This window comes from Pelobates fuscus, chromosome 9 (genome assembly GCF_036172605.1).
Source record: "Pelobates fuscus isolate aPelFus1 chromosome 9, aPelFus1.pri, whole genome shotgun sequence".
Classification (NCBI taxonomy): domain Eukaryota; kingdom Metazoa; phylum Chordata; class Amphibia; order Anura; family Pelobatidae; genus Pelobates; species Pelobates fuscus.
Window position 1 is genome coordinate 165,350,850 of NC_086325.1, and position 60,948 is coordinate 165,411,797.

General features: G+C 42.3%; 1 protein-coding gene across 2 annotated transcripts; it reads left to right on the forward strand.

Moving 5' to 3' along the window:
• Positions 1-3,876: 3,876 nt before the first annotated feature.
• On the forward strand, positions 3,877-59,649 carry TRAF2 (TNF receptor associated factor 2). 2 transcript variants are annotated; one of them, XM_063432989.1, is made up of 11 exons: positions 3,877-3,927; positions 6,550-6,758; positions 6,880-6,958; positions 9,413-9,511; positions 26,926-27,087; positions 52,311-52,385; positions 53,562-53,636; positions 55,414-55,773; positions 56,747-56,924; positions 57,525-57,673; positions 59,345-59,648. In XM_063432989.1, exons 2-11 carry the CDS (start codon positions 6,562-6,564, stop codon positions 59,561-59,563), a joined length of 1,593 nt encoding a protein of 530 aa, XP_063289059.1. In that variant the 5' UTR covers positions 3,877-3,927; positions 6,550-6,561; the 3' UTR covers positions 59,564-59,648. The 2 variants fall into 2 exon arrangements, with proteins under 2 accessions (XP_063289059.1, XP_063289060.1); XM_063432990.1 differs by lacking the exon at positions 3,877-3,927 and having other exon boundaries at positions 59,345-59,649.
• The last annotated feature ends 1,299 nt before the right edge of the window (positions 59,650-60,948 follow it).

Consider the following 60,948-nt stretch of genomic DNA (forward strand, 5'->3'; position numbering starts at 1 on the left):
CCAGTGCCGGGCTCCCTCGGCGCTGGTGACCTCTCCTCCCCATCCGACGTCAGCTCCAAAGTGATGCCGAATGCGCATGCGTGGCAAGAGCTGTGCACGCATTCAAACCGCCCATAGGAAAGCATTACTCAATGCTTTCCTTTGCACGTTCTGCGTGCTGGATGTGATTTTCGCATTGAGCGTCGCGGAAGCGCCTCTAGCGGCTGTCAGGAAGACAGTTTATCTGAAACTGCCATGTTTACAGCTGCAGGGTTAAAACCTGGGGAATCTGGCACCCAGACCACCTCATTGAGCTGAAGTGGTCTGTGTTACTATGGTGGTCCTTTAAGACTTTGTAAAGTGAAATAACTGTGCTGTAAGATGTGATTGAAAATGAAACCATTTTTTTTCATGATGACTGAAACAGAAACAAATGTGGTTTAACTCCTAAATGGCAGATAACTGAGCAGTGAGACTGCAGGGGCATGATCTGTACTCCAACACTGCTTCATTAAGCTAAGGTAGTTTTGGTGCCTATAGTGTCCCTTTAATGCAAGTTAGAGGGGAGTTTCACTATTTTATTCAGTGATGTTATTCCAGGGAAAGGACGGTTGGTTCCCTTTAATGCTTATTTGTCCGCCCATGATCCTACAATTGTTTCTTGTGCTTCAATGGTGGCAGTGTTTGCTGAAATGCAGGCGTCATGTCTGCTCTTAAAAGTAATCTGCAGAGTATCATCCACCCCATTATGCTTGTGGTTTTTGTTTTTTTAGGACTGAAAAACTATTTCCCTTTCACTGCACTCAACAGGGGTAATTATATTCATACGTCGTGTTGGCATTACTGTTAGTTTTGTGCTTTAACATTAAGTGCGTTTTATACAAATACAGCTGGCGTTTATGTCCACACAGATCGTCATTTCCTCTGTTTATAAAGGAAAGATGTCTTCCTTAAAGTGCACCTGCTGAATTGATATCAATTTAATTTGTTTCCTGTTTTGTCAGATATGCAGCAGATGGGAATCATTTTATTATCTTTGCCTTTAGCCCTGTGCACCTTTGAAAAATCCTGCTATTTTGTTGCTGTTTAAATAAAATATATTTAAACATTTTTTTTATTTGGGGTATATATAACCGCTTGGAGAAGCTGCAGATTTCTTGTCTGCAGCCTTTGCAAACCCCTGCCCCTCCCGTCCCCCTTATTTATTTTTTTGCCAATCTTTATTCAAGAAGGATTTTTTTTTTCCTAGTTTGTTGCAAAATTGGAAGCGCTTCAAACTGGGTTTTTGTTTTTTTCCTTCTTTTGGATCAGCAGCAAAAAACAAATGTGAGGAAGGCTGAACTTGATGGACGCAAGTCTCCTTTCAGCTATAACTATGTAACATAAGGTTTTGTAATTTGAAAAACAGAGAAGTTGTGAATATTTGCATCTATTTCAATTCATTGTAATGTTTGTAGCGTTCGAGGCAAGCTATTCGATGTTTTCTAGATTCCCATAGATGTGCTGCATGTTCGTCCAGTATATTACTGGGACAGTCATGCTTATCATATTTTAATCCAGCTGCTTGAATGAAATTCTCCTGCAATACCTTCCGGCTTTTAAAAAAACCAATCCATTCGACATTAATATGTGAAAAGTGAGTTCAAGTTTGTAAATTAAGAAGCATCAAAGCCTGCCCTATCCCTCCAAACACCTAGGTACTCCCAGAAAGCTGCGGGGCCCCAGCACTTCTCCGACCACTAGCCCCCTCAGTGCTTCGAAATGTATGCATCCCATGGATACCATTGTTCCGCGTGCTTTGCACCAGTTTCTGAGACACTGGCAAGTAGGTCCTCCGCTACGTTAATTTCCTCTACGTTTGTAAACCACTGTTCTTTAGTAGGATAATTGGAACAGTGCCGGAGGGCAGACACAAAAAACTTGGCTGCTTTAAGCAAATGCCATGCCATTGGATATGGGTAAAAGGGTAATGTGCAATAGGACATACTCAAACTTAAATGGGGCGGGTTCTCAGAGATATCTATCAGGACCTTTCTGACAATCTGCCAATATGATTTTATCTTAGACAATCCCACCATACATGTTTGGTTCCAACATCCCCCCCCCCTTCACATATCCAATAGCAGGAAGATATCGAGGGGCAGGTCCTGTTTGGTCTCTCCGGAGTGTGATACCGGTGTGAAAGTAACTTGTAATTAATTTCCTGCTTTTGGGAACTGATGGAACTTTAATGTAGAAAAAGTTGGAAAAAAAATTATCTCACAGCTACTTAAATAAGGGAGCCTCCTCCCCGTCACCCACCAATAGTTACAAATATGCATTGGATACCGACCCGCTCAAGTCAGCCCTCCCCACGCACAGATCTTTAATCCTCGTCTGGTCCCTATAATTCTACTCCCCAACCCTCCCCTTCTAACCCCGCCCAGACTTTCTGTGGCTGTCCAATCACAGACTTCCCAATGTAGCTCAGTGAGAAGTATTTATAAGACAGGTGCTCTGGGCAATTGCTGCCTTGAGATTATCTCCACTGTGCTAAACAATCCGGTCATAACAGGACCAGGTGACTGACAGCCAGCAAGGTGTGACCAGGTTCATTTGTCAAAGCGCCAATTTCTACTGAAACATGCACTTTTTGTAAAATAAACGAAAACACACGCTTCACACATAAAGCATTCATCAACCCGTACAGTGTCCTTTTATCTATGTCCGTACAGAGTTTCTCTATACGTGGCTACTATAGATACTTGGATACCATTTAGCATAAACTAGGCCAAAGGTATCATTTTCGAGAACAGAATGTGCCAGTTTTATAATTTCATGAGAAATGAAACTGAAATGCAAAATCTGCGTCATAAAAGCACTTTGGCAAGATAAATTGTTTAGGGAGGGTATGGAAGGCATGTCATTGGCCTAGAGGCCTCGACTATTTCCTGGTGTGAGTGAGCTGCAATAAGACAGGAAGGAGCATTGAATTAGTTTTTCTGAAATTGTATTTATATTTTTTTAATACATTATTCATATATTGTATAAAGCAAAAAGGGCGGTAAATCCGTCCAGCTGAGGCTTCTAAAAGGTTTCCGGACTCTCCAAACCCTAGAGGGATCTCTGCAATAATTACTACCTGCCGGTTGTAACCACCTTCTCACACCGATCACTCACATCTTACGACTCTGTGCACGATGAATCTGAGGCCAGGAGGGCGCGATGGCTGTCCTGTAACGTGCCAGGGTCCTCAGTGTTACCACGTGTACCATGTAAATTATAAAATACAGAATCACAAAACACTGTAACCTATGTTCTTATCTAGCTGTGCAGATAAATGACCGCTCCACTATTAACTCCATACAGTTAGATTTGTTCTCAGTCACTTCTCCCATTTCTTCTGAGAAACTTATTTTATGGTTTTGCAGAGGTTATCCTGCTCAAACTGCCCCTCTTTGTGAAGGGGGTTAAAACATAATTATTAACTTTCTATGTTTGTTTTTTACATGGATCCAAATGTCAAACCTTGTAAAGTAGCTTGCCATGATTCCATTGTGATGGTTCTATGACCCATTGTTTAATTGTAAGATAACAAACCCCCCTTTGCATAATCAGCTGGCTTCCATGACCCTGTTGGCTAGCCGGTTTATAATGAGCACATACCCGGGGCTGGTTTTATCTTTTACCTCTCCTGTGTACGGACTGGTAACTCACAGCGTCCTCACAGCTTTTTTTTTTTTTTTTTTTTTGGATATTAACGAAGTAAAAGCTTATATTGTGACTGACTTTCACTTAACCTTTTTTTTTTTTTTCCTCGTTAAGAAGGCTGTAGTACCTACTTAATATTTAAACTTTGTGGTCAAAGTATTTAGAGCAAATCGCTTTTTTCCCCCTCTTTTTCTCCCTTTCCCTTAGATCTCTGTATTTTTCTGGGTGGCGGGCCTACTACACGTTATTGGAGTGTGAGTAAGTAGCATGATTTTATTATTACGATTCATGAATATGTAGGACATTATAGGCATCAAATCAACTTTAGCTTAATGAAGCCGTGTTGGTGTATAGATCATGCCCCTGTAGTCTCACTGCTCAATCCTCTTTTATTACTTAAATCCCTTTTGTTTGTAATTCTTCCCACATGTGACTTACACACCTTTTCTGAACACTTCCTGTAAAGAAAAGTTTAAACTTCCTTTGTTGCACATTCTGTTTAATTTAGAATTTCCGATCTCCTGCACTGCTAATAGGAGCCTACTGTGTGTATTTAACGTTTAATTTACAGAGCAGGAGATAAAAAATACTAAAGTAAGCTTGCATGTGGTTGAAAATGAAACTTTTTTTTTTTTTTTTTTTTAAATGCGGGCTGTGTCAGTCAGAGATAGGAACGCTGTGGCTAGGGCTGCAAAACCGAAACAAAAGTGATTTAACTCCTGAATGGCAGATAATTGAGCAGTGTGACTGCAGGGGAACGATCTATACCCCAAAACTGCTTCATTAAGGTGAAGGTATTTTGGTGCCTATAGTGTGCCTGTTGTGGATTGATGTTCCTATGATGTCCAGCCAGCAGAAAGACTTGACATTGGCTCTAAATAACGGAACAGTTTGTTCACAAACATAAAAGGCCCTTAGCTTACCCATGACTGCAATCGAGAATTACCACATAGCTCTGGTATTTGCAAAAGCTGGGGATTTAGATTAGTTCATACTACACTTGTCATCACGGGGGAATTTTGTCTGTTGTGGTGATGACATGATGCATGATGACTTGTCTGGGTATCTATAACTGATAAAGCTTTCTATAGTCATGGCTAATTTAAAGTCCCACAGAAATATCTGATCACTCATTCATAATAACTCTCCCGGTGTATGAGATTCGCAAGGTGCAAATATTTCGCATTGCTTCAGATTGGGACATGCTTGCATAAGAAGGAAGGGAGGGCAGATTTCTAACGTTACATCCATATCCTGTAATATTTCATCATACACTGTGCTTTTATGTTTCATAATTAAAGGAACACTATAGTCACCTAAATTACTTTAGCTAAATAAAGCAGTTTTAGTGTATAGATCATTCCCCTACAATTTCACTGCTCAATTCACTGTCATTTAGGAGTTAAATCACTTTGTTTCTGTTTATGCAGCCCTAGCCACATCTTAATTAAACAGAACTTGCAATAAAAGCCTAAATAGGACTCTCTTTACAGGAAGTGTTTATGGAAGGCTGTGCAAGTCACATGCAGGGAGGTGTGACTAGGGTTCATAAACAAAGGGATTTAACTCCTAAATGGCAGAGGATTGAGCAGTGAGGCTGCAGGGGCATGTTCTATACACCAAAACTGCTTCATTAAGCTAAAGTTGTTCAGGTGACTATAGTGTCCCTTTAACTCTACAGCATCTTTGCCGCCTCTTGGTTTATAGGGTTAGGACCTCCCATGGCGATAACTGACATTCTATACAATGCATTTTAAAAAGATGTCATTTCTCGTGTCCCTTTTAATAGTCGCACATTAAATGCAGACCGAATTTATGCTCCCGTGGGAAAAAACCCAAAAACGTTATCCTTGTGTGTAGAATACATCTGTGATGTTGATAGTGTTTTCCATTTCACATTGGTTTTAGCAATGCCTGGTCGGTTGCCATATTTAGTTCACCCTCCTTATTTGCTGTTGTGTGGGTGACAACATGGACCTTCAGTGTCACGCTGTGTTATGGCGTGGACTGATCTTCTGTCTTGTGCCAGCGCAGACGTGGACCCACTGCCACGATTCTGCCCAATATGTTCATTTAGGGTGTCAACACTAAATTAAACCACAATATGGCTTGTTGCGCTGGCATTGACGTTGTATCCAATATGGCACTGCCATCCACTTTGATGGAATTAACGTGAACATGTTGTTGTAGTTTTATTTAGTGATATGAAGTTCCCACTGGTCTGATTGAATTAGATAGCTGTAAATACATTGCTGAGTAATCTGTAGCGATGGTTGCTGCCCCTTCCTGCCTCACTAATGTATAATTTACTGAACGCTACTTAACTCCATGCTAATTAACTCTGATTCTCCGATTTTGCCGAAGGTCGGCATCACATGTCTGTTTGCAGTAATTACAAGTGGATCATAGTGATTAAAGTAAGACGAGATTAAATCACATGCTTTCTCGTTTGCGTAAAAGGGCTCCACAGGATTATTTTCTTCCGTCTGATAAACTGTTTGCGTGACTTGTTCAGGGGTGGGGGTTGCTTGGTGTCTTAATGTTTTTATCTCTATTAATTATTCCTTTTGGGTTAAGAGGTTTGTATGGCTACTGCTATACATGTGTCCCTCTAAAAGCACTGAACTGGCTGTCTGAGCGTATTGGGAGTCATAATCCACAGCAGCTGGCAATTCAGAGGGCGGCCAGGAGAAGAGTGTGCGTAATTAGTCCCACAGTTTAATTCTTCACTGTATTCATGAGCGATGATTAGTACCTGTTCAGGACAAGAGCATTCACATTGGGCAAACCGACTTCCCTTTTTGTGTTTTTATATAAAATGGGGATTTCCTTTGACGACAGTTTTTCATTCAGTTTTTTTTATTTATTTTTATTCAACAGTGGTTTTATCACATGGCCACTGCCGCACTACCCAACACTACACCTCCGGCATCACTGGATGTCAGTCAGCCAGGCTTCAAAAAAGAAATCCTTGGAACTAAATTAGAAGTTAAATATTTATGTTCTGACTGCAAGAATATCCTGCGCAGACCTTTTCAGGCCCAGTGTGGCCATCGCTACTGCTCCCATTGTCTACGAAAAATTCTTAGGTAAGGAACGCTTTTATCTTTAAACAACATATTATTAGCAGAATAAGAGTGTGTCTTCATGAGATACATTTTGCTTGGTTTTGAATGAGAATAACTGCATCTCTGTCTCTTGCGTCCTCAGCTCTGGCCCACAGAAGTGCGCGGCGTGTGTCCAGGAAGGAATATATGAGGAAGGTGTGTCACTAATAGAGAGCAGCTCAGTAAGTTCCCCTTTTTTGTAAATTCCTCTTCGTGATTCCTGCAATTATTGGACTTATTGGCAGAGTAGGGGTCATTTGAGTCTTGTGATCTGCAGGTGGGGCTAGTAAAGAGATGTATTGCTACCACAAGGCACAGATTGTTACCTTCCTTAGACTTTTGGTTTCATATATTTGGATTTAAGACACTGGCTTACATGAGAACCATTCAGCTCCAAGTATTTGCCCCGAGCCTCGGGGGGCCCGACGACTTGCCCCGAGCCTTGGGGGGCCCGACGACTTGCCCCGAGCCTTGGGGGGCCCGACGACTTGCCCCGAGCCTTGGGGGGCCCGACGACTTGCCCCGAGCCTTGGGGGGCCCGACGACTTGCCCCGAGCCTCGGGGGGCCCGACGACTTGCCCCGAGCCTCGGGGGGCCCGACGACTTGCCCCGAGCCTCGGGGGGCCCGACGACTTGCCCCGAGCCTCGGGGGGCCCGACGACTTGCCCCGAGCCTCGGGGGGCCCGACGACTTGCCCCGAGCCTCGGGGGGCCCGACGACTTGCCCCGAGCCTCGGGGGGCCCGACGACTTGCCCCGAGCCTCGGGGGGCCCGACGACTTGCCCCGAGCCTCGGGGGGCCCGACGACTTGCCCCGAGCCTCGGGGGGCCCGACGACTTGCCCCGAGCCTCGGGGGGCCCGACGACTTGCCCCGAGCCTCGCGGGGCCGGGCGGCTTGCCCCGAGCCTCGCAGGGCCGGGCTACAATAAGCCCTGGGGAAAATGTGTCGATTTTACACTTTGGCCCAGTGTAATTATCCTCTGTTTGAGGCCTTTGATGGTAGGTTTGACTTTAATCCCCTTAATATCCATACTAATAATACCTACTCTTACAGTACGGTGTAGCTGTTTCTGATGCTGTTTTATGTGTCCGTGGTGTGTTTTTTTTTTTTTTTTTTTTTTTTTTAGACGCTTTTCATTCCTTGTGATCTGTTGTCAGATTTGGGCTGACTCCATGCAGAGGAGGGTGATTTACAGTTGATGTTATTTTAGTTTTGATGAACATGTGAAATCAGTTGTGTGATGTTTGTGAAGTTTAATCACTTTAATAAGTATAAATGCATGTTGATCAGAGGTCACTGTATTATGTATGATGTGTATTAGGGGTTTATTCTCCAGGAAATTATAGAAACCTGAAAGCAGAATTGGATAATTGAAGCTATATTACCTGCTCAGGTTTTGCATTTTGAGTCTCAATTCTACAGTTCTGTTTTTTTTTTTTTTTTGGTCAATCTTTCTTTTATTAAGGCATATGTGATGGGTGCAGAATAAAGAAAGGGAAATGCATAAGTGGTATACAAAATAGGGTTACTACAACGAAAACCAACGTTGGTTACATTTCCATGTGTTCAATCACCAATGTGCGATGTTGTTCACAATATGATTATAGAATGGGACAAAACAGGTAAGTAGACTCTAGAGTCCCGGTGTAAGCGTGCAGGAGCATCACAACATAAGCAGTTAAGATGGGTTGCCCAGCAGTGGGAAAGTCCAGAACGTGGGGTACAGTTCTGTGTTTAATGAATAAACCCCTCTGTGATAACTAGCCGTGTAGAGGGGGTTAGGACTAGACTTGGACCCAAATGAATTTCAGTTTCTCCAAATGAACCAAATGCCTTTAATCTGAGCCCAATCGATCCTTAAGGGATTTACCAAACGGAGTCTTATTCGTTGAATAATGAATATCAAACGGATCAATTAGTTCAGGGGCAGATAACAGGCATTTGATTCGTTCCTATCAGGTGAAATTAGTTTGTGCACAAGTCTAGTTAGGACTAACGTTGTAGGATTATTGTCGGTTTCTTTTCTTCAGAGCATTTCATTGTATCCATAGATTCCCTTTATTTAGAAACTCCAAAAATACCTCCTGTGTATATAACATGACATCGAGAAACTCTCCGTCGCAGACTGCCAAAAAAGATAAATACGATTGGTTAGCTCACTCAACTGAAGCATGTAAAAACTGCAGAGTATCCGGGAGGGGATTTAATGGGTAGGGTCTCATTTTCCAGCTATGGGTACACCAGGAGTGGTATGTCACTTCTTAGCCACATCCTTCGATACCTCCTATGCACATATTTAGTTGGGGTGCCCCTAAAAGATTATTCTGTGTACACAGAGCTAATCAGGTGTGCCTTGTGATGTTTGAAATATTTTGATGTTTTTTAGAACTTACTAAACTTTTTTTTTGTTTTTTATTTGTATTTTTTTTGCTTTGTTTTCTTCTGTTTAATCGAATATATTCGCTTTTGTACTCGTTTATGAATTCACTAACATCTTAATGCTAGGTTTCAAAAAATAATTTTATATTATGTAGACAATTCCCTCTGTATTTTTGTTTGATAGTTAACCAGTCTTCTGCATATCCAGAACCAACTTCTGTTCAGCATCAAACGGACCCTGTCTATCTCTTTTACAGGCATTTCCCGATAACGCAGCCCGTCGAGAGGTAGAGAGCCTCCCTGCATTGTGTAAAAATAATGGCTGCTCTTGGACCGGCACTATTAAGGAATATGAGGTGAGAACAGTATCCTGTAGTTTCCACAGGACCTTCAGTGCTGTAACTTTTGTTTAGTTTGTTGTGTTTTTTTTGTTTGTTTTCGTTTTTATTTCACGGAAACGATTACATGTATTATAACCTTTGTGTTTAAGATTGTGAAATATATATATATATATATATATATAATTTTATTTTTTTAATTTTTTTTTAACACAAATTGACTATAATCGTTTCTGTGAAATAATAATAAAAAGTGATAAGTAAATACCTGTTCCCCTTTTTCAGTTTCACACGTTTAGAAATCCTTATATCCTGGTCAAGCACAATGCATCACAAAAGCTTTTTTTAAGGCCAACTTCATCCAAATTTCACATGCCCACTCTCACCCATTAAGGGTAAGCCACACAGAGAGGAATTTACTCGTATTGATGCGTTACAAAACCCTACACTGGATAACTAGACAGAACACATCTCCTTTTTTAGGGGGCTGTTTATTATTTTTTTTTTTTACTGCTATTTAAAGTGATAATACTCTTCCTTTAACTGTAAAAAGTGTTCATAGATCAGTGTTAAGACATTAGGTAACATAGTAGCCTAGGTTGAAAAAAAGACTAGTACATTTTTTTTATGCTGTAGAATAAAAAAAAGGCAAGCAACACAATTTGAATAGATTTTATTTTTTATTGTACCACAAGCAGGCAAAAATGTACTGACAATTGGATATCTCGGCATTCATATTAACTATTATATCCTTTAATATTATGCTTTTAGAAAAAAAAAGCATGCAGAACTTTAAAAAAAGAAAACTCTACCGAATACAATAAAAGAGCCTCTTTAGATAGTGAGTTCCACATTTGTATGATTCTTACTGTATTGAATAATTTTGTCTGCTGTAGGTGAAATCTCCTTTCTTAAAGTCTCAAAGGATGATCTTTTTTTTTTCTTTTTGTTCAGTCCTATTAATGAACAGGCTACCAGAGAGCAGTTTATACCAACACTTTATTTGTATAAACTTGTGTCCCCTCTGAGAGTAAACAAATCTCATTTATCCAGTCTTTCTTTATAACTACATTTTTCCATTCTCTGTATTAATTCCATGGCCTGCCTTTGCACTTTTTTTGAATTCAATAAAATCCTTTATTAATTTTTAAACTGGTGCCCACAGTTGTACCGCATATTAAGTCTGGGTTACAACCAAGATTTTATAGACCATATTAGTGGATCCATCCTGTGAAGTTATCCATCTTTTTATGTACAGCAATACCTTACTGGCCTTTGCAACTGCTGACTGTAAAATTATTCCCATATCCTTCTCCTTTACAGTTAACCCCAAGTCAGCCTCATTCGGGGTATAAGTTGCTTGTTGGTTCCTCATCCCAAAACATTTCATGCACCCGTTTTACCCAACGTCATATGTTATAAACTCTGGGAAGGGCGAGTCATTGTGCATAACTAGTTAACTTTTAATAAAATCAATCACATTAACTGCCTACGTGCACTGCAAACGCCAATTAATGGTTAAGTTGTTAAACAAACACACCTGTGTTTTGTAACCCACTGATGGACACACCTTCCGTTCTCACTGTGATGTAATCATTAACATGGGAATTGTTTTCCCAAACTGGGAAAAAAAACTCTCCAACCTTATCATTTTACCTCTTCGGCACCTCTGGTTTGTCGTTTGTTTTGTCTTTGACATTACGGTGTGAGATTTCTCTCTCCAGACTAGCTGAGCATTATGGTAAATGTAGTTCGTAAACCTCTGCAGTACTATTAGTTGGAATGAAGGGCTAGAGAGATCATTGCAATTACTGCATTGGGACATCCCTTGATCTCGAACAGTAATGAATGGAGGCTTTGTGAATTACATTCCCCATCATCCTCAGCCAGCCTTGTGGGGCAATGTTTTGTGCCATGTTATTGTTCATTGTGTGCCCATGCTTCATTTTGTTACATTGAAATCTTTTCTTCACCAATAACGGGATGTGCATTTATTAGAGGAACGGACCTTTAATGTACGGAACTCCAGAAACTGCCTGTATTTTCTTTTTTATTAAATTTGTAACATTATGATAGAGTAGAAAGCTACAATTTCTGGGGAAATTGTGTGAAGTGTTCTTGCCTCCACCAGTAGTCTACAACTGGAGTGGGCGGAGTAACTGTTATTATTTATTTATAAAAAGGGGGGAAGGAACAGCGCTACAGTATTGATCACAAGGGGGGATAGAGCTGCACACCTGAGAGGAAGGGTAACCCTAGAACCCCTCAGAAAATGGAGAGAACAAAAGACCACAAATAATACAGGGTGCGCTAAATAAAACAAAGGGAGATGAAACGTCTCTTTAGGTACAATGTAGACCTTGAGTGAATATTCTTATGTTCTTGCTTTGGAATCTCAGTAGTCGAATATGGACTATTATTTATTTATATAGCACATTTAATTGCAACGTTGTTGCCCAAAGTGCTTCACAGTTACATTAAAACATAGTTATAAAAACATTAGCAGGTGTACAAAAGGCCCTGTCTATGACATCACTTGCTGCTGCAGCCTGGCACAGGTCAGAGTATTTTGGCGGTTGCCATCTTTAAACGGTCATATTTTAAAAACTATACATCCTACAGCGAAGAGCTTTATATTGTGAGAATCACAAGACCCCAAACCTACATTTTGATGCACAGTATGTCTCTGAAGTATTCAAAATGAAGGCACAGTCGCAGTTTAGAAAATGCCCTTCAAATTTGAGCTGACTAGAGGGGAGTTTCAATGAATGTCAATGGATGGCGTGAGTTGCAAACAAATGGTCATATTGTGAAAACTATCAGGACTATGGCTTAGCCATGGACATGTCTAGTGGCAGCAGGGATAGCTGAACGTTTTGATATAAGATTTGTGTAGGTGGGCTCGGAAATGAGGGAGTGGTGGCAGTTTAGAAATCATGTCCTGATTTTTCAGCTTTTGCCAGCTCCCACTCTAGTTTTGAACATTTTGCCATTCATTCCTATGGGACCAATTTCGCCACAAGAACGATGATATTCCGTGAACCATTCGGCGAAACGTTCCACAAAGTAATAGCAATCCAATCGGGAACAATCAGCACGTTTTGGTATATTACTGTCTATGTAGTGTAAAAACTGTGGGAGGAGTTAGGGTGGTAAATTTGGCTATAATAAGAATAATATATATGTGAGATAACATTAAGTGGTCTTGCTATGCAAGAACACTTAATTAGTTGGTCCTTAGTTATTGGAGATAGCTTTACATGGTCACTCTGTCCGTTGCTAGCCCGTGTAATTGGAGATAGCTTTCTGTCTCCCTATACGTTGCTAGCCCGTGTAATTGGAGATGGCTTTTCGCCGTCTCCCTGTCCGTTGCTAGCCCGTGTAATTGGAGATGGCTTTTCGCTGTCTCCCTGTCCGTTGCTAGCCCGTGTAATTGGAGATAGCTTTACGCGGTCTCCCTGTCCGTTGCTAGCCCGTGTAGTTGGAGATAGCTTTACGCGGTCTCCCTGTCCGTTGCTAGCCCGTGTAGTTGGAGATAGCTTTACGCGGTCTCCCTGTCCATTGCTAGCCCGTGTAGTTGGAGATATCTTTACGCGGTCTCCCTGTCCGTTGCTAGCCCGTGTAGTTGGAGATGGCTTTACGCGGTCTCCCTGTCCGTTGCTAGCCCGTGTAGTTGGAGATGGCTTTACGCGGTCTCCCTGTCCGTTGCTAGCCCGTGTAGTTGGAGATGGCTTTACGCGGTCTCCCTGTCCGTTGCTAGCCCGTGTAGTTGGAGATGGCTTTACGCGGTCTCCCTGTCCGTTGCTAGCCCGTGTAGTTGGAGATGGCTTTACGCGGTCTCCCTGTCCGTTGCTAGCCCGTGTAGTTGGAGATGGCTTTACGCTGTCTCCCTGTCCGTTGCTAGCCCGTGTAGTTGGAGATAGCTTTACGCGGTCTCCCTGTCCGTTGCTAGCCCGTGTAGTTGGAGATGGCTTTACGCGGTCTCCCTGTCCGTTGCTAGCCCGTGTAGTTGGAGATGGCTTTACGCGGTCTCCCTGTCCGTTGCTAGCCCGTGTAGTTGGAGATGGCTTTACGCGGTCTCCCTGTCCGTTGCTAGCCCGTGTAGTTGGAGATGGCTTTACGCGGTCTCCCTGTCCGTTGCTAGCCCGTGTAGTTGGAGATGGCTTTACGCGGTCTCCCTGTCCGTTGCTAGCCCGTGTAGTTGGAGATGGCTTTACGCGGTCTCCCTGTCCGTTGCTAGCCCGTGTAGTTGGAGATAGCTTTACGCGGTCTCCCTGTCCGTTGCTAGCCCGTGTAGTTGGAGATGGCTTTACGCGGTCTCCCTGTCCGTTGCTAGCCCGTGTAGTTGGAGATGGCTTTACGCGGTCTCCCTGTCCGTTGCTAGCCCGTGTAGTTGGAGATAGCTTTACGCGGTCTCCCTGTCCGTTGCTAGCCCGTGTAGTTGGAGATAGCTTTACGCTACCATGGGGCAGGGAGAGCGAGAGTGTTTCAGTGTAGTCACTGCTATTTAGCTGTTTTTAACGTTTATCAATGCGGAACTGGAGAGAGACATTATATATCTCAGCATGTTCGGAATGTTCGTCAGGTGATTTTAGACTGTTTAATGTATTGTAAAAGCATCAACAATGCCACTAAATGTTTAATGTTTTAGTCGTGTAATACAACCGTGCTCGCCTGTTTCTGGGAGACTAAGCATGGTTAACGATAACAGGTTGTGTTTGCATACTTACTGACTTATTGTGTGCCCTCCAAGCTATAGCAACGGTCCTCGACCTAGCTTGAATGGAACCCAAACTGCATACAAGCCGTTGCCTTGGTGGCCTATGCATCATGAACTGTAAAAATAGCTCAGAAGCCCATCTTCTAATTGTCCTATAATCTATAACAAACACAAGTCTACAAAATATCATTAGCTGCTTCCAGGTATCTAAAGGAGTCTCCACACACCTGAAAGTGTGGAGACTGGCTAAAGGATAAAGATAAAGACTGGGTAAAGATTCGTGTGACAAGCTTGGTCTAAGCAATGGGGGCACCGTTTTGAGATTAATAATTACTAAGAGTCTACTTTGCTCGGGTTTGGGTTATAAATATATGCTGCTCTATAGCAATTAACAGAATATAGCGTATCATGTACTGCTGGCTGGATTTGTTGTGAAAGTGGTTTTCTGGCAAAAAAAAAACAACCCAAAAAACCTTGTTTAGTCTCCAGTGAATGGAAATGATCAGGTAAGCGTGAAACAGCTCTGTGAGAGGGGCTACGGTATTAATGTAAATAAATGAGACCTTGTGACTACCCCTGCATTAGACTTATTATTATTATGATGATGATGATGATTATTATTATGAAGACCTCTTTGACACCGCTTTTGGATCCATTATATCATTCAACCATCATTTAACAAAAGGCAGGTACGTCAACGTGTCGTACACTTACAGCACCCCATAATTCTTTGCTAGCCAATATCTGTGTAGCCCCCTGGCTGGGGGCTATTATTTTCACGGTGGACAAGTTGTTAGAAAATGTATCTTTAAATTATATTTTTCATACATGATATATAACGTGACCGGCAATTCCACTGGGTATTCACGCAAAGATCCCCCTCCACACGTCCGGTAAGTCCACAGCCTGAGGGAGACAAAGACTGAAGATTTTTTTAAAGCGTTCTTAAAAGTTGCGGATAAATTCTGTCATTATTTTGATTGCATTTATTAAAAAGTGACTGCTCTTTTCAAAGTGCCACCAGTTTTCACAGAAAATCTTTTTTCAGAAGATCACCAAACTTAAACTGGATAAAAAATTCGGACCCTTTTCTGTCAGAAAAGGTAGAGGAAATATTCATAAATCCGTTGCGTTGGCAGAAGAATGGAGCAAATAAAAAATGACGGTTATGGCTTGGAAAATAAAAGGAACACGTGAAAAAAAATCATGTATAAATTGAGCCAAAGGTTCACTACAAACTCACTAGACATTTGACAGACAACCTTTTACCTACACAGTCAGAGGGAGCTTTGTAGACTGGGGAAATTAATATGACGCTCTGTGACAAAGACGTTTAGCCTGGGAATTCACGCCTTTAGATTTATTCAATATATGGTAATGTTCACACCTAAGTGGGTCAGTTTTTTTCATTTTGTTGTTGTCTTAAAAAAAAAAAACCGCACGCACTCTAAAGTTAACAACTTTTAAGGGAGAGACAACTCAAATAACAATTCAGAATTTTCTTTGTTTTTGTCAGACATGCAGGGATTGGGAATACACAAGGTACGAATTTAGCAACCGCAACCCCCCCTGGTTTCTGTGATATACTCCATTTATAAATATATATATACACACACACACACCGTCATGGTAAAAAAAAATACACCCTCTTCGAATTCTATGGGTTTACATATCCGGACATAACAATCATCTGTTCCTTAGCTGGTCTTAAAATTAGGTAACTACAACCTCAGATGAAGAACATATAACCCATTACACCGTGTCATGATTTATTTAACAAAAATAAAGGCAGAATGCAGAATCAGTGTGTTAAAAACGAAGTACACCTTATGATTCAATAGCTTGCATAGCCACCGGTCGCACTCATAACTGAAGGAATCGTTTTCTGTATGGCTCTCAGTCTCTCACATCGTTGGGGAGGAATTGTGGCTCGCTGTTCTTTACAACGTTGCTTCATTGAGGTTTGTTGGCATTCGTTTATGCACAGCTCTGTTAAGGTCCTGCAATCGCATTGCAATCGGGTTGAGTTTTGGACTTTGACTGGGCCAATGCAATACCTTGATTATTTTCTTAAATCAATGATTAGCAGAACATCTAATGTGCACGTGCTGCTCTAAATTATACGTGTCTCATATTCTTAATAAATACAAATAAACCAACATCGAGAGTGCACACTGTGCTGTAAAAACATAAAGATTCCACAATCTTCTCCTACACAGGATAAGGAGAATATAAAAGTCTATATAAATAACAGAGCAAAGAATAACATAAAAATACATTGCATAATACTGTAATGTAGGTGAATGCATTTAGTAGAGCCACTCACATGTACCAGAGCTGTGATCGGGCTCTATATAATCGGGTCCTGGGTGCCCTCTTTATGCCCACTCCAGGCGACAAAAACATTTACTGTTTAAAAACAATATTAAAAAAGAGCAAGGAAAGACTAGAATTAAAAAGAAATGGTGAAATAAAGTTAATATTTTTCAACAATAAGCTTTCCAAAAGCACAACACGTTTCAAACAGGTTGAACTGCAGCTGATGAAAACCTTTTGGCTAAAATGTGTTGTAATTATAGAAAGCTTATTATTGTTGATAAATTATTCACCATTTTGCGTGAATTTTTGGCTTACTTTGCCCTTTAATATTGTTTTTATGATTTTAATTTTTTTAAAATCCATAATGTATTTGTTTTTTACACTGGTCCATTGGCTGGTGTGTTGGAGACTCCTCTTTTAACCAAAGCCCATGAAGGTGCTCCCTAGAGCATATAATATAGAGCCTGATCACGGCTCTGGTACATGTGAGTGCTTCTATCTACTAAATTGTGCATTCACCTACATTAAGTGTTACGCTATGTATTTTTATTTTTGCTCTGTATTTTTGTGTGGACTTATAAATACTTCTTATCCTGTGTATGAAAAGATTGTGGAATCTTTGTATTTAAAGGGGAAGTATTTGACCTTTTAACATTATACTATATACCACTATATTTGCTGGGTGTTTATAGAACAGAGTGCACTTTATATGTTGTTTTATATACTGCCTTAATGTTCTGAGTAATGTAAATTGCGTGTGAAGTTTAGTCCAGTTAATTTGGTACGGAACATAAGGCAACTGAGAAATCTGGTCAAACTTACCCAGCAGCCTTTACCGGGATTCCTGCCAGCTGCGTAAGAATGACTCTCCAGTGCTTTATTGGGTGGATTGCGGTGCAAGGACTGCTTGTGTTTAAAACGCCAAATACTGAATATTGACCTGCCATGTCTTGTAATGTCCGATCCTGAATATGTAACCGGAAATATTCTCAAATCCCGGCCGCTGTAGACATTCTGTGAGGATAAAACTATTTTGTGTTGTGCCACATTTGGTAAACGAACCTGTGTAAAGAAATTAATGAGAAGATCAAAGGAGAAAGGTCAACGCTGCAGATCGTCCTGATTATGACATTTTTTCTGTAAGTCGGTGCTTATAAATGTTTGAATATATTACTTACATGTTGGGCGATCATTTATGGCCTCATCCAAGATAGGCTGAAATGTCGGGCAAGGAGTCCTGGTTTATATTTTTGTGATTAGTGCTTGTCCTCCACTGGTATAAACAGCAGAACATCTAATTCTCTTACCTCAAGTCATACCCACCGCTACAAGTCTCACGTTCACCTTCTTTTAATCATACTCCTCCTGCTGCTGGTGACATCTCTCCTAAACCTGGTCCGGTTACACCTACTGTCACACTCCTGTTTCATCTCCCATAGTAAAATCCCTAGGCCACCCAACCCTAACAATCTCATTTCCATTAACCCATTGCGTTTATCACCTGTCTTTTCTTGTGCTCTCTGCAATGCGTGCTTGCTCCGTGTGTAACATACTGGCAACCGTCCACAATCTGTGTCCAACTCTTTTAGCCTTCAGCAATTACTAAAACATGGCTGTCTTCTTCCGACACGGCTTCCTTTGCTGCTCTCACACTTGGTGGTTTCTATTTTAGTCATACCGTGAGGTGAGAAACATGGTGGCAGTGCTGGGATCCTACTCTCTGTCCTTCACATACCAGTACCTGCCTCCTCCTTTTAAACTCCACTGCATTCACCTCTTCTCTCCTCTCTTTCGGCATGGTAATTATCTATTGCCCTCCGGGACCAACCTTCCAGTTCCTTGACAACTTTGCTGCCTGGCTACCTCAGTTTCTCTCAACCTCCTACTCTCCATGTTGCACACTCTATTGACCTACTATTTTCCTATGTCTGCTCGCTATCTGACTTCAACTATCTCCTTTTTCCCACTTCAGACCATCACCTTTCTATATGCTCTCAGTATCTCGGCTAAACCTACTTCTCGTCCATCTTGCCTGCACACCTGTAGAAATCGGCACACTGTGGATCTCCAATCTTTCATACTTACTCTCTTACTACCTTCAGCTCTCTTCCACCTGCACTACCCCCGTTGTCTGCCCAAAAAACAAAACTATTACTAGCCAAACACAAACTTACAAAACATTCCGCCTCCACCAAAGGTCACCCCCACTGTGATTCTCTGCTTCTTTCCCCCAGCCACCGAGGATGAAGTTTCTTCTGTCTTCTTTATGCCTCACTACCTGCCCTCTCAACCCTATCCCTTTTATATTTAATATCTTCTCTTCCTCACTTCACCCTCACTTTTGCTCTCATTTACATCTTCAACCTATCCTTTTCTACCCGTTAGTTCATATCTCCTTTAAACCACACAGGTCACTTCCATACTCTGGAAACCCTCCCTTGACCCCAATTCTCCTGCAAACTTCCAACCAATTTCACTGCTTTCTTTAGCATCAAAACTACTGGAAAAACTAGTTTGCAACAGACATTATTGATCAGGGAAGCCTACCGCTCAACTCTGTAATCCATGCCTTTAACATACCTAATAAACGCCCTCATCTCACTCGTGTGTTAACATCATTCTCACCCCCTCATCCATGTAGATCAGCCATGTCAAACTCGCGGCCTACAACTAATATTTATGTGGGCCACGGCGAGGGAGCACTGAGTGTAAGCTCTCCCTGCTCAGCTCCCCGCAGTGATGCTGGTAGCCGGAATATGAAATCACTCCGGCTCCCGGCATCACTGCGGTGCGCGAGGGAGCTGAGCAGGGAGAGTTTACACTCCCTCACTGCCTGTACGCCACCTGCCCAGCAGCCCCACTAGACCCCAGGTAAGAAACCAACCGTGTGTGTGTGTGTGTGTATATATGTATGTGACGAGACCAATCTCGCCACATTGCATTGGAGGAGCCTGGTCGCCCGCCTGCTGCCTTTTGGATTATGGACCGGCAGCTAAAGGGTTAATTTTACTGTGCAGAAGGATTTATTTCTCTCTTTCTGCACAGCCGTTCGGTAGATTCTATCTACCGAACAAACAGCCTGTTTGCAACCTCCCCAGAGCCATGGGAAGCCGGCCGGCGCTGTTAATTGGCCACTCAGGAGCTGTAGTGTGCTGCCAATTTACCTCCCTGAAGCTGCGGTTAACCGCAGCTTAATTGATTGTTACTGGGTGGCCGCTGTTACACTTAGCGGCCGCTAGATGGCGGTGTTCTGGAGCTCCCCGGGCAGCCAGCGCTTTTCTGCCCGGCTTTCATGCACCAAACCCGGACACTTTTACGTGCAGGCACCGCTGAACCTCCAGCCCCTGGTTCTAATTCGTATGGATTAAACAAATGCATGTAAATTCGGTAGTTTGTATAGGTGAATGTTTTAACCCAGATAGCCAAGCCATGCCATGCAGCATATTAGTGTAATTAAAGACTCTGGCTCCATGGCAATTAAACTATATTCACTGAATGCTGATAGAGACTGACTGGCAGGAGTGTAAGCCGCTTGGGAGCTTTTCCTGTTCGTCTGCTAGCAGCTATTCGTGAGGTTCCAGTTCGGGAGTTTGGAGTGCTACCTTATTCCCTTGTATGCAGTTCCGGAGTTTGGTGCATTCACTTATATCCAATTCGTGAGTTTTGGTGATTTTACAGTAGCTGTGCCTGTCTGTGAAAAGGGGATTATCGCCTAAACGGATTTTAACCCCTTGTCTGCTGAAACGGTCCGTTACAATGTGTATATATATATATATATATGTGTGTGTGTGTGTGTGTATGTATGTATGTATGTGTGTATATATATATATATATATATATATATATTGTATAGATGTCTGCATGTCTGGCTGTGTGTGTGTGTGTGTGTGAGGGTTTCAAGGAGTAACGGGAGGATCCGCTATGCCAGAGGCCGGACTCTGGACCCTGCTAGTTGGCTGTTTTTTAAAATGTATTTATTTATTTTTAAACCGGGGCAGTGCTTTAGTAGACGGGGGGACTAGGATTTAGTAGAGGGGGGGGGGAGAGGAGGGCTGGAGTTTAGTAGAGGGGGTGAAAATGTAAACCTTGTTTATTTGGCCCTTGCTAGCCTTTGAGTTTGACATGCTTGATGTAGATTGTAAGTTCCCACGACAATAGGTCCATCATCTCCTTCTGTATTCCTTTGTCAAATTTTGTATTGTCTCTTTGTTATATTGTAATGTGTTTTCATTTGCGACAATAGTAAAAACATGGACAGTGCTGTGGAATGTGATGGGGCCTTATAAAATAAATAAAATAATAAAAATAATTATTGGCCATCTTTGCTCAGAGCAGATACAAGCAAACCTTGTATTTAGCAATCCTTAATAAGGGCAACTTAAACCCCTTCTGTTAGGGGCACAGGAAGCCACTTCCTGTTTTCAGCCATCTTTGTTAGGGGCACAGGAAGCCACTTCCTGTTTTCAGCCATCTTTGTTAGGGGCACAGGAAGCCACTTCCTGTTTTCAGCCATCTTTGTTAGGGGCACAGGAAGCCACTTCCTGTTTTCAGCCATGTTTGTTAGGGGCACAGGAAGCCACATCCTGTTTTCAGCCATCTTTGTTAGGGGCACAGATGGCCACTTCATGTCTTAAGCCATATTTCCTAGGGGCACAAGAGGAGACTTCCTATCTTAAGCCATTTTTGTTAGGGGCACTGATGTCCACTTCCTGTCTTCAGCCATATTTGGTAGGGGCACATTAAGCTACTTACTGTCTTCAGCCATTTTTGTTAGGGGCACAGAAAGTCACTTCTTATGCTTTCCATCTAGAGCAGGCTTCCCCAAACTCCGGCCCTCCAGATGTTGCTGAACTACAGCTCCCATGATTCTCAGCCTATCTATTTCAGTCATAGAATCATGGGAGTTGTAGTTCAGCAACATCTGGAGGGCCGGAGTTTGGGGATGCCTGATCTAGAGGCACGGAAAGCCACTTCTTGTTTTCACCTATTGTTATGTGGGTAATATCCTGTTAGGGGGGTTCAGTAAGGAAATTCCAAGTAGTTTACTGTAAGTGAGAGTAGTTTCTGACTTTTAATGCTGTTCTCTTTAACATGGCTTTTTTTTTAGCTGAGGCCATGCTGTAGCTATGAGCCGCTGGCAGCTTGCCGGACGATGTATGTTGTCTATAGATCCAGTCTTGACATTTCAGAAGGTGTCAGGATGAAACGTAACCCACAGTCTAAGAAATAATATACACACGAGCCGGAGGTATCATTCCAGTATTTCTATTATCCCTCTGTGCGTTTTAATATCTTTCTTAGGCGTGAATGAAAACTGAGCTGTACAAATTGTTTTTTGTTTTGTTTTGTTACTGGAGTGGTGGAAAGTACCTGGAATCCAGTCTGTTTAAATAATGCAGACAGATATAAATCATTCTAAACATGCAACCGAAACCTCCCCTTGGCTCTGATGCCCACGCTAATTCTATGCTCTTTCTGTTTCAATGAGCCGCATTATCTATCTGTTTTCCCAGAGTCATTGAAGCTGAATTAAGTTTGTTGAGGTTAAGGATCAGAGGAGATGTAGTCTGCAACGTCTGGAGTGCCCAAGGTTCTCTAGCCCTGCGTTAGTGTATTCTCTTTCGTTACCAAGGATATATAAATCTGATTGCTATTATGTAGTCAGGGAGGATTTGTTTCCCCTCTTTGTGACATATTTGGAAATGGATACAATTGTTTTTTTTGGGGGGGGGGGGGGGGGGAGGGGGCCATCAGCTGCTTCAAATGAAATGTGGCATTTCCTGTTTGGTAACTGCCAGCCATCTGTGTCTAAGCCTGTTACTACAGCTATAAGGTTATGGTGTAAGGAGGTCCCCATGTCTCCCCGCACACAGTGTATTATAACTGCAGCTATAAGGTTATGGTGTAAGGAGGTCCCCTGTCTCCCTGCACACAGTGTATTATAACTGCAGCTATAAGGTTATGGTGTAAGGAGGTTCCCTGTCTCCCCGCACACAGTGTATTATAACTGCAGCTATAAGGTTATGGTGTAAGGAGGTCTCCTGTCTCCCCGCACACAGTGTATTATAACTGCAGCTATAAGGTTATGGTGTAAGGAGGTCTCCTGTCTCCCCGCACACAGTGTATTATAACTGCAGCTATAAGGTTATGGTGTAAGGAGGTCCCCTGTCTCCCCGCACACAGTGTATTATAACTGCAGCTATAAGGTTATGGTGTAAGGAGGTCCCCTGTCTCCCGGCAGAGAATGCTGCAGGGAAACGGTTTACAGAAACCTGGTATGTAGACACGCATACTTGAAATTAATAGAAGAATTAAGGTAAGACCAGTATGAACAGAAAATATCCTGCGACAGGCCAAGTTGTGCCATAAATGTTCACCCGGAGTCACAGCAGTCAGCCAGTTACTGTCGTGCAGACTCAACAAAATGAACATTTATAAATCTACGTTATCAAGTCGTCTGGAGAGGGGCTGGCTATGGGTGTTAAGGAGATTCATGGTTCTTGTCAAACTTCTCCCACTTCTAAATTCTAAGTTTAAAATATTTAAAAAATTTCTACCAAAATCTGAGGAGAAATGTCAGCCAAGAGGCACGTTTTTGGAAAGAATAGTTGTGTAAGTTTTTCCACCGCCAAGTGACTGAAGCCTGTCGGTATAGATTTCTGACTAATTGCAACAGATGGACGTTATCAATACAGGCTTAGACACAGATGGCTGGCAGTTACCAAACAGGAAATGCCACGTTTCATTTGAAGCAGCTGATGCCCCCCCCCCCCCCCAAAAAAACAACAACAATTGTATCCATTTCCAAATATGTCACAAAGAGGGGAAACAAATCCTCCCTGACTACATAATAGCAATCAGATTTATATATCCTTGGTAAAGAAAGAGAATACAGTATGTGCGGGGAGACAGGGGATCTACTTACACCATAACCTTGTAGCTGCAGTTATAATACACTGTGTGCGGGGAGACATGGGGACCTCCTTACACCATAACCTTACAGCTGTAGTTATAATACATTGTGTGCGGGTAGACAGGGGACCTCCTTACACCATAACCTTGTAGCTGCAGTTATAATACACTGTGTGCGGGGAGACAGGGGACCTCCTTACACCATAACCTTATAGCTGCAGTTATAATACACTGTGTGCGGGGAGACAGGGGACCTCCTTACACAATAACCTTGTAGCTGCAGTTATAATACACTGTGTGCGGGGAGACAGGGGACCTCCTTACACAATAACCTTATAGCTGCAGTTATAATACACTGTATGCTGGGAGACAGGGGACCTCCTTACACCATAACCTTATAGCTGCAGTTATAATACACTGTATGCTGGGAGACAGGGGACCTCCTTACACCATAACCTACACAATGAATATATGCTACAAGTTGAAGTCCCCCTTTAAAATCCTTTAAAAAATATCCAAATATAGTCTGTCTATGCAGCGCTCAAGAACATCCGGTATTATACTGACTTTTGCAGCATTGCTATATGCCTTTAGCCACATTGTAAACGTTATAAAGGCGGTCTGATAACCTCCTTATCAGTGGCCCGCAGACACAGCCATGTGGCAGAGGATAAAGGGTCATGTGACGTGTTTCCCCATGAAGTAACGCAGCCATTTAAAGACATACTAATCCTGAAGATACACAGTGACAAAAGTATAAAGGTGCAAGCTAGACTCTTATAAAGATTTTCACTGAAGTCAGAATTTTGGGGGAATTCAAATTGAATTCCAAATTTAAAGTCAAAGTAGTCAAACTAGAAAAATTCTCCAAGCCATCTATCTGTCCAGCTCGACTACTTTGTCCTTGAGTTTGAAACTCTCTTTGAATTCCTGACAATTGTCCCTTTAATAAATAACTGTTAAAGTTAATAATTGTATGTACACATTTAGTAACAATATGCCTAACTCAATGTCTGCCTTGAATGCAGCGTAAATAATGCAATAAATACATAAACAGTTTTGTGTTTTGTGTCCCATCGTGGTGTGAAGATACGCGGTATGTGTTTGACCTTGTATTGTTGTTTGTTGTTGTTACTGTGTCTGACCTTGTTTTGTTACACGAAGGATAGAGTGATGATAATATAGAGCGGAATTAAAGGGAGATTTCGTTGGCATTGTGGATATTACGGAAGGACAGTCTGTAGTTTGTTGTTACTGGGTGGAACTGCCTGATCAGTGGGGAACATGTTCAGTTCCAGTCTTAGGTGGCGGCTAATCTTGTATAGTTTATTTTATCTCTTGCCAAAACTCCCTAATGTTTTGTTTTCCTATTTATATATTGTTCTCCCTTTGTGAAAATTAGTTCCTCAATCGCCCGTCACTTCTGCTCAAATCAAATCCTCCATGTTACAACCTTTATCTAAATATCAGCAAAGAGCTGACACTCTTCCAGGGATATCAGAGGGGCACAGCGACCCCATATCCATACAGGGCAAGAAGATCTGACCAAGATTGTTTATACATAAGATCTCATATAGTCTAGTAATTCATGATTGCTAAATAACTCCTGATACCTTAGGCTAGATCCAGTATGGGTTTCCAAGTAACCACTTAAAGGGACACTCTGGTCACCATAACAACTTCACCTAAATGGAGTTGTTATAGAGCCAGGAGGACCTCAGGCACACTCTCTTACCTTAATGGGTTAAGCCATTCTCGATCTGACGGTCCCCCAGGTGGCATCTGGCTTCTGAATCTGTTTCAGGAAGAGTGGAGTGCCGCTGGGCATAGGTGCCGCCAATCCGTATCTCCCCAATGATTGGCTTAGAGTGCTCATGGTGACCTCCAGGCACCATAACAACTTAATTTAGATGGGCGCCAGAGCGTACCTTTAATGATGTAGTCCTTGTACTAACTTTAACCCCTTAAGGACACATGACATGTGTGACATGTCATGATTCCCTTTTATTCCAGAAGTTTGGTCCTTAAGGGGTTAACATTTAAAGTTACCCTGCATATGTCAGTATGAGTTCAAGATCCTAAGCTATTAATAAAATAAACTGGGTATCTATTGGAATAAACCAATAGTATGGACAGGACTCCGTGTAAATGGAAATAAAGTAAATAATAGCAATTGAAAATAAATCGTATCAATTACACATGTATCAGCTAGTGGGGTCCTTACCTCCCATAATGGTTGGTAGGAGGAATCCTAAACTAGCGGAAATATATATTATAGTAAGGGTTCTACACCTAGTATAGTGGGGAACTAGTACATATTAGGAATAAACATGTAAAAACTCGAATAAAAAAAACAGTCTTTTATATTGATGTGTGCTTTGTTGACAGGTTTTATTTGTACTAATAAATACTACGTTTTTGGTACACTGTCTGCCGCACTATATAATTGACATAGGAATTTTAACCCCTTCTTTGGATGCCTATATCTTTTTTTTTTATTCAAGTTTTTACATGTTTACTATTGGTTTATTCCAATAGATACCCAGTCATTTTAACCCCAGGTGGTGTTTTTTTCGGGACAGTGATACAGTGGTGGTGGTGGTCATTTTTTGGTCTCATTTTACTGGTACTTACCCCACCGTACAGTTACTGATTATTAAGAAAATAAAACTTGCTTCGTCAGATAAGAAAATATTTCAGCTTTTTACGAGGAATTCTGATTCTCGGGCACCTAGATACGTTTCTCAGAGCTGACTGACCTTGTATTCACTAAACCGACTGCAAATGTTTATATAGGTCACAAGAACAAGTGTGTCAAAGCGATCAGCTTACATAGAAAGGAAAATTACAGAAAACTAATAGAATTCTAACCCTTTTCTACCCAAATTAACCATAACACTACAATGAAGATCTCCAGGGCCCCACTAGCTGATACATGTAGTCATTTTGAATTCTCTGGTCAGTTCTCCACAATTCATAGCTTAGTGAATAATCCCCAATGCACTTTCAGAATCAGTCTGTGGCGAACGAGCGTATGTTTTACACAAACTTGGATAATGGATACCTTACAAAGAATATTCCCTTGGAACAATATAGTTTTTATATGGGGGGGGGGGGGAATATCTTTTATTTTTATTATTTTTGTGTCCACTTTTCAGTTAGATTCACAACTCTACAGAACTCACCGTTTAGTGATTTATTTTGTCATTTTTATATAAATATATCTGGTTGTGTTTTGGTACTGTTGTCACACTAATCATTTTCTTTTGCATAATTTTTCTGTGGTTGTAAAAATTTGTGTGGATAATGTCCAGATCCTGTAACCTATCAGCCGTCGGATGTTCTGCACTGCATGGCATGTTATCTGGTAGTGGAGAGGTTAAGGGATGGTGGTCTGTTACGCCCCACCTGTTTAATGCGTTTGCCTGTCTGTGTGACTCTGATTAGAACGAATTATAAAGATCATTTCAATGTGTTCCAGGCAAACCATGAAGGGAAATGCCCATATATGCTGGTACCGTGCCCAGCCTGCAAAGAACTGATCCGCTGCCTTGACAAAGACTGGCACAACGAGAGAGAGTGCCCGGAAAGAAAGCTAAACTGCAGATACTGCAAGCTGTCCTTTTACTTTCCAGAGATTAAGGTACAGCCCACCACCCATATTAACCTCTTCCTGTCCATTCTATTCTATGATAACGTCAGAGTACGGGTGTTGAGTGCGCCCCACCTAGAATTTGGTTATTATATGTCAGTGCTGATGGTGTGTGCAGCGGGTAGGCCAGAGCTTACATCATATGACAAGCTTCCTTAATTTACACCCATTTTAAACCACATAAAATCTCACTTCCTTCTTTTTTTAAACATGCATTAAACCAGGATGTATCAATTTAAAACGGCAATGCTGTGTGTCCACTAAACCGCATTGAATAAATAAGAGTGGTTGATTTAAAGTTCCAAATGTATTATCTGTATACATAGCTGGAAACATAAAAATGCCTGGAGTGTCCCTTTAATAATATAAACCCACCCAGTATAACTAACTGTAACCTAACCTACACAGTGCACCTAACGTGTGTGGGAGCCTGGAGTGTCCCTTTAATAATATAAACCCACCCAGTATAACTAACTGTAACCTAACCTACACAGTGCATCTAGCGTGTGTGGGAGCCTGGAGTGTCCCTTTAATAATATAAACCCACCCAGTATAACTAACTATAACCTAACCTACACAGTGCACCTAACGTGTGTGAGAGTCTGGAGTGTCCCTTTAATAATATAAACCCACCCAGTATAACTAACTGTAACCTAACCTACACAGTGCACCTAACGTGTGTGGGAGCCTGGAGTGTCCCTTTAATAATATAAACCCACCCAGTATAACTAACTGTAACCTAACCTACACAGTGCACCTAACGTGTGTGGGAGCCTGGAGTGTCCCTTTAATAATATAAACCCACCCAGTATAACTACCGTATATACTCGAGTATAAGCCGAGTTTTTCAGCCCATTTTTTGGGCTGAAAAACCCCAACTCGGCTTATACTCGAGTCACTGTCTGTATTATGGCAATTTGCATTGCCATAATACAGACCGGGGGAGAGGGGGGCTGGCAGAGCTGTAACTTACCTCTCCTGCAGCTCCTGTCAGCTCTCTCCTCCTCTGCGCCGTCCGTTCAGCACCTCGGTCAGCTCCCAGTGTAAGTCTCGCGAGAGCCGCGGCTCTCGCGAGACTTACAGTGTGAGCTGATAGAAGGAGCTGCACGGACGGCGCAGAGGAGGAGAGAGCTGACAGGAGCTGCAGGAGAGGTAAGTTACAGCTCTGCCAGCCCCCCTCTCCCCCCCACTGAACTGCCACTGGACCACCAGGGAAGGAGCCCCCCTCCCTGCCATATATCAAGCAGGGAGGGGGGACGAAAAAAAAAATATATAAATAAAATAAAAAATAATAAAAAAATAATAATAAAAAAAAATTAATAACAAAAAAAAGGGGGATAAGGACCACTATGGGAGGGGGGGGGGGGGATAAGGACCACTATTGGAGGGAGGGGGGTATAAGGACCACTATGGGAGGGAGGGGGGGTATAAGGACCACTATGGGAGGGGGTGGGATAAGGACCACTATGGGAGGGAGGGGGGTATAAGGACCACTATGGGAGGGAGGGGGGGGGGTATATGGACCACTATGGGAGGGATGGGGGGGGATAAGGAACACTATGGGAGGGAGAAGGGGGATAAGGACCACTATGAGAGGGAGGGGGTGGGATAAGGACCACTATGGGAGGGGAGGGGGAAGTAAGGACCACTAGGGGAGGGGAGGGTAAGGACCACTAGGGGAGGGGAGGGTAAGGACCACTAGGGGAGGGGTGAGTCAGGACCACTGGGGGGGGGGGGGGGGGTGAAGGAACACGGGGGTGGGGAGGTAAGGACCACTGAGGGAGGAGGAGGGGAAGTCAGGACATATGGGGGGGGAGGGGGCGGCAAAAATGTTTTTGCCTACGGCGGCAAATATCCTTGCACCGGCCCTGCACACACTGCATTCACACACTGCATTCATACACACACACACTGCATTCATGCACACACACGCTGCACTCATACACACACGCTGCACTCATACACACACGCTGCACTCATACACACACGCTGCACTCATACACACACGCTGCACTCATACACACACACGCACACACTGCATTCATTATACACACACTGTAAATAAATATTCAATTAATATATTTTTTTTAGGATCTAATTTTATTTAGAAATTTACCAGTAGCTGCTGCATTTCCCACCCTAGTCTTATACTCGAGTCAATAAGTTTTCCCAGTTTTTTTGGATAAAATTCGGGGCCTCGGCTTATATTCGGGTCGGCTTATACTCGAGTATATACGGTAACTGTAACCTAACCTACACAGTGCACCTAACGTGTGTGGGAGCCTGGAGTGTCCCTTTAATAATATAAACCCACCCAGTATAACTAACTGTAACCTAACCTACACAGTGCATCTAGCGTGTGTGGGAGCCTGGAGTGTCCCTTTAATAATATAAACCCACCCAGTATAACTAACTATAACCTAACCTACACAGTGCACCTAACGTGTGTGGGAGTCTGGAGTGTCCCTTTAATAATATAAACCCACCCAGTATAACTAACTGTAACCTAACCTACACAGTGCACCTAACGTGTGTGGGAGCCTGGAGTGTCCCTTTAATAATATAAACCCATCCAGTATAACTAACTGTAACCTAGCCTACACAGTGCATCTAACGTGTGTGGGAGCCTGGAATGTCCCTTTATTAATATTAACCTACACAGTGCACCTAACGTGTGTGGGAGCCTGGAGTGTCCCTTTAATAATATAAACCAACCCAGTATAACTTACTGTAACCTAACCTACACAGTGCACCTAACGTGTGTATGAGCCTGGAGTGTCCCTTTAATAATATAAACCCACCCAGTATAACTAACTGTAACCTAACCTACACAGTGCACCTAACGTGTGTGGGAATCTGGAGTGTCCCTTTAATAATATAAACCCACCCAGTATAACTAACTGTAACCTAACCTACACAGTGCATCTAACGTGTGTGGGAGCCTGGAGTGTCCCTTTAATAATATAAACCCACCAAGTAAAACTGTAACCTAACCTACACAGTGCATGTAACGTGTGTGGGAGCCTGGAGTGTCCCTTTAATAATATAAACCCACCCAGTAACTGTAACCTAACCTACACAGTGCCCCTAACGTGTGTGGGAGCCTGGAGTGTCCCTTTAATAATATAAACCAACCCAGTATAACTTACTGTAACCTAACCTACACAGTGCACCTAACGTGTGTATGAGCCTGGAGTGTCCCTTTAATAATATAAACCCACCCAGTATAACTTACTGTAACCTAACCTACACAGTGCATCTAACGTGTGTGGGAGCCTGGAGTGTCCCTTTAATAATATAAACCCACCCAATATAACGAACTGTAACCAAACCTACACAGTGCATCTAACGTGTGTGGGAGCCTGGAGTGTCCCTTTAATAATATAAACCCACCCAGTATTACTAACTGTAACCTAACCTACACAGTGCGACCAACATGTGTGGGAGCCTGGAGTGTCCCTTTAATAATATAAACCCACCCAGTATAACTAACTGTAACTTAACCTACACAGTGCCCCTAACGTGTGTGGGAGCCTGGAGTGTCCCTTTAATAATATAAACCCACCCAGTATAACTTACTGTAACCTAACCTACACAGTGCATCTAACGTGTGTGGGAGCCTGGAGTGTCCCTTTAACAATATAAACCTACCCAGTTTAACTGTAACCTAACCTACACAGTGCACCTACTGTGTATGGGAGCCTGGAGTGTCCCTTTAATAATATAAACCCACCCTGTGTTACTAACTGTAACCTAACCTACACAGTGCATCTAACGTGTGTGGGAGCCTGGGGTGTCCCTTTAATAATATAAACCCACCCAATATAACGAACTGTAACCAAACCTACACAGTGCATGTAACGTGTGTGGGAGCCTGGAGTGTCCCTTTAATAATATAAACCCACCCAGTATTACTAACTGTAACCTAACCTACACAGTGCATCTAACGTGTGTGGGAGCCTGGAGTGTCCCTTTAACAATATAAACCCACCCAGTGTAACTGTAACCTAACCTACACAGTGCAACCAACATGCGTGGGAGCCTGGAGTGTCCCTTTAATAATATAAACCCACCCAGTATAACTAACTGTAACTTAACCTACACAGTGCCCCTAACGTGTGTGGGAGCCTGGAGTGTCCCTTTAATAATATAAACCCACCCAGTATAACTAACTGTAACCTAACCTACACAGTGCCCCTAACGTGTGTGGGAGCCTGGAGTGTCCCTTTAATAATATAAACCCACCCAGTATAACTAACTGTAACCTAACCTACACAGTGCATCTAACGTGTGTGGGAGCCTGGAGTGTCCCTTTAATAATATAAACCCACCCAGTATAACTAACTGTAACCTAACCTACACAGTGCACCTAATGTGTGTGGGTGCCTGGAGTGTCCCTTTAATAATATAAACCCACCCAGTATTACTAACTGTAACCTAACCTACACAGTGCACCTAATGTGTGTGGGAGCCTGGAGTGTCCCTTTAATAATATAAACCCACCCAGTAACTGTAACCTAACCTACACAGTGCACCTAATGTGTGTGGGAGCCTGGAGTGTCCCTTTAATAATATAAACCCACCCAGTATAACTAACTGTAACCTAACCTACACAGTGCATCTAACGTGTGTGGGAGCCTGGAGTGTCCCTTTAATAATATAAACCCACCCAGTATAACTAACTGTAACTTAACCTACACAGTGCACCTAATGTGTGTGGGAGCCTGGAGTGTCCCTTTAATAATATAAACCCACCCAGTATAACTAACTGTAACCTAACCTACACAGTGCACCTAATGTGTGTGGGAGCCTGGAGTGTCCCTTTAATAATATAAACCCACCCAGTATAATTAACTGTAACCTAACCTACAAAGTGCATCTAATGTGTGTGGGAGGATTGAGTATCCCTTTAATAATATAAACCCACCCAGTATAACTAACTGTAACCTAACCTACACAGTGCATCTAACGTGTGTGGGAGCCTGGAGTGTCCCTTTAATAATATAAACCCACCCAGTAACCTTAACCTAACCTACACAGTGCACCTAATGTGTGTGGGAGCCTGGAGTGTCCCTTTACTAATATAAACCCACCCAGTATAACTAACTGTAACCTAACCTACACAGTGCACCTAATGTGTGTGGGAGCCTGGAGTGTCCCTTTAATAATATAAACCCACCCAGTATAACTAACTGTAACCTAACCTACACAGTGCAACTAACGTGTGTGGGTGCCTGGAGTGTCCCTTTAATAATATAAACCCACCCAGTATAACTAACTGTAACCTAACCTACACAGTGCATCTAACGTGTGTGGGAGCCTGGAGTGTCCCTTTAATAATCTAAACCCACCCAGTATAACTAACTGTAACCTAACCTACACAGTGCACCTAACGTGTGTGGAAGCCTGGAGTGTCCCTTTAATAATATAAACCCACCCAGTATAACTAACTGTAACCTAACCTACACAGTGCATCTAACGTGTGTGGGAGCCTGGAGTGTCCCTTTAATAATATAAACCCACCCAGTAACTGTAACCTAACCTACACAGTGCACCTAATGTGTGTGGGAGCCTGGAGTGTCCCTTTAATAATGTAAACCCAACCAGTATAACTAACTGTAACCTAGCCTACACAGTGCATCTAACGTGTGTGGGAGCCTGGAGTGTCCCTTTAATAATATAAACCCACCCAGTATTACTAACTGTAACCTAGCCTACACAGTGCATCTAACGTGTGTGGGAGCCTGGAGTGTCCCTTTAATAATATAAACCCACCCAGTATAACTAACTGTAACCTAACCTACACAGTGCATCTAACGTGTGTGGGAGCCTGGAGTGTCCCTTCAATAATATAAACCCACCCAGTAACTGTAACCTAACCTACACAGTGCACCTAATGTGTGTGGGAGCCTGGAGTGTCCCTTTAATAATATAAACCCACCCAGTATAACTAACTGTAACCTAGCCTACACAGTGCATCTAACGTGTGTGGGAGCCTGGAGTGTCCCTTTAATAATATAAACCCACCCAGTATAACTAACTGTAACCTAACCTACACAGTGCATCTAACGTGTGTGGGAGCCTGGAGTGTCCCTTTAATAATATAAACCCACCCAGGGTAACGAACTGTAACCTAACCTACACAGTGCATCTAGCATGTGTTGGAGCCTGAAGTGTCCCTTTAATAATATAAACCCAACCAGTATAACTAACTGTAACCTAACCTACACAGTGCACCTAACGTGTGTGGGAGCCTGGAGTGTCCCTTTAATAATATAAACCCACCCAGTATAACTAACTGTAACCTAACCTACACAGTGCACCTAATGTGTGTGAGAGCCGTGAGTGTCCCATTAATAATATAAACCCACCCAGTATAACTAACTGTAACCTAACCTACACAGTGCATCTAACGTGTGTGGGAGCCTGGAGTGTTCCTTTAATAATATAAACCCACCCAGTATAACTAACTGTAACCTAACCTACACAGTGCATCTAACGTGTGTGGGAGCCTGGAGTGTCCCTTTAATAATATAAACCCACCCAGTATAACTAACTGTAACCTAACCTACACAGTGCACCTAACGTGTGTGGAGCCTGGAGTGTCCCTTTAATAATATAAACCCACCCAGTATAACTAACTGTAACCTAACCTACACAGTGCACCTAACGTGTGTGGGAGCCTGGAGTTTCCCTTTAATAATATAAACCCACCCAGTATAACTGTAACCTAACCTACACAGTGCATCTAACGTGTGTGGGAGCCTGGAGTGTCCCTTTAATAATATAAACCCACCCAGTATAACTAACTGTAACCTAACCTACACAGTGCACCTAACGTGTGTGGGAACCTGGAGTGTCCCTTTAATAATATAAACCCACCCAGTATAACTAACTGTAACCTAACCTACACAGTGCATCTAACGTGTGTGGGAGCCTGGAGTGTCCCTTTAATAATATAAACCCACCCAGTATAACTAACTGTAACCTAACCTACACAGTGCATCTAACGTGTGTGGGAGCCTGGAGTGTCCCTTTAATAATATAAACCCACCCAGTATAACTAACTGTAACCTAACCTACACAGTGCATCTAACGTGTTTGGGAGCCTGGAGTGTCCCCTTAATAATATAAACCCACCCAGTATAACTAACTGTAACCTAACCTACACAGTGCATCTAACGTGTGTGGGAGCCCGGAGTGTCCCTTTAATAATATAAACCCACCCAGTATAACTAACTGTAACCTAACCTACACAGTGCATCTAACGTGTGTGGGAGCCTGGAGTGTCCCTTTAATAATATAAACCCACCCAGTATAACTAACTGTAACCTAACCTACACAGTGTATCTAACGTGTGTGGGAGCCTGGAGTGTCCCTTTAATAATATAAACCCACCCAGTATAACTAACTGTAACCTAACCTACACAGTGCATCTAACGTGTGTGGGAGCCTGGAGTGTCCCTTTAATAATATAAACCCACCCAGTATAACTTACTGTAACCTAACCTACACAGTGCATCTAACGTGTGTGGGAGCCTGGAGTGTCCCTTTAATAATATAAACCCACCCAGTATAACTGTAACCTAACCTACACAGTGCATCTAATGTGTGTGGGAGCCTGGAGTGTCCCTTTAATAATATAAACTCACCCAGTATAACTTACTGTAACCTAACCTACACAGTGCATCTAACATGTGTGGGAGCCTGGAGTGTCCCTTTAATAATATAAACCCACCCAGTATAACTAACTGTAACCTAACCTACACAGTGCATCTAACGTGTGTGGGAGCCTGGAGTGTCCCTTTAATAATATAAACCCACCCAGTATAACTAACTGTAACCTAACCTACACAGTGCATCTAACGTGTGTGGGAGCCTGGAGTGTCCCTTTAATAATATAAACCCACCCAGTATAACTAACTGTAACCTAACCTACACAGTGCATCTAACGTGTGTGGGAGCCTGGAGTGTCCCTTTAATAATCTAAACCCACCCAGTATAACTAACTGTAACCTAACCTACACAGTGCACCTAACGTGTGTGGAAGCCTGGAGTGTCCCTTTAATAATATAAACCCACCCAGTATAACTAACTGTAACCTAACCTACACAGTGCATCTAACGTGTGTGGGAGCCTGGAGTGTCCCTTTAATAATATAAACCCACCCAGTAACTGTAACCTAACCTACACAGTGCACCTAATGTGTGTGGGAGCCTGGAGTGTCCCTTTAATAATGTAAACCCAACCAGTATAACTAACTGTAACCTAGCCTACACAGTGCATCTAACGTGTGTGGGAGCCTGGAGTGTCCCTTTAATAATATAAACCCACCCAGTATAACTAACTGTAACCTAACCTACACAGTGCATCTAACGTGTGTGGGAGCCTGGAGTGTCCCTTTAATAATGTAAACCCACCCAGTATAACTAACTGTAACCTAACCTACACAGTGCATCTAACGTGTGTGGGAGCCTGGAGTGTCCCTTTAATAATATAAACCCACCCAGTATAACTAACTGTAACCTAACCTACACAGTGCATCTAACGTGTGTGGGAGCCTGGAGTGTCCCTTTAATAATATAATCCCACCCAGTATAACTAACTGTAACCTAACCTACACAGTGCATCTAACGTGTGTGGGAGCCTGGAGTGTCCCTTCAATAATATAAACCCACCCAGTAACTGTAACCTAACCTACACAGTGCACCTAATGTGTGTGGGAGCCTGGAGTGTCCCTTTAATAATGTAAACCCACCCAGTATAACTAACTGTAACCTAGCCTACACAGTGCATCTAACGTGTGTGGGAGCCTGGAGTGTCCCTTTAATAATATAAACCCACCCAGTATTACTAACTGTAACCTAGCCTACACAGTGCATCTAACGTGTATGGGAGCCTGGAGTGTCCCTTTAATAATATAAACCCACCCAGTATAACTAACTGTAACCTAACCTACACAGTGCATCTAACGTGTGTGGGAGCCTGGAGTGTCCCTTTAATAATATAAACCCACCCAGGGTAACGAACTGTAACCTAACCTACACAGTGCATCTAGCATGTGTTGGAGCCTGGAGTGTCCCTTTAATAATATAAACCCAACCAGTATAACTAACTGTAACCTAACCTACACAGTGCACCTAACGTGTGTGGGAGCCTGGAGTGTCCCTTTAATAATATAAACCCACCCAGTATAACTAACTGTAACCTAACCTACACAGTGCACCTAATGTGTGTGAGAGCCGTGAGTGTCCCATTAATAATATAAACCCACCCAGTATAACTAACTGTAACCTAACCTACACAGTGCATCTAACGTGTGTGGGAGCCTGGAGTGTTCCTTTAATAATATAAACCCACCCAGTATAACTAACTGTAACCTAACCTACACAGTGCATCTAACGTGTGTGGGAGCCTGGAGTGTCCCTTTAATAATATAAACCCACCCAGTATAACTAACTGTAACCTAACCTACACAGTGCACCTAACGTGTGTGGAGCCTGGAGTGTCCCTTTAATAATATAAACCCACCCAGTATAACTAACTCTAACCTAACCTACACAGTGCACCTAACGTGTGTGGGAGCCTGGAGTTTCCCTTTAATAATATAAACCCACCCAGTATAACTGTAACCTAACCTACACAGTGCATCTAACGTGTGTGGGAGCCTGGAGTGTCCCTTTAATAATATAAACCCACCCAGTATAACTAACTGTAACCTAACCTACACAGTGCATCTAACGTGTGTGGGAGCCTGGAGTGTCCCTTTAACAATATAAACCCACCCAGTGTAACTGTAACCTAACCTACACAGTGCAACCAACATGCGTGGGAGCCTGGAGTGTCCCTTTAATAATATAAACCCACCCAGTATAACTAACTGTAACTTAACCTACACAGTGCCCCTAACGTGTGTGGGAGCCTGGAGTGTCCCTTTAATAATATAAACCCACCCAGTATAACTAACTGTAACCTAACCTACACAGTGCCCCTAACGTGTGTGGGAGCCTGGAGTGTCCCTTTAATAATATAAACCCACCCAGTAACTGTAACCTAACCTACACAGTGCACCTAATGTGTGTGGGAGCCTGGAGTGTCCCTTTAATAATATAAACCCACCCAGTATAACTAACTGTAACCTAACCTACACAGTGCATCTAACGTGTGTGGGAGCCTGGAGTGTCCCTTTAATAATATAAACCCACCCAGTATAACTAACTGTAACCTAACCTACACAGTGCACCTAATGTGTGTGGGTGCCTGGAGTGTCCCTTTAATAATATAAACCCACCCAGTATTACTAACTGTAACCTAACCTACACAGTGCACCTAATGTGTGTGGGAGCCTGGAGTGTCCCTTTAATAATATAAACCCACCCAGTAACTGTAACCTAACCTACACAGTGCACCTAATGTGTGTGGGAGCCTGGAGTGTCCCTTTAATAATATAAACCCACCCAGTATAACTAACTGTAACCTAACCTACACAGTGCATCTAACGTGTGTGGGAGCCTGGAGTGTCCCTTTAATAATATAAACCCACCCAGTATAACTAACTGTAACCTAACCTACACAGTGCACCTAATGTGTGTGGGAGCCTGGAGTGTCCCTTTAATAATATAAACCCACCCAGTATAATTAACTGTAACCTAACCTACAAAGTGCATCTAATGTGTGTGGGAGGATTGAGTATCCCTTTAATAATATAAACCCACCCAGTATAACTAACTGTAACCTAACCTACACAGTGCATCTAACGTGTGTGGGAGCCTGGAGTGTCCCTTTAATAATATAAACCCACCCAGTAACCTTAACCTAACCTACACAGTGCACCTAATGTGTGTGGGAGCCTGGAGTGTCCCTTTACTAATATAAACCCACCCAGTATAACTAACTGTAACCTAACCTACACAGTGCACCTAATGTGTGTGGGAGCCTGGAGTGTCCCTTTAATAATATAAACCCACCCAGTATAACTAACTGTAACCTAACCTACACAGTGCATCTAACGTGTGTGGGAGCCTGGAGTGTCCCTTTAATAATATAAACCCACCCAGTATAACTAACTGTAACCTAACCTACACAGTGCAACTAACGTGTGTGGGTGCCTGGAGTGTCCCTTTAATAATATAAACCCACCCAGTATAACTAACTGTAACCTAACCTACACAGTGCATCTAACGTGTGTGGGAGCCTGGAGTGTCCCTTTAATAATCTAAACCCACCCAGTATAACTAACTGTAACCTAACCTACACAGTGCACCTAACGTGTGTGGAAGCCTGGAGTGTCCCTTTAATAATATAAACCCACCCAGTATAACTAACTGTAACCTAACCTACACAGTGCATCTAACGTGTGTGGGAGCCTGGAGTGTCCCTTTAATAATATAAACCCACCCAGTAACTGTAACCTAACCTACACAGTGCACCTAATGTGTGTGGGAGCCTGGAGTGTCCCTTTAATAATGTAAACCCAACCAGTATAACTAACTGTAACCTAGCCTACACAGTGCATCTAACGTGTGTGGGAGCCTGGAGTGTCCCTTTAATAATATAAACCCACCCAGTATTACTAACTGTAACCTAGCCTACACAGTGCATCTAACGTGTGTGGGAGCCTGGAGTGTCCCTTTAATAATATAAACCCACCCAGTATAACTAACTGTAACCTAACCTACACAGTGCATCTAACGTGTGTGGGAGCCTGGAGTGTCCCTTTAATAATGTAAACCCACCCAGTATAACTAACTGTAACCTAACCTACACAGTGCATCTAACGTGTGTGGGAGCCTGGAGTGTCCCTTTAATAATATAAACCCACCCAGTATAACTAACTGTAACCTAACCTACACAGTGCATCTAACGTGTGTGGGAGCCTGGAGTGTCCCTTTAATAATATAATCCCACCCAGTATAACTAACTGTAACCTAACCTACACAGTGCATCTAACGTGTGTGGGAGCCTGGAGTGTCCCTTCAATAATATAAACCCACCCAGTAACTGTAACCTAACCTACACAGTGCACCTAATGTGTGTGGGAGCCTGGAGTGTCCCTTTAATAATGTAAACCCACCCAGTATAACTAACTGTAACCTAGCCTACACAGTGCATCTAACGTGTGTGGGAGCCTGGAGTGTCCCTTTAATAATATAAACCCACCCAGTATAACTAACTGTAACCTAACCTACACAGTGCATCTAACGTGTGTGGGAGCCTGAAGTGTCCCTTTAATAATATAAACCCAACCAGTATAACTAACTGTAACCTAACCTACACAGTGCACCTAACGTGTGTGGGAGCCTGGAGTGTCCCTTTAATAATATAAACCCACCCAGTATAACTAACTGTAACCTAACCTACACAGTGCATCTAACGTGTGTGGGAGCCTGGAGTGTCCCTTTAATAATATAAACCCACCCAGTATAACTAACTGTAACCTAACCTACACAGTGCACCTAACGTGTGTGGGAGCCTGGAGTGTCCCTTTAATAATATAAACCCACCCAGTATAACTAACTGTAACCTAACCTACACAGTGCATCTAACGTGTGTGGGAGCCTGGAGTGTCCCTTTAATAATATAAACCCACCCAGTATAACTAACTGTAACCTAACCTACACAGTGCATCTAACGTGTGTGGGAGCCTGGAGTGTCCCTTTAATAATATAAACCCACCCAGTATAACTAACTGTAACCTAACCTACACAGTGCATCTAACGTGTTTGGGAGCCTGGAGTGTCCCCTTAATAATATAAACCCACCCAGTATAACTAACTGTAACCTAACCTACACAGTGCATCTAACGTGTGTGGGAGCCCGGAGTGTCCCTTTAATAATATAAACCCACCCAGTATAACTAACTGTAACCTAACCTACACAGTGCATCTAACGTGTGTGGGAGCCTGGAGTGTCCCTTTAATAATATAAACCCACCCAGTATAACTAACTGTAACCTAACCTACACAGTGTATCTAACGTGTGTGGGAGCCTGGAGTGTCCCTTTAATAATATAAACCCACCCAGTATAACTAACTGTAACCTAACCTACACAGTGCATCTAACGTGTGTGGGAGCCTGGAGTGTCCCTTTAATAATATAAACCCACCCAGTATAACTTACTGTAACCTAACCTACACAGTGCATCTAACGTGTGTGGGAGCCTGGAGTGTCCCTTCAATAATATAAACCCACCCAGTATAACTAACTGTAACCTAACCTACACAGTGCATCTAACGTGTGTGGGAGCCTGGAGTGTCCCTTTAATAATATAAACCCACCCAGTATAACTGTAACCTAACCTACACAGTGCATCTAATGTGTGTGGGAGCCTGGAGTGTCCCTTTAATAATATAAACTCACCCAGTATAACTTACTGTAACCTAACCTACACAGTGCATCTAACATGTGTGGGAGCCTGGAGTGTCCCTTTAATAATATAAACCCACCCAGTATAACTAACTGTAACCTAACCTACACAGTGCATCTAACGTGTGTGGGAGCCTGGAGTGTCCCTTTAATAATATAAACCCACCCAGTATAACTAACTGTAACCTAACCTACACAGTGCATCTAACGTGTGTGGGAGCCTGGAGTGTCCCTTTAATAATATAAACCCACCCAGTATAACTAACTGTAACCTAACCTACACAGTGCATCTAACGTGTGTGGGAGCCTGGAGTGTCCCTTTAATAATCTAAACCCACCCAGTATAACTAACTGTAACCTAACCTACACAGTGCACCTAACGTGTGTGGAAGCCTGGAGTGTCCCTTTAATAATATAAACCCACCCAGTATAACTAACTGTAACCTAACCTACACAGTGCATCTAACGTGTGTGGGAGCCTGGAGTGTCCCTTTAATAATATAAACCCACCCAGTAACTGTAACCTAACCTACACAGTGCACCTAATGTGTGTGGGAGCCTGGAGTGTCCCTTTAATAATGTAAACCCAACCAGTATAACTAACTGTAACCTAGCCTACACAGTGCATCTAACGTGTGTGGGAGCCTGGAGTGTCCCTTTAATAATATAAACCCACCCAGTATTACTAACTGTAACCTAGCCTACACAGTGCATCTAACGTGTGTGGGAGCCTGGAGTGTCCCTTTAATAATATAAACCCACCCAGTATAACTAACTGTAACCTAACCTACACAGTGCATCTAACGTGTGTGGGAGCCTGGAGTGTCCCTTTAATAATGTAAACCCACCCAGTATAACTAACTGTAACCTAACCTACACAGTGCATCTAACGTGTGTGGGAGCCTGGAGTGTCCCTTTAATAATATAAACCCACCCAGTATAACTAACTGTAACCTAACCTACACAGTGCATCTAACGTGTGTGGGAGCCTGGAGTGTCCCTTTAATAATATAATCCCACCCAGTATAACTAACTGTAACCTAACCTACACAGTGCATCTAACGTGTGTGGGAGCCTGGAGTGTCCCTTCAATAATATAAACCCACCCAGTAACTGTAACCTAACCTACACAGTGCACCTAATGTGTGTGGGAGCCTGGAGTGTCCCTTTAATAATGTAAACCCACCCAGTATAACTAACTGTAACCTAGCCTACACAGTGCATCTAACGTGTGTGGGAGCCTGGAGTGTCCCTTTAATAATATAAACCCACCCAGTATTACTAACTGTAACCTAGCCTACACAGTGCATCTAACGTGTGTGGGAGCCTGGAGTGTCCCTTTAATAATATAAACCCACCCAGTATAACTAACTGTAACCTAACCTACACAGTGCATCTAACGTGTGTGGGAGCCTGGAGTGTCCCTTTAATAATATAAACCCACCCAGGGTAACGAACTGTAACCTAACCTACACAGTGCATCTAGCATGTGTTGGAGCCTGGAGTGTCCCTTTAATAATATAAACCCAACCAGTATAACTAACTGTAACCTAACCTACACAGTGCACCTAACGTGTGTGGGAGCCTGGAGTGTCCCTTTAATAATATAAACCCACCCAGTATAACTAACTGTAACCTAACCTACACAGTGCACCTAATGTGTGTGAGAGCCGTGAGTGTCCCATTAATAATATAAACCCACCCAGTATAACTAACTGTAACCTAACCTACACAGTGCATCTAACGTGTGTGGGAGCCTGGAGTGTTCCTTTAATAATATAAACCCACCCAGTATAACTAACTGTAACCTAACCTACACAGTGCATCTAACGTGTGTGGGAGCCTGGAGTGTCCCTTTAATAATATAAACCCACCCAGTATAACTAACTGTAACCTAACCTACACAGTGCACCTAACGTGTGTGGAGCCTGGAGTGTCCCTTTAATAATATAAACCCACCCAGTATAACTAACTGTAACCTAACCTACACAGTGCACCTAACGTGTGTGGGAGCCTGGAGTTTCCCTTTAATAATATAAACCCACCCAGTATAACTGTAACCTAACCTACACAGTGCATCTAACGTGTGTGGGAGCCTGGAGTGTCCCTTTAATAATATAAACCCACCCAGTATAACTAACTGTAACCTAACCTACACAGTGCATCTAACGTGTGTGGGAGCCTGGAGTGTCCCTTTAACAATATAAACCCACCCAGTGTAACTGTAACCTAACCTACACAGTGCAACCAACATGCGTGGGAGCCTGGAGTGTCCCTTTAATAATATAAACCCACCCAGTATAACTAACTGTAACTTAACCTACACAGTGCCCCTAACGTGTGTGGGAGCCTGGAGTGTCCCTTTAATAATATAAACCCACCCAGTATAACTAACTGTAACCTAACCTACACAGTGCCCCTAACGTGTGTGGGAGCCTGGAGTGTCCCTTTAATAATATAAACCCACCCAGTAACTGTAACCTAACCTACACAGTGCACCTAATGTGTGTGGGAGCCTGGAGTGTCCCTTTAATAATATAAACCCACCCAGTATAACTAACTGTAACCTAACCTACACAGTGCATCTAACGTGTGTGGGAGCCTGGAGTGTCCCTTTAATAATATAAACCCACCCAGTATAACTAACTGTAACCTAACCTACACAGTGCACCTAATGTGTGTGGGTGCCTGGAGTGTCCCTTTAATAATATAAACCCACCCAGTATTACTAACTGTAACCTAACCTACACAGTGCACCTAATGTGTGTGGGAGCCTGGAGTGTCCCTTTAATAATATAAACCCACCCAGTAACTGTAACCTAACCTACACAGTGCACCTAATGTGTGTGGGAGCCTGGAGTGTCCCTTTAATAATATAAACCCACCCAGTATAACTAACTGTAACCTAACCTACACAGTGCATCTAACGTGTGTGGGAGCCTGGAGTGTCCCTTTAATAATATAAACCCACCCAGTATAACTAACTGTAACCTAACCTACACAGTGCACCTAATGTGTGTGGGAGCCTGGAGTGTCCCTTTAATAATGTAAACCCACCCAGTATAACTAACTGTAACCTAGCCTACACAGTGCATCTAACGTGTGTGGGAGCCTGGAGTGTCCCTTTAATAATATAAACCCACCCAGTATTACTAACTGTAACCTAGCCTACACAGTGCATCTAACGTGTGTGGGAGCCTGGAGTGTCCCTTTAATAATATAAACCCACCCAGTATAACTAACTGTAACCTAACCTACACAGTGCATCTAACGTGTGTGGGAGCCTGGAGTGTCCCTTTAATAATATAAACCCACCCAGGGTAACGAACTGTAACCTAACCTACACAGTGCATCTAGCATGTGTTGGAGCCTGGAGTGTCCCTTTAATAATATAAACCCAACCAGTATAACTAACTGTAACCTAACCTACACAGTGCACCTAACGTGTGTGGGAGCCTGGAGTGTCCCTTTAATAATATAAACCCACCCAGTATAACTAACTGTAACCTAACCTACACAGTGCACCTAATGTGTGTGAGAGCCGTGAGTGTCCCATTAATAATATAAACCCACCCAGTATAACTAACTGTAACCTAACCTACACAGTGCATCTAACGTGTGTGGGAGCCTGGAGTGTTCCTTTAATAATATAAACCCACCCAGTATAACTAACTGTAACCTAACCTACACAGTGCATCTAACGTGTGTGGGAGCCTGGAGTGTCCCTTTAATAATATAAACCCACCCAGTATAACTAACTGTAACCTAACCTACACAGTGCACCTAACGTGTGTGGAGCCTGGAGTGTCCCTTTAATAATATAAACCCACCCAGTATAACTAACTGTAACCTAACCTACACAGTGCACCTAACGTGTGTGGGAGCCTGGAGTTTCCCTTTAATAATATAAACCCACCCAGTATAACTGTAACCTAACCTACACAGTGCATCTAACGTGTGTGGGAGCCTGGAGTGTCCCTTTAATAATATAAACCCACCCAGTATAACTAACTGTAACCTAACCTACACAGTGCATCTAACGTGTGTGGGAGCCTGGAGTGTCCCTTTAACAATATAAACCCACCCAGTGTAACTGTAACCTAACCTACACAGTGCAACCAACATGCGTGGGAGCCTGGAGTGTCCCTTTAATAATATAAACCCACCCAGTATAACTAACTGTAACTTAACCTACACAGTGCCCCTAACGTGTGTGGGAGCCTGGAGTGTCCCTTTAATAATATAAACCCACCCAGTATAACTAACTGTAACCTAACCTACACAGTGCCCCTAACGTGTGTGGGAGCCTGGAGTGTCCCTTTAATAATATAAACCCACCCAGTAACTGTAACCTAACCTACACAGTGCACCTAATGTGTGTGGGAGCCTGGAGTGTCCCTTTAATAATATAAACCCACCCAGTATAACTAACTGTAACCTAACCTACACAGTGCATCTAACGTGTGTGGGAGCCTGGAGTGTCCCTTTAATAATATAAACCCACCCAGTATAACTAACTGTAACCTAACCTACACAGTGCACCTAATGTGTGTGGGTGCCTGGAGTGTCCCTTTAATAATATAAACCCACCCAGTATTACTAACTGTAACCTAACCTACACAGTGCACCTAATGTGTGTGGGAGCCTGGAGTGTCCCTTTAATAATATAAACCCACCCAGTAACTGTAACCTAACCTACACAGTGCACCTAATGTGTGTGGGAGCCTGGAGTGTCCCTTTAATAATATAAACCCACCCAGTATAACTAACTGTAACCTAACCTACACAGTGCATCTAACGTGTGTGGGAGCCTGGAGTGTCCCTTTAATAATATAAACCCACCCAGTATAACTAACTGTAACCTAACCTACACAGTGCACCTAATGTGTGTGGGAGCCTGGAGTGTCCCTTTAATAATATAAACCCACCCAGTATAATTAACTGTAACCTAACCTACAAAGTGCATCTAATGTGTGTGGGAGGATTGAGTATCCCTTTAATAATATAAACCCACCCAGTATAACTAACTGTAACCTAACCTACACAGTGCATCTAACGTGTGTGGGAGCCTGGAGTGTCCCTTTAATAATATAAACCCACCCAGTAACCTTAACCTAACCTACACAGTGCACCTAATGTGTGTGGGAGCCTGGAGTGTCCCTTTAATAATATAAACCCACCCAGTATAACTAACTGTAACCTAACCTACACAGTGCATCTAACGTGTGTGGGAGCCTGGAGTGTCCCTTTAATAATCTAAACCCACCCAGTATAACTAACTGTAACCTAACCTACACAGTGCACCTAACGTGTGTGGAAGCCTGGAGTGTCCCTTTAATAATATAAACCCACCCAGTATAACTAACTGTAACCTAACCTACACAGTGCATCTAACGTGTGTGGGAGCCTGGAGTGTCCCTTTAATAATATAAACCCACCCAGTAACTGTAACCTAACCTACACAGTGCACCTAATGTGTGTGGGAGCCTGGAGTGTCCCTTTAATAATGTAAACCCAACCAGTATAACTAACTGTAACCTAGCCTACACAGTGCATCTAACGTGTGTGGGAGCCTGGAGTGTCCCTTTAATAATATAAACCCACCCAGTATTACTAACTGTAACCTAGCCTACACAGTGCATCTAACGTGTGTGGGAGCCTGGAGTGTCCCTTTAATAATATAAACCCACCCAGTATAACTAACTGTAACCTAACCTACACAGTGCATCTAACGTGTGTGGGAGCCTGGAGTGTCCCTTTAATAATGTAAACCCACCCAGTATAACTAACTGTAACCTAACCTACACAGTGCATCTAACGTGTGTGGGAGCCTGGAGTGTCCCTTTAATAATATAAACCCACCCAGTATAACTAACTGTAACCTAACCTACACAGTGCATCTAACGTGTGTGGGAGCCTGGAGTGTCCCTTTAATAATATAATCCCACCCAGTATAACTAACTGTAACCTAACCTACACAGTGCATCTAACGTGTGTGGGAGCCTGGAGTGTCCCTTCAATAATATAAACCCACCCAGTAACTGTAACCTAACCTACACAGTGCACCTAATGTGTGTGGGAGCCTGGAGTGTCCCTTTAATAATGTAAACCCACCCAGTATAACTAACTGTAACCTAGCCTACACAGTGCATCTAACGTGTGTGGGAGCCTGGAGTGTCCCTTTAATAATATAAACCCACCCAGTATAACTAACTGTAACCTAACCTACACAGTGCATCTAACGTGTGTGGGAGCCTGGAGTGTCCCTTTAATAATATAAACCCACCCAGTATAACTAACTGTAACCTAACCTACACAGTGCATCTAACGTGTGTGGGAGCCTGGAGTGTCCCTTTAATAATATAAACCCACCCAGTATAACTAACTGTAACCTAACCTACACAGTGCACCTAATGTGTGTGAGAGCCGTGAGTGTCCCATTAATAATATAAACCCACCCAGTATAACTAACTGTAACCTAACCTACACAGTGCATCTAACGTGTGTGGGAGCCTGGAGTGTCCCTTTAATAATATAAACCCACCCAGTATAACTAACTGTAACCTAACCTACACAGTGCACCTAATGTGTGTGAGAGCCGTGAGTGTCCCATTAATAATATAAACCCACCCAGTATAACTAACTGTAACCTAACCTACACAGTGCACCTAACGTGTGTGGAGCCTGGAGTGTCCCTTTAATAATATAAACCCACCCAGTATAACTAACTGTAACCTAACCTACACAGTGCACCTAACGTGTGTGGGAGCCTGGAGTTTCCCTTTAATAATATAAACCCACCCAGTATAACTGTAACCTAACCTACACAGTGCATCTAACGTGTGTGGGAGCCTGGAGTGTCCCTTTAATAATATAAACCCACCCAGTATAACTAACTGTAACCTAACCTACACAGTGCACCTAACGTGTGTGGGAACCTGGAGTGTCCCTTTAATAATATAAACCCACCCAGTATAACTAACTGTAACCTAACCTACACAGTGCATCTAACGTGTGTGGGAGCCTGGAGTGTCCCTTTAATAATATAAACCCACCCAGTATAACTAACTGTAACCTAACCTACACAGTGCATCTAACGTGTGTGGGAGCCTGGAGTGTCCCTTTAATAATATAAACCCACCCAGTATAACTAACTGTAACCTAACCTACACAGTGCATCTAACGTGTTTGGGAGCCTGGAGTGTCCCCTTAATAATATAAACCCACCCAGTATAACTAACTGTAACCTAACCTACACAGTGCATCTAACGTGTGTGGGAGCCCGGAGTGTCCCTTTAATAATATAAACCCACCCAGTATAACTAACTGTAACCTAACCTACACAGTGCATCTAACGTGTGTGGGAGCCTGGAGTGTCCCTTTAATAATATAAACCCACCCAGTATAACTAACTGTAACCTAACCTACACAGTGTATCTAACGTGTGTGGGAGCCTGGAGTGTCCCTTTAATAATATAAACCCACCCAGTATAACTAACTGTAACCTAACCTACACAGTGCATCTAACGTGTGTGGGAGCCTGGAGTGTCCCTTTAATAATATAAACCCACCCAGTATAACTTACTGTAACCTAACCTACACAGTGCATCTAACGTGTGTGGGAGCCTGGAGTGTCCCTTCAATAATATAAACCCACCCAGTATAACTAACTGTAACCTAACCTACACAGTGCATCTAACGTGTGTGGGAGCCTGGAGTGTCCCTTTAATAATATAAACCCACCCAGTATAACTGTAACCTAACCTACACAGTGCATCTAATGTGTGTGGGAGCCTGGAGTGTCCCTTTAATAATATAAACTCACCCAGTATAACTTACTGTAACCTAACCTACACAGTGCATCTAACATGTGTGGGAGCCTGGAGTGTCCCTTTAATAATATAAACCCACCCAGTATAACTAACTGTAACCTAACCTACACAGTGCATCTAACGTGTGTGGGAGCCTGGAGTGTCCCTTTAATAATATAAACCCACCCAGTATAACTAACTGTAACCTAACCTACACAGTGCATCTAACGTGTGTGGGAGCCTGGAGTGTCCCTTTAATAATATAAACCCACCCAGTATAACTAACTGTAACCTAACCTACACAGTGCATCTAACGTGTGTGGGAGCCTGGAGTGTCCCTTTAATAATCTAAACCCACCCAGTATAACTAACTGTAACCTAACCTACACAGTGCACCTAACGTGTGTGGAAGCCTGGAGTGTCCCTTTAATAATATAAACCCACCCAGTATAACTAACTGTAACCTAACCTACACAGTGCATCTAACGTGTGTGGGAGCCTGGAGTGTCCCTTTAATAATATAAACCCACCCAGTAACTGTAACCTAACCTACACAGTGCACCTAATGTGTGTGGGAGCCTGGAGTGTCCCTTTAATAATGTAAACCCAACCAGTATAACTAACTGTAACCTAGCCTACACAGTGCATCTAACGTGTGTGGGAGCCTGGAGTGTCCCTTTAATAATATAAACCCACCCAGTATAACTAACTGTAACCTAACCTACACAGTGCATCTAACGTGTGTGGGAGCCTGGAGTGTCCCTTTAATAATGTAAACCCACCCAGTATAACTAACTGTAACCTAACCTACACAGTGCATCTAACGTGTGTGGGAGCCTGGAGTGTCCCTTTAATAATATAAACCCACCCAGTATAACTAACTGTAACCTAACCTACACAGTGCATCTAACGTGTGTGGGAGCCTGGAGTGTCCCTTTAATAATATAATCCCACCCAGTATAACTAACTGTAACCTAACCTACACAGTGCATCTAACGTGTGTGGGAGCCTGGAGTGTCCCTTCAATAATATAAACCCACCCAGTAACTGTAACCTAACCTACACAGTGCACCTAATGTGTGTGGGAGCCTGGAGTGTCCCTTTAATAATGTAAACCCACCCAGTATAACTAACTGTAACCTAGCCTACACAGTGCATCTAACGTGTGTGGGAGCCTGGAGTGTCCCTTTAATAATATAAACCCACCCAGTATAACTAACTGTAACCTAACCTACACAGTGCATCTAACGTGTGTGGGAGCCTGGAGTGTCCCTTTAATAATATAAACCCACCCAGGGTAACGAACTGTAACCTAACCTACACAGTGCATCTAGCATGTGTTGGAGCCTGGAGTGTCCCTTTAATAATATAAACCCAACCAGTATAACTAACTGTAACCTAACCTACACAGTGCACCTAACGTGTGTGGGAGCCTGGAGTGTCCCTTTAATAATATAAACCCACCCAGTATAACTAACTGTAACCTAACCTACACAGTGCACCTAATGTGTGTGAGAGCCGTGAGTGTCCCATTAATAATATAAACCCACCCAGTATAACTAACTGTAACCTAACCTACACAGTGCATCTAACGTGTGTGGGAGCCTGGAGTGTTCCTTTAATAATATAAACCCACCCAGTATAACTAACTGTAACCTAACCTACACAGTGCATCTAACGTGTGTGGGAGCCTGGAGTGTCCCTTTAATAATATAAACCCACCCAGTATAACTAACTGTAACCTAACCTACACAGTGCACCTAACGTGTGTGGAGCCTGGAGTGTCCCTTTAATAATATAAACCCACCCAGTATAACTAACTGTAACCTAACCTACACAGTGCACCTAACGTGTGTGGGAGCCTGGAGTTTCCCTTTAATAATATAAACCCACCCAGTATAACTGTAACCTAACCTACACAGTGCATCTAACGTGTGTGGGAGCCTGGAGTGTCCCTTTAATAATATAAACCCACCCAGTATAACTAACTGTAACCTAACCTACACAGTGCATCTAACGTGTGTGGGAGCCTGGAGTGTCCCTTTAATAATATAAACCCACCCAGTATAACTAACTGTAACCTAACCTACACAGTGTATCTAACGTGTGTGGGAGCCTGGAGTGTCCCTTTAATAATATAAACCCACCCAGTATAACTAACTGTAACCTAACCTACACAGTGCACCTAACGTGTGTGGGAGCCTGGAGTGTCCCTTTAATAATATAAACCCACCCAGTATAACTAACTGTAACCTAACCTACACAGTGTATCTAACGTGTGTGGGAGCCTGGAGTGTCCCTTTAATAATATAAACCCACCCAGTATAACTAACTGTAACCTAACCTACACAGTGCATCTAACGTGTGTGGGAGCCTGGAGTGTTCCTTTAATAATATAAACCCACCCAGTATAACTAACTGTAACCTAACCTACACAGTGCATCTAACGTGTGTGGGAGCCTGGAGTGTCCCTTTAATAATATAAACCCACCCAGTATAACTAACTGTAACCTAACCTACACAGTGCACCTAACGTGTGTGGAGCCTGGAGTGTCCCTTTAATAATATAAACCCACCCAGTATAACTAACTGTAACCTAACCTACACAGTGCACCTAACGTGTGTGGGAGCCTGGAGTTTCCCTTTAATAATATAAACCCACCCAGTATAACTGTAACCTAACCTACACAGTGCATCTAACGTGTGTGGGAGCCTGGAGTGTCCCTTTAATAATATAAACCCACCCAGTATAACTAACTGTAACCTAACCTACACAGTGCATCTAACGTGTGTGGGAGCCTGGAGTGTCCCTTTAATAATATAAACCCACCCAGTATAACTAACTGTAACCTAACCTACACAGTGTATCTAACGTGTGTGGGAGCCTGGAGTGTCCCTTTAATAATATAAACCCACCCAGTATAACTAACTGTAACCTAACCTACACAGTGCACCTAACGTGTGTGGGAGCCTGGAGTTTCCCTTTAATAATATAAACCCACCCAGTATAACTGTAACCTAACCTACACAGTGCATCTAACGTGTGTGGGAGCCCGGAGTGTCCCTTTAATAATATAAACCCACCCAGTATAACTAACTGTAACCTAACCTACACAGTGCATCTAACGTGTGTGGGAGCCTGGAGTGTCCCTTTAATAATATAAACCCACCCAGTATAACTAACTGTAACCTAACCTACACAGTGTATCTAACGTGTGTGGGAGCCTGGAGTGTCCCTTTAATAATATAAACCCACCCAGTATAACTAACTGTAACCTAACCTACACAGTGCATCTAACGTGTGTGGGAGCCTGGAGTGTCCCTTTAATAATATAAACCCACCCAGTATAACTTACTGTAACCTAACCTACACAGTGCATCTAACGTGTGTGGGAGCCTGGAGTGTCCCTTCAATAATATAAACCCACCCAGTATAACTAACTGTAACCTAACCTACACAGTGCATCTAACGTGTGTGGGAGCCTGGAGTGTCCCTTTAATAATATAAACCCACCCAGTATAACTGTAACCTAACCTACACAGTGCATCTAATGTGTGTGGGAGCCTGGAGTGTCCCTTTAATAATATAAACTCACCCAGTATAACTTACTGTAACCTAACCTACACAGTGCATCTAACATGTGTGGGAGCCTGGAGTGTCCCTTTAATAATATAAACCCACCCAGTATAACTAACTGTAACCTAACCTACACAGTGCATCTAACGTGTGTGGGAGCCTGGAGTGTCCCTTTAATAATATAAACCCACCCAGTATAACTAACTGTAACCTAACCTACACAGTGCATCTAACGTGTGTGGGAGCCTGGAGTGTCCCTTTAATAATATAAACCCACCCAGTATAACTAACTGTAACCTAACCTACACAGTGCATCTAACATGTGTGGACGCCTGGAGTGTCCCTTTAATAATTAAAGTGCAAGGCATCTTACTTGTCTGGAGTTCAATTATTAACGTGAAGGACTCCTTTAAGTTTCACCGTCCAATATGTAATCTTTTCATTTCTTGTTAATGGAACAGGCTCACGATGAAATCTGCCCAAAGTTTCCCATGACGTGCGAAGGCTGTGGGAAAAAGAAAATTCCCAGAGAAAAGGTAAATCAACCAGATCTATATTGTTTTTTTTTTCTATTTTCTAAAAATGACACAGAAATAAGGAAAGTCTAGGAAATTAATCAAGGAACAAATAAAAGATATATATATATATATATATATATCTCGTTTGTTTAAAAAGAATAGTAAAAATAGGAGGGAACATGAGAGTTGAAACTTTTGTGATGAGATCTGTTTATTGCACATAGTAAGAGCTGTGCAGCCTATTAAAGCCTCATGGCTGCAGGTTGAAGCTCTGTGAAAAGGCCTCAGTATTAATAGAAAGCCGGCCTCATTGTAGCAACACCCACACTGTGTCCCGTCAGAGCAGCAAACCTTTTGCCGAATCTCCCAAGTTTTACCTCTAACTGAAACCTTTAACATAAAGTCTACGCTTTACAAGCAAGACACGTTCTATTCCTGTACGTGTTGCTTCGTATAATCACATTGTATCCAGACTGACTTGTATTGAGCTGGGCCAATCGCTGGTTTCCAAGTCACTGGATCTCGTGGTGAAGCCTTATTCAGAGTGGTGTAATTGAGCTGGCTCTCTCTCCCTCCCTCCCTCGCTCCAGCCGGCTCTCTCTCCCTCCCTCGCTCCGGCCTCTCAGATGACGAAATGTCTATTTCTTCTGAAATGATGCTATTGTCATTAGGCTGCAACAAGACATAAATGTTTTAGTTATAATTTAGCTATTTAGGTTTCAGGAGAGAAACCAGTGAATATACAGAATTTCTATACTTTATACACATTGAAAGTTGTTGGGTTTTTTTTTTCCTTCTTAGGAAACTGAATTATTTGCTGTTATTTTAGTTGCCATATTTATTTACTAAACCATCAAGTTTCACGAACTGAGCAGAGATTTTCAAATCTTTACCCAAAATGGCAGAGTTTGCAAGAGCCGTAGCGTTTATGGCTAAAATTAGTAATTCCTTGCTCAGCCCCTGATAATACCCATTTTATTGAAGAAACCTGTGTACAACCTTTTGTGTTGCCCTATTTTCTGGCGGCCTGTCTTCATAGCAGCCATTACCTGTGCAGGACACAGCTCTGGGTTTTAGATATGTTTCTGTAGCCGAGATATGTTTTGTAGCAGAGTGGGCACAATGTCGTCTAACTGTTACTGTATTTATGTATGGTGTCATATTCTCTGTTAACACTCTCTGACTCTGTCATAGTTCCAAGATCACGTTAAATCATGTGGCAAATGCCGAGTGCCGTGCCGCTATCATGTTGTGGGATGTGCGGAGATGGTAAGTGACTGATTGTCTTTACACCTGTAGAAAGGGGGTAACACTGGACGTTCAGTGTGTTTAGGGGTGCAGGAAGAGCGTCCGGGAAATAATGCTGGCTGCGTTCTACACTTTAGATTCGGCTCCAGAGGAGAATATCTGCAGTAATTTAGCTGAGTTTAAGTTTCAGCTATGCAGTATCTCCTGCTCTTCCCCAGTCTTGTGATTGCCAGAGGGTTACAGAACGCATTACAGCACAGTCAAAGGGTTAAAGGCCAAGGTTAGTAGAGTTTTTGTTTTCTTTTAGGGGAGATTGGATAGACATACCTGAAATTAATTTAAAGGGATTCTCCAAGCACCATAACTGCTATGTTTTATTGCAGAATATGTCCATAAAAACTTCGATTTTAGTTCCTATGCAAGTGTGTTCTTTATCACTTTTCTTGCAAAAACATTTATTTTTATATGTTTAATCAGATATAGCTGCAGCAGTATGAATAATACATTATAATAGATTCAATTCTTGTATTGCAGTACAATAAACAAATTAATAATAAATAAATAGTGATGTCCCGAACTGTTCGCCAGGAACCGTTCGCCGGCGAACATAGCTTGTTCGTGGCGAACGCGGCGGGCGAACATATGCGATGGTCGGTCCGCCCCCTATTCGTCATCATTGAGTAAACTTTGACCCTGTATCTCACAGTCAGTAGACACATTCCAGCCAATCAGCAGCAGACCCTCCCTCCCAGACCCTCCCTCCTCCATGACGAATAGGGGGCGGACCGACCATCGCAAATGTTCGCCCGCCGCGTTCGCCGCGAACAATCTATGTTCGCCGGCGAACAGTTCGGGACATCACTATAAATAAATAAAAGCAAGAACCATAAAGGCGCTATGCAGGCCCACCGTAAATTATGCCTAGAGATGGCAATATACATTTGGAGTGTAAAAAAACAGGCAAAAACATTCAAACCAAAAACCTAAAAAAAAAAAAAAATCTCAACATGAATTGATGTGGATCAGAAATGTATGGGCAATTTATCAAGGAAGGGCTTGGGCGCCTTACTAATAATTATTTATCTCCGGTGCCAAAGTTCCAGCCCATTCCACAGGCATTTTGTAGGTTTCCAAATTAAGCTCCTACAGGTAAAAAATATTGGCAAGCATGGCGTGAGCAGGCAATGCATACGTGCACTTTACACATGTTTTTGATGGTTTAATAGGGTAGTATGGCTTCCTTATGTGAAATCAGTTGGAAGAAGAACAGAATTTGAAAATTGCAGATTAAGAAGGAAATGCACTAGAATTAAGAGACGTTTTCCATAAGTTTACAGTAAGCTGTAGTGGTTATGGTGTTTGCCACTCCTTTTAAATGCCTCAAACGTGGTAATGGATATTTGTATCCTCCTACACCACGTGGTTCTAAATGCACCATTGGTCTTTCAGTTTACCCACTCCTGGGTCGGTAAGAGTATTGATATTATTAGTATATTAGTATTAAAAACTAAGAAGAACTGATCACTCACATTTCTTTTACAAGTCCTGAAAAATGATCCATATCTTTTAAAGCCTTACAAAGATTGTTTCCCCAGGTGATCGATAAATTTTAATGTGTGTATTAAATATCTCCGAACGGAACCCATTGCTGTACCTTTAACATGACTCAGAGTGACAGGGACATATACACAGCTGATGTTTTCTTTTCTGGTTATAGTGATGTGTAGCATCTTTTAATTTTATTTCTTAAAGGTCAATTCAATAATGTTCCACCATAAATCTTTTCTGATGTTCATAGGTGGAGAACGACAAATCTTTGGAACATGAAAACAAGAGCCTGGCTGAACATTTGGCCAAAGTACTTGAAGTTATTCAGCAGAACAAAAAGGAGCATGTGGAGCTGTCCCACCGAATGGGTTCACTGTCTGTGCAGGGCAGCCCAGCGTCACTCTCCAGCAAAAACCCATCTTCAGCATTGGACCCATCCAAGGGATTGGATACACAGTGGATGTTTGGAATGCTTGAGAAACAGATGATAACGTTCGAGAACATAGTGTGTGTGCTCAACAAAGAGGTGGAACGGACGTCTTCCGTGGTGGAAGAGCTAATGAGGCAACGACGCTCCGATCAAGAAAAAATGGATGGCTTAAATACCAAGGTCTGCACAAAGAGACTGCAACATATTCCTTCGTTATCAAAGAATTTCCACATCATGCTTAATTATCAGAGATAATAGGGCAGGGAGTTAGATCACAGGATGGGAGAAGGATTTCCGCTTAAAATTGAGTAATGGGCAGGCGGCGAGTATGTGAAATGCAATTTCTGGATTCCATTAAATAATTGACTTTCACAGCATTGGTTACATTCAGCAAGACGTTACACTTTCCAACGAAGCGATTGTGTAAACTTTCACTTTCATTACTCCGCTTATCCAATGTAGCTTTTACAGCCCTGAAACCAGGAGACTGGGCTGGTTTGGCATTAGATTGACATAGTTTAATATTGAATAGGCTGACAGGTCACAGATTTGATCAGCAAAACGTAAACTCGTAAATTCTATGTTGAAATAGAGCTTTTACTAGAAACTAAGATTTTACAGAAGATACAGTGTGTTTGGGCTGATATCAGACTCGCTTATAAAATAAATGCATATAGTGATTTACATCATTCTTAATTAGGCTGAAGAACATGGGATTCTAATGATCCAAATACTGTCTGTCAAATCATCATGTAGCAAGCATGACCTCTTTAAACCTTGGGTTGTAATTATTTTTTTTTAATCGCTGAGAATAACCTGCTCCTTTGCTGTAGATGAAGTCTCATTCCTTTCTTAGTGGATGACCTGTTTGATCTTTGTACCGTTCTGTTCAGGAGATCACTTTGTATCCACCCCGTGTAAATAAAGAGTTAATCGAAGGAAGATCATCTAACATATGTTTATCTTATATATACATATATACTCTATAAACACCTCACAATGTTCTCATACCTTATTGATACAGTTGGATGTTTGGCTCTGATTGGAAATATCAGCGAAGGCCTAGTATAGTGTGTCTACCTTTTAAAATCCCACCAATGCAATCCTCCAAGATGAGTTTGACTTACACAACGTAATTGTCCTGTACCAACAGGTTCGGCAGTTGGAAAGAACCATTGGCCAAAAAGATGTTCTCATGACGGAAATGGAAACCCGACTTCAAGAGATCGATTTGTCGACCCACGATGGGATCTTTATCTGGAAAATCACAGATATCTCCAAGAAAAGGCAGGATGCCATTTTGGGTCGATGTCCGGCCATGTTCTCTCCTCGTAAGTTACCAGTCATGGCCGATAATTCACCATGGTGTGGGGAAATCGAATGACCTGCAAATTCGTCTAAACACCTTGCTTCTTAGACAAGGCTAGGTTTTAATTATCGATTCATTTATTTTTTTTAATTTTATTTTTTGGAGTTCCTTTATTTAGGGTGGTGTTGCTGTAAAAAGAAGCACGTAAGAGAACAGCTGGTTTACTAACCCCAGATTAGTAGCCTTCCCTCTGTCTCACAAGAACAGCTCAAAACTCCAGCTAATTGAGAAAATGTATTCATTTATTTGACCAGAATAATTGGAATTTACATGGCTTTCCTTATCAAGATATTTTAACATAATGTATAAGGCGGACTGCAAAACATTTTTTTTTTATTCTATCTTCAAGTAGAATGAGTCGTTCATCAAGTGTTTCTTGGCTAAATATGAAGTTTGTATCTTGACAATAAATAAAATATTTACACTGCCCATAATACTTTGCTGGTTTGGTCCCAAATACCTGGTACAAAGTTTTACTGCAGAAACCAACAGTAACCCATTGCAATTAATGTTAGTTTTGGCCGCGTAAATTAACCCTCATATGGTTCCATTCTACCTCTAGCTTTCTACACCAACAAATACGGCTACAAGATGTGTTTACGCATTTACCTTAATGGCGATGGCACCGGTCGGGGAACACACATTTCTCTCTTCTTCGTGGTGATGAAGGGACCCAACGATGCCTTGCTACGATGGCCTTTCAACCAGAAAGTAAGTGTTATACCAAGTTAATGGCCGTAAACATTGCAGGGACTGTTCACCATAGTTAATCATGTGGAATCCAGGGTGATCTTATATAAAAGGCTTTTGAGAATAGTTTTCTCTCTTGTTTTGCCATATCCGTTTCTATATGTATATGAATACATGGCTTCCGAAGGTTAGATTATCTCGTTGATAAAAAATTGTTTAGCTACCAGCTGACTTTATTATTTAGCTCTAAAACGTTCTAATGAAACCATTTGACAGATGTCACCTTCAGCTGTACAAAGCATTCTGGGGCATTATTTCACGTTCTTACTTTTTTATAAATCATTTTTCTGGCTGCAAGCCTATGCTCCCCAGTATACACCCCCGCTTAGATGGGGTGGGAGGTGTATTCTGTTTGTAGAATTAATTGCTCTAATACGTAATATTACCATTTAATGCAGCTCAAACCTTACAATGAACTTCTCACTTTCTTTTGTACTCTCTTGTTGCACATTCAGCAGACACATGCGTTTAGCTTTGTTTTGTATATGTTGCCAGCGGTAAATCCATTATTGTCTCAAGATCCCATCTGTGTATTGCCGTGCACATGCAAACTTTAAAGGGATACTCCATGCACCAAAATAACCATCTTAATGAAGCAGTTTTGGTGTATAAATTGTACCCCTGTAACCTCAGTGCTCAATTCTCAATTTATTAGTTAAATCACTTTGTTTACACAGTCCTAGCCTCCCATCATCTGACTATAACGCACACACAGCCTCACTACAATACACTTCCTGTAAAGAGAGATCTAATTTTTAAACTACCTTCATTGCACAGTGTGTTTAGTTTCGAAATTCATATCTCCTGCTCTGTTAATTGCCTTCTAAAACCTGCAACAGCCTCATGTATGTGATTAAAGTTCAATTAATAGAGCAAGAGATAAGAACTTCTAAAGTGAACACCCTGTGCTGTCAGATCTGGTTGAAAAGGAAACCCACCCCCCTCATGCAGGCTGTCAGTCACAGCCTAGAGAGGTGTGGCTAGGGCTGAATAAATGGAGACAACATTGATTTAACTCCTAAATGGCAGATAATTGAGCAGTGAGACTGCAGGGGCATAATCTATACACAAAACAGTTGTATTAAGCTAAAGTTGTTTTGGTGCTTGGTGTATCCCTTGGTGTGTCCCTTTGACTGCCCACTGCAGCTTTGTGGAGTGTGTGTTTCCTTGCACACCTTTAGTATTTTATGAAGGATAAATGCCAGAGACACACTAAATAAGATAGATAACAGCAAATTAATGATGGAAAAACCTTTGATTCTTGTACAATAGATTTATTTTACCAGAGAAATGTCAGCATGTAGTTATGGACGTGCACCCCGCCATGCATGCTCTTTATATGACGTGATGATGGAAGCATCGAGGTCGCAGCAATGTAATTACTTTGTAACACTGCACCACTTCAAGGACAAAGTCAAGATCATTTCATGCACACAAACAAACAATCAGAGCTGGTTTATAAGCCAAAATAAAGCACAAAGGCTAACTATACAGCAGTTAAAACATATAAAATAATATAAAAATAGTGTGTGTTTGTACTAAGACAACACTTAATCCTGTGCTTTTTGGATTATGGATATAATGTGGTAACCTGTTTTATTAGTTCTTAACTTCTGCTTGTTCTTTCTAAAGGTCACCTTGATGTTGCTTGACCAGAACAATCGGGAGCATATGATAGATGCCTTCAGACCAGATATCACATCTTCTTCCTTCCAGAGGCCGGTCAGTGAAATGAACATTGCCAGTGGTTGTCCACTGTTTTGCCCTCTTTCCAAGCTAGAAGGGAAAAATTCTTATGTCCGTGAAGACACCATTTTTATCAAAGTCATAGTTGATCTCACTGGCCTCTAGTGATTCTTGGAGCTACACCAGTGTCCTTCCTTCACTTTTCATGGGATCCCTTGGAATAAATAAGTCAACAGTTGCTGCATGCATGTGCTGTTCCACTGGTCACTCGAAATGTTCAGATGCAGTGCGATTTCTAAGAGGAGAAGCCATGGATATTTGCAAAGACCATCTGGAAATGAATGCTTCTGGTGACCTCCACTGTTCCGAGTGGAGTCGAGAATTGCAAGATGAAAGGAGAGCAATGTATTTAAAGATTCCAGAGGAGAATTTAAGAAACGAATCAAAGTTGGGTGGTGGGAATTAGCAAGTGATCATAGAATGCAGCATGACAGGAATGTTGGGGGGGAGCTGGTAAGAATTTGAGACGGTGAGGAAGACGAAAGGATGGCGGGTGCAAGTTGTAAGACAAGGTTTGGTTATGGTGGATGGTGTGGTACAGATAAAATTGGGGGGGAAAAGCAGTGGAGGGTCAAAAAATGCAATAGCCAATAGCCATTTATTGGGCAGAGAATAACTTGTAATATTATCAAGCTCAGTGTTGCAATGCATCTGTACACATAGAATGCATGTACTCTCCATTTTTGGAAGTTCGGAGAAATGTCTTCAGTTTCGTGGAGGAAAGAGAAGTGCAGATCTCGCCTATGAGATAACTCTGCAATAGACTCCGGCAAGGTAAAAAGAGTCGTTTTTCCTCTAGAAGATTAAATTACTGTCAGAAAAGAATTGATAGTCATTCATACCCTTTTAGATGTAGATATGTCCCATTCATAGTCAGTCCTGGAGAACGGGTTCTTCACTCGCTTTTGTTGGGTTTCTTACTGTCATAACGTCCCTATTGGAGATGCCAGATGAAAACCAAGAAGAGAGTTTTTGTTACTTGAGGAGACTCGTGGAGATTGTCTTCTTCAAAAAGAACACTGCATTTATTATTTAGAAACTGTATCTAGTAATCCATCTATTTTGTTTTTAATTTTCACAAAATCCCTCAAAGTATGAAGGTTATGTAGAGTCCATTTATGCCCCTCAGAAGTTTTTGGTTGGAGACCCAGCAGTTGACTAGGCTTTAGAGGTGCTCTTAAGCTTAACATTGTTTTTGTATTAAAATGACTCTACGAATCCTGATTTTTAAGCAGGGATGGCTCTAAAAGTGGATTTGCAAATTCCTTTCCAGCATTTGAGAAAATTATAAAATCTATTCCAGGAGTGAGAGTACGTACTGCGAGCTTCCCAAGTATGTAGAGAACATGCATTCTGCAATGTGTGCAAGATATTAGATCACGGAGAGGGGAACATGTGCCTAGTTCAATGGGTTTATGTAAATATAACTTCACACTTAATATTTATCAGATGTAACTAGTTTCGTAAACTTGTATGTGATCAGCCATTGA

Bases quoted from the DNA above. Each gene is read 5' to 3' on its own strand.
- TRAF2 (XM_063432989.1), top strand. From the start codon at position 6,562: ATGGCCACTGCCGCACTACCCAACACTACACCTCCGGCATCACTGGAT. The intron at 9,512-26,925 runs GTGAGAACAGTA...AATGTGTTCCAG, and splicing joins GCACTATTAAGGAATATGAG to GCAAACCATGAAGGGAAATG. The intron at 53,637-55,413 runs GTAAGTGACTGA...TGATGTTCATAG, and splicing joins TTGTGGGATGTGCGGAGATG to GTGGAGAACGACAAATCTTT.